Source organism: Alexandromys fortis, unplaced genomic scaffold (assembly GCF_014885135.2).
Source record: "Alexandromys fortis isolate MF-2015 unplaced genomic scaffold, M_Fortis_MF-2015_v1.1 scaffold_24, whole genome shotgun sequence".
Lineage (NCBI taxonomy): Eukaryota > Metazoa > Chordata > Mammalia > Rodentia > Cricetidae > Alexandromys > Alexandromys fortis.
Genome location: NW_026067906.1, coordinates 15914723 through 15975670, shown reverse-complemented (window position 1 = coordinate 15975670; position 60948 = coordinate 15914723). Strand labels below are relative to the sequence as shown.

The 60948-nt window shown below is 44.8% G+C and overlaps 1 protein-coding gene across 1 annotated transcript; it reads left to right on the top strand.

Annotated features, from left to right (window-relative positions):
* Positions 1-697: 697 nt before the first annotated feature.
* Positions 698-52200, top strand: Kcnmb4 (potassium calcium-activated channel subfamily M regulatory beta subunit 4). Its single transcript, XM_050135602.1, has 3 exons — positions 698-1798; positions 24622-24749; positions 51666-52200. Exons 1-3 carry the CDS (start codon positions 809-811, stop codon positions 51832-51834), a joined length of 1287 nt encoding a protein of 428 aa, XP_049991559.1. The 5' UTR covers positions 698-808; the 3' UTR covers positions 51835-52200.
* Positions 52201-60948: the final 8748 nt, after the last annotated feature.

Here is a 60948-nt window from a genome sequence, read left to right as displayed (position 1 = left end):
CTATCGGAAGATACTCAGACAGAACCAGCAGCTAAGAATTTGATGTCTGGGAAAGTGGGCTTAATATTTCCATGTTTCTGCATTTGGTATTCACCAGAAACATGAGCTCATTCATCTGGGACTTGGCAAACCAAGACGAAGAGATTTATGTATTTTTTTATTTATTCTTCCAAACGTAGCTTGAAATGGTTCTCAAGTTTGATTTTATGATAAAAAACACATTTTAGATAAAAAGTAGTTTTAACTTACAAAGTAAAGTTAGAATAGAGGCTGGGTGGATATGGAAGCAGCAAAGACGAAGTAAGTAGCAGAACTCTAGAAACTGGACCAGTTCTAAAGTACGTGCAAGCCGCGGTCGCCTTGCACAGTGCTCTAGAAAAAAGCTCACCTGCAAATCCCTGCGCGGGCTAACAGTGGCAAGATTCCTAAAGAGGCCAACAGACTCTGCTCCCTACATCTGAAAAGCCAGGGGAAGAGGCATCAAGTCCCAGGTTGCAGGTCTCTGCTACCTGTTTGCGTCTGACCCCTAGGGGTCCTTCCCGCTGCCTGAGACCTAGTTTCCCAGCGAAGTCTACAGAGGTTTGAGCGTCCGATCCAGCCCGCCTGAGTTGTCTTGCAAACTCCGCCTGACAGGCCCGGCGATAGCGTGGCATCCTCAGGGACCCCCAGCTCCCGCCGCTCGCCCGTGGGCATCGCCTTGCCTCCGCGCCGGTGTCCTCTGTCCCTCGCTGCCACCTAAGCTCGCTTTCCCGGTGCGCCTGCCTCCTAGCAGCTCTCTGCGGCTGCACAACCCGGGTTCCCGCCTTGCATGCTCTCGCCACCCTACCCCCACTTTAAAAAAAATTTTTTTTTTCTTTCTTCTTTTAACTTTTCTCCCCGGCTGCGCTCTGTTGATGCTAAGTGTTCGCCGCGGCCCTCTCTGCCATCTCTCCAGGTTGCATCTGGCGAGGATCTCCGAGAGCAGCTCGCGGCGGCCCGGGGGTGCTCGCCCACGGGAGAGCTGCGGGGCGCGGCGCGGGGCGGGGCGGGGCGGCGGCGCCCAGGGCGGGGAGGAGCAGCCTCCCGCACGGCGGAGCCGGGGCTCGGCAGCCCAGCCGCTCCCTGCGTCGGGGCGGCGGGCGAGCGGCCGAGGCGATGGCAGGCGAGGGGCGAGCGCCTGGGAACGGGCGCGGGACGCGGAGCGCGCGGGGGCGGGGGCCGGCTCGGGGAGCCCCGGGGTGCCGGACGATCTAAGGCGGCCGTGGCACCCGGGAGCCGGGCCGCGGGCAGCGCCGCCGCCGGGGGCGTCGCCGGCCTCGGCCCCTTTGTTCTCGCGCGCGCCCCCTCGCCGCCCACTCCCCTGCTGTCGCGCGGCGGCGGCGGCGGCGGTGGCGGCGGCGGCTCCTCCCGCCCGAGGCAGTTGAGCTCCGCGCCGGGGGCGGGAGGGGGCGGGGAGCGCGCCAGCCGTGGAGAGTGGGGGGCGATGGCGAAGCTCAGGGTGGCTTACGAGTACACGGAAGCCGAAGACAAGAGCATCCGGCTCGGCTTGTTCCTCATCATCTCCGGCGTCGTGTCGCTCTTCATCTTCGGCTTCTGCTGGCTCAGTCCCGCCTTGCAGGATCTGCAAGCCACGGCGGCCAACTGCACGGTGCTGTCGGTGCAGCAGATCGGCGAGCTGTTCGAGTGCACCTTCACCTGTGGCACCGACTGCAGGGGCACCTCGCAGTACCCCTGCGTCCAGGTATACGTGAACAACTCCGAGTCCAACTCCAGGGCGCTGCTACACAGCGACCAGCACCAGCTCCTGACCAACCCCAAGGTAAGGACGCGGGAGCTCCCGCCTAACGATGCAGGTTCGAGGCCAGCATTGGGGAAAGACCCCAGGGGAAGATCCGGAGTGTACTGTCCTTGCTAGAAGAACATAGGAGACTCTAGGTGCGTGCACACATCTGTGGAGCTGCAGGGCTCCAGTCCTCGGGGTGTGTTTGCCCTCGGGGCGATGGTATCCAGAGTCTCTCTACAAACACTAGCTGTTCTTAGGTTTTTGAGCTCCCTCCAAGGCCAGGTGCAGCACCCGCTGGACAGGTTTACCTAAACTCGAGGGGTAAAGAAAGTTAACTTTTTCTCTAACATAGCCACGGGTTAGAGGGGACCCAGCTACTCCAGTGTAAGGTCAACCGGCGCCTGAGCTTCATCTGGCCTCAAGAACTCCCAATGACGTGACCTTTGAGAGCTTGAAGGGAGGGGTCTCTTCGCTCCTGGAATATTCTTTGCCGTTTGCCTTTGAGTTCTAAACAGAGGTTTTTAACATGAGGTCTAAAGATGGGCTATTTGGCGGAGGGGAAGGTAGAGGAGGGGGATCAACAGGAATCCAGTGAGAAATTCTGATTAGGTCCGGTTTGTTTGGTGGGGGTGGGTCCCAACCACTTCCAAGTGGAGATGACCAGGAGCAGTTGGAGAACAGTAAAACTTACTGAAAATAGAAAGCTTCTCGGTGAAATATACCAAGCACAGCCCTTTCCTGACAACTTCTTTTGTTGTCACAAGCAAAAAAAAAAAAAAAAAAAGAGGAAAAAAATAGATAAAACCTGGTTAGGACTTGTGAGCTTCTGGAGAGCAGAGAGGGAGACTCAGAAAAGTTCCCAGGGGGAAAAAAAGCACTTATAAAAAGCACTGCCCTCAGCCCGTGAACTAATTGAGCTTTGCAGCGCGTCTGCTTCTGCAGGAGGGTTCTTTGATGCCTTCGGTCTTTTCTGCCACCAACTAAAGGTGTGTCTGTTTATTTAAGTTGCTGGCTCTTTTTACTTTGTGAGGGCTATGCTTGAAGACCGAGCAGGAAACCATTCCAAAGGGAAGGAATCCTGTACACACAGGAGCGCGTTCTGTTGAACGTGACAAAATAAATTAATCTGAATTAGGGTTTTAAACGAGCTCACCGTAGCTGTGCAGAGAAACTCCAGAGTAACTCATTAATTTGGAAAGTCAGAAGTAATTACTCTTAAAAAATATGATTGACTCCTCATTGGAAGTCTCCTGGTAATGTATGAAGATTCGTTTGCTTTTTTTAAAAAAAAAAGATCATAATACAGGCACACAGTAAATATAGAAGTAGACATTTCTAACACAGAATCAAATGTCCAAGCCCTTGAACAAGTGGTAGGGTCTCAAAGACAGATGTGAGTTAATCTGCTTAGTGCTTAGTAATCGAAAAAGAACTCTCTTGGATTTGGAAGGTTTTTAAAAAATCAGAATTAAATAAAAAGACATCTAAGAAAGGTGTTAAGTAGTTGTTTACTGATCTGGAAGATACCCTAGTTTGTCATGCAGGAGTGGGCATAGTTGTTGAAACACTGCTAAATTATTCTTGAGATAGTGCTTTAATCAATAAGGAGTTATACATGGGCATATATATGCTAGTAGATGGTTAATAACTAATTTGGGCATAGACAAATTAGAATTGACCACAAAAAACAAGTCCACAATTTCCAGGCAGGATCTGGCAACAGAAATGAATTGGAATCATTAGGACATTGATTCTTAAATCACTTGGAAGCAACCACGAAGTTTTATGTACTACTAAAGTTCTCTGTTGTCTCTCCACTTGTAAATAATCTCATTTTCCCCCTCAGTGCCAGTTAAGAACTTGGCAGTAGTTGCTTTGAAGAGGTACCAAACAAAATCTTAAGCTAGACTGTCCACAAAATGGTCAGAACTGGGAAAAATGACAATACGTTATGGTCCAGAAAGTGATGAATGACCTCTCCATCAATTTAGGCAAGGTTTCCTCTGCCAGGTATGCACCGTTGTCCAAATTATGATGTATTGTAGTATTTATAGAACAAACATCACTTTTTTGTCAATTAAGTGTTCAATTTGGAAATTTCTGTAAGCATTGGGTAATGGAAAAATTCAGTGTACCCAAAATATCATGGTAGAGTCAGGTGCATAATAAGAGTTAGTTTCTATGGTGTCCTTGCGAGTAGATAGTCCTCGTTGCCTGGTCCCATTGGCTACACAGAGCTTTATCCTACCTACCTTACTTTTAGTTTTCCAATCTATTCCTTTCATGCCTCACCGACTTCTCACGTTCTCTCCAAATCCAGCCATCACAGGAAACTCTTAGGAAATCCCTTCTCAGATAATAGAGCAACCTCTTTTTCCTGGAGTTTCCTAACAGCACAGCAAAGGACGGGGAGGGGACAGATGTTACAAATACATACCTTGTTGAGCTGTGGACCTCTGGGGAGAATGCTGCCCTTCCGTTAACTGTTTCTTTAAAGTATCCCTAAGTCCTGACCCATTTATTTGTATTTTCATCCTTATTTTGCGAGGGAATCGCTGTGTCTAGTCACGTAGTGTTCAAGTCAGCTAAGGATTTGATTAGGGATGTGACCCGTTGTCTGGATTAACCATAGCATGGTCTTGTGTTTCGGAGTTAGCTGCTTCTTGCTGCTGCTCCCAACATTGCGCTGGCTCTTGGTGACTCACAGGTGTGCGCCACGCTCTCTGGTCCTCAACAATGGCTGCCCCGTGGGACTGACTGCTTGGGAACTTGAAAAATAAATTCTTGTGCTTAGGTTCGGTTTTCTGGCACTTTGATTTGATCTTGTATGGGGCCAGAGTATTGTAGTTTTCAAAGTTGTGCAAGTAATTCTACTATTACCCAAGCAAGAGATGAAAACCAGTGTCTTGGGAAATACATTCATCTGCTCAGCAAGCAAAGCACTGTGATTAATGTTCGTGTTTTCAAGATAAAAAGATGTGGATGCCACTGAATAGAGAAAGTGGCATTAAACCAGACTAGAGAAATGCAGAAGCGAAGGAAGGGAATCATTTAAAATTAGGGTGCAAAGCTCATTTTAAATTGATTAGTTTAAGTGAAATCAAGTGTGAAAGTTGCAAACTGTGTTGGTTTTGCAGTTACCTGCTTTGGATGGCAAAGGAAAGATGAATTTGGGACCGCCTCTGCTGTGTGGTATTGAGAAGGGGGTGGTTAGAGACCGACTCTCCTGTTTTTGTTTTGTAGGTCCCGCTTCCTTTGATAATAACAAAAAAAAAAAAAAAAAAAAAAAAAAAAAAAAAAAAAAAACCTCAAAGCAAAGACAAAGTTTGTTTTTAAGAAACCAATATTTTGAAATTAAAGAGGGTAGAAAACCTCAACAGGGATGGAGACAGGATTTGTCTTGAAGAGTATCAAGGAAGGTAGAAGAGAGATCAAGGCATGATGGCTGCTTGTCACCTTAGCAAAGGACCTTCAGACCCACGCTCATGTGCCCTGTTCCCACACATGGAGGGACACCACCGTGACACTTAGGGAAATCCCTGAGCTTTGACCTGTATGTTCAGATTGATGTACTCCAAGGGGAAATCCATTAGACCAGAGCTGCATAAGACAAGAGAAGTGGAATTAGCGCCAACATCTCTACAGCCGTATTTTGTTTACCATCTAGCAGATAAAGCTTGCCTGAAGATCAGAGTGCAAAGCTAGCCACACTAGTCAGCCATCCAGGCCAGGCAGTGGTGGCACACACCTTTAGGCCCAGCAGCCACACTAGTTAGCCAGAGAGGCCTGGTAGTGGTGGTGCACCCCTTGAATCCCAGCACTGGAGAGGAATATAAGGCGGGATGAGACAGGAACGTGTTCTCTTTTCAGTCTGCAGATTTTGTAGTATTTGTTAGATCATAAACAAAATGTCACTATACATCTCCAGTCTTTATCTGTTCACAAAGAAGTAGCTTTCTTTGGATGTTATTTTCTTTGATGTTATTGTTAAATAATATATTAATTATATGTAATTATATACAGATAGATGATAGATACATCAAGAGATAGGGAGAGATAGGAGAGATAGATAGGATAGGATAAGAGATAGATAGATGATAGATAGATAGATAGATAGATAGATAGATAGATAGATAGATTGAATTGATCTTCTGGTTTCTTAAAATCTATTGTGGCCAAAGGAGGATTTAGATAGGTGGATATGGGTGAGAATCAAGGGTTCCATTTCGCATGTGCCTAACAGGTCCACAAATGAAAGTGAAGCTGTGAGCTTCTGCCCCCAGGACTATGGCCTAACACAGTGGTTCTCAATCTTCCTAACGCTGCGACTCTTTAAGACAGTTCATCATGTTGTGGTGACTCCCAGCCATACTTTTGCCACATTATGTAAATATGTTATTTAAATCATAGTGCAAATAGCCAATATTTGACCCCAGAGGGGTCATGACCCACAGGTTGAGAACCACTGGCCTAGTAGAAAGCCATATAGAACATAGGTAACCATCAAAAAAGGCCAAATGCCAAGTTCTGTAGGGAGGCACAGATAGATGTTAGGGACATTTGGAGGGGACGCTATGTAGAAAGCTTCATGGAGAAGGAGACAGTTGAAAGAGGAGTGAAAAGATGGTCGTGGGTGAAAAGAAAAATGCCACCAGCAAAGCTTTAGGCTCTGGGAGCAGTGTGTGTGCTGGGGTCTGCAGTTGACTGCTAGGGGGAAGGTGGAAAGGGAACTTGTGGCTGATAGGCTGGTGGCCTTGACTTGAGGAAGGGCTTGGTGGTCACTGGGAAGCGGTGGCTGAGTCCCGTGGAGGCTCACCTCCTCGGCCTTAATGATCTGTGTGTCTCTTGGTTAGCCAGCAGGGGGAATTAATAGAGAGAATTGGTTCGTGTTAAAACTGGGAGATTAGGCACTGGAAAAATGGTTCATTAGTTGAGAGTGTTGACTGCTCTTCCGGAGGACCTGGGTTCGATTCCTAGCACCCACATGGCAACTCACAATTATCTCAACTCTATTCTAGGGGATTCGACACCCTCTTCTGGTCTGTCTGTACACCAGACAGACACCCATATACAGGCAAGACACCCATATACATAAAACAATCATACTTTAGTTTTTTTTAATGGGAGATAATCTTGAAGTCTGTATGTAGTCCTGGTGTAACTGCTAGGGTCTTTCAGAGTGGAACATAGGAGAGAAGTCAGAATAATGTTGTTTGATAAACACACAACTGGCCCTGGCTGGTAGCTTTGACTCTAGCTGTGCCATGAACTTCTGAATACAGATGACTTCCAAGACAAAGGAAAAGGCAGAGAATGGATCCTCCCCCAAATCCAGAAAGGAATAAAGCTTGGCTAGAGTGTAGATATTACCCCCATAGACCTTCCAGTGTCCAGAATCATTTTTTAAAAAAATATTATTTTATGTGTATAGATGCTTTTCCTGTAAGTCTGTCTGAGTGCCTGAACGCTTGCCTGGTGCCTGTTAGCTAGAAGAGACCATCAGATCCTCTGGAACTGGAGTAACAGATAGTTGTGAGCCACTGTGTGTGTTTTGGGAACTGAACCCAGGTCCTCTGGAACAGCAGCCAATGCTCTTAACTGAGCCATTTCTGCACCCCAAATCGAGACTCTTAATGATGGTAAATGTATGTATTGGTTTGTTGTTGTTGTGTTTGTTTGTTTGGTCGCTAAGCTTGTGTCTCAGCAACCAAGGGATGTTTTTGAGCAGGTGACTAATACAGTTGGGTACTCCAGAATACACTAGACATGATGGTGAAGCACCTGTGATTCGAGCACTGAGGGTCCTGAAGCTGAGGCAGGAGGATGACAGGTTTGAGGCCAGCAGGGCTGCCATGATAAGACATTGTCTCAAATGAAAGAATATATTAATTGCTATCTTCTTATTTTGAGACAAAGTTTCACCATATAACTCTGGCTGACCCAGAACTTGCTGTGTAGACCAAAGTGGTTTCAAATCAGAGCTCCTCCAACCTCCGCCACGTGAATTAAATTGGAATCAAAGTCGCGCACCGCCACACACTAATCTGTGTGTCGGAAATTGTTTTCCACGCTCAATCTCTAATCTCCACTTGTGGATACCATTTATGAAAAAAATCTCTATTTATAAGGTTCTCCTAAAATCATATATTAAAAAAATAACCAGAAACTAAAATTCAGGAGATTTGTGATGTTAAATTTTATTTGCAATTTGAGGAAAATGACCTTTTTTTTTTGTCACAAACACCTCGAAGCTGTAAAACTTTTTGTGAGATCTTGACACATTTTATTTATTTAAAATGTTTTTTGCTCTCATTCATGAATGAAGATGTCAAGTTTTGTTTCCCCTGGGTTTTAAATTTTCCAGCCTTTAGTAGAACTGCATAATCGGCTGAGTTCCTAGATCAACAGCACATTTATATTACAATTAACATAATTACTCACAGGAAAACACTGAACAGAATGGTGTTTCTTGTTACATATGTTTCTACCCTCTTCTCCTGCTGTGCTTTAGCTGTTCTCTAGGACATAAACCAGTGTGCAAAAGACTGTAATTTTGATTTGTAGTAGTACCCTCTTTAATTCTTTTTTTTTTAAATAAAAACCTGTGTTGTAATTGCAAATCATTACATTTGTTGCCTTATTACTATTTTGTCAGTAAATGAATTCCAATTAGTTTCTATGTTTGCAGATTCCAGCCCACATTAGGTTGCTACAAAGGTATCTGTTACCAAATGACATGCAAAGAAGGTCTGAGTTCTTCTCATTAGTGCATTGGGGCACCTGGACTGGGGAAACAGGAGGCTCTCTCAAGTGCTGAGTTGTCTCACCAGCCCCAGACATGGTTCTCTTTTACTTCAGTTTTTAAATACCTCTTCACCAGTCTCCTCATGGGCAGTCTGTTTCATCTTCTAAACTGCTGTTTTCCAAAGTGTGGTCAATACTCCAGCAGCATCAGCACCATCTGTGAACTTGATAGAAATGTTCCTTCTCTGTCTCTGTCTCAGCCCAGATTCCATCCAAGTGTTCAAGTCTGTATAGAAAAAAGATTTATGGGCTGCTGTGTAACTCAGTGCTTGCTGCCTGCTTAACATAAACAAATCCCAAGAGTCAATGTACCATCACACACACACACACACACACACACACACACACACACACACACAGAGAGAGAGAGAGAGAGAGAGAGAGAGAGAGAGAGAGAGAGAGAGAGAGGTAATATATAACAGATAATTGAAATGAGAGAAAAAGAAATGTAAGTTTGTAGAACAAAATTTTTAAATGGTTATTTAACTAACGCACACGTGTGTGTGTGTGTGTGTGTAAGAACATATATTAAATGTAAATGGACCATTTGCCCTAATTAAAAGACAGGGATTGTTAATCCAGAAATGCCAAAAGCAAATATGTTCTGGTTTTAGGAGTAACACATTAAAAACAAACAAAACAAACTAACAGCACAAGGATGTTGAAAGTAAAAATGTAGGAAAGTGTATACCACATCAATAATAACAGCTAAAAGCATAATTCATAATAGCAGCAAAGCGGGAACTACCAAGCATTAATCCGCTGATGAATGGATAAATGTGCTGTATGTATGCAATAGGAAATGAAGAATTGAGCGAATCGCAAAAATAGGCCAAGTTTAAGAAGCCAATTGAAGTTCTTTGATTTGCCATGATCTCTGGCTTCGACGGTGCTGGACCAGGACCTGGCACTTGACTCTCCACCTTAGCCTGCCACTCCAAGCCAGCAGCTCTTTGTCACCTCCAAGCAGTCACCTCAGGTCACTCCAAGGCCTCTGCATCATTTCTCCCAGCCTCTTCCATGATAGTTGAGCCTCCCACCCCGGGGCAGTCAAACCAGAACTACCACCAGGACTGGGAGGGTGCACCCACCAGATTAGCTTAGAGCTCCCCATCTCTATCTGTCTCTTATACTTGGACCAGCATGACCTGGCCTTGGAGGACTTTTCCACATCCTTCCTTTCAGAATGTCCCGAGGAGGTAGAACTGATGAACGTGCAGAGCCAATGAGGCAACCCCACCTTCCTGAACGGTCTCAAAAAGCCAGACCATGACAACCGAGAGAGAGTGAGCTGAATGCCAGGGAGTGTTTGTGACCTTTGGGGAAAGTATGATCCCGTCACTATTGGAACTAGGCAAACCAGCTGCAGACAAAAATGCTCCCTACTTCTGAGACTTTATTAAGACTCAGTGCCTAGTGAGAGGTGGCATCCTTCAAGGAAGCAGCTCGTGGACATGTGAGCCTCTGAAGCTGGCATGGATTAAATGTCTCTTTGACCAGCTCACAGTGGGAGACAGTAACTTCGGGATATAGGTGCCCTCTCGGGTCTCCATGGCAACATATGCATATTGGAATGATCTATCTTTACCCTCTCTGTAAATTGTATTGGTACAGCCACTGAAATTCTTGAACTTGTATCATTTCTTTCAAAAATAAGTCTGATAGCTAAAACAAACAAAAAACCAATAGACAAACAAATAAACAACAACAAAACCCCAACAAACTATCCAATACTGTTGCCAGTATTGATTCCTATACTCTAAAGACTGAAACGAGTTAGCGGAGACATAAGAGATTTGACTGTGATAGTTAATGGATACAGGTGTTTTATTATAGCATAATAAAAAATGTTCTTAAATTGATTATGATGATAGTTGCCTCTCTGAATCTACCAACAATCATTGAACTGAACACATTGCATGGGGGAATTGAAGGGTAGGTGGTTTGCATTTTAATGAAGCCATTCATTACACACAAAGGATTTACTATTTTGTTTTGCAAATTTCAGCATTTTGCATAATTTGTGAGGATATTTTATTCAGTAGATGATTCTAAAATTGCCCTATTATTTTGGCAAAAAAAAAAATGAAAACAACAACTTTCTAAGTAAAAATGACTGGGGGCTGGTGAGATGGCCCAGTAGACAAAAGTGCTTGCTGCACAGCCTGAGGATCTGGGTTCGGTCCTTGGGTCCCTCAGTAAAGGCCAGAGATGGCTTCTGGAAGTTGTCCTCTGACCTTTCTATGTTGCACTTGTAACATGTAGAGTCCCCGCACCTCATGTATATACACAATAATGATATATTGAAATACATAATTGACTTTGAAATTTTTTGTATTAGTAAACCCAAACATTTAATTTAACTTACGATTTTAGTGGGATATATTTTTAGAGTTACAGAACAAAATATGAAATCATTAGGTAAAGTATAAATATTTAGATAACTTCTCGGGGTGAGCGAAAACCTTTCTACACACAACATCAAAGACAGAAATCATAAAACACTGTTGCCTTTGAATACATAATAGGGAAAGACCCATGCTTTAAAAATATGTTGAAGTTTAAACAAAAATGACAAATTTAGGGAATATTGGTGCTATTGTAGGAAAATGATTCAAAAGTCAATGAGCACTCTTGGCAATAAAAGACCGTTTTTCAATAGAAACAAGATGTGAGCATGTGCATAGATAATTTGATGAGGATTACTGGTAACCAGACAAATGAAAATTCTGCATAATCTCAGAATTGTCCAGAAATCCTGATCAGTCTGGGAGGATCATGGAAGTATTTGGAGTTCTGGGTTGGGAAAGCCATTGGTGCTCAAAGCTGAATGGACTGTTCTGTTGGAGCGTCGAAGATAAGAATTCTATGTGTGGATGTGACCGAGGCCAGCTTGTGAAGTCGCCAAGGGAACTTTGAGAGTCACTCAAAGACTCCGAGTTCTCTAAAGAAACAGAATTGCTAGAACGAATGCATATTAAAAGGTGATTTATTAGGGTGGCTTACAGGCTGAGGTCCAACAATGGCTGTCTCCTAACACAAAGGCCAAGGGTCCAGTTCGATCCACGAGACTGGATGCCTCCACCGTCCCAATCTGGTGCTGGAGTCTGGGAGGATTCTTGGAGAGCTGCAGGGCTTTAGGCTACACTGGAATCCAGCTGCAGAAACAGGGGCCATGAGCTTGCCAGTGAGAATGAGGGCAAGCAGGAAGAAAGCAAAGCCTCCCCCCCCCCCCCCCCCCCCCCCCCCCCCCCCTCCCTGTGTCCTTTTATGTGGGCGGTCATCAGAAGGTGTTAGCCAGCCTTGGTGTGGGCTTTCCCAATGCCAATGCTGTGCTTAAGAAAACCCCTTGCAGCTCTGCCGAGCAAATTGGGTTTTAGTGGATTCCAGATGCAGTTACATTGGCAACCAAGAGCCTGAGCCTGGAGAGACAGCAGTGAAGAGTACTGACTGGTCTTCCACAGGACATAGGTTCGAGTCCCAGCACCTACTTGGAAACTCAAATTCCAAAGGATCTGATACCAAGCACACACACATATCGTGCACAGACATGCATGCAGGCAAAACACCCACATACTCATAAAATAATTATATATATATAAAATATGGATACATATATAGATATACTATATATTTATATACACATAGCGTATATATTTATATATACGTGTATAAATATATATATAAAGTATATCTACATATGTATATATATACACTTTAACAGGTTCACACTTATATGGTAAAATATTATACATTAAATTTGCTAAAAATATGTTTCCATAAAATGATGTTTATTATATATTATTATCAAAAGTAGGTTACAAAACAGCGTGTTTCATATTTGTAAATTATAACATACACGCTTGTGGTTTCGTCCATTCGTACCCGCACCACTAATTTTCTATCTATTTAAAACTCCTTCCATTATAGGTGGTTTCCATTTTAGCTTTTTCTTTTAGCTACTAATGTACATTATTTGTCGATAAGTAGTAGGGATGTAACTTCCGCTGAAAAGATATTCACGTAAATGTAAGCTTTTAGATGGAAAAAGAATCTTTTCATTCATCAAAACTGGCTATAGACTTCATGTGACCCACAGGCTGGATGTTCCGATACAAGAAAAAGGAGCTTCAGCGAACAATTGCACATTAAGATGAGCTGAGGGACAGGAGTGCAAGGAGAATGTGCGTTGGGGGAAAGAGCCGTTTGGTTTTGAAACTTGCCCGCCTGAGATTTGATCTTATGAATCTCCATTTTACGTAATAGTAAGACAGTCTACTTACTAACCAGTGGATAACGTGGTATCTTGATGGCCCCTATGGAAGCCTGGAAGCCTTACTGAGACCCAGTAAGAAACCAGTGGTTTCTCAAAAGGAGAATGGTCATTTGCCAAAGAAAGAGTGGTTCCCTGCGCACCACCAGGACTCTGTGGAGGCTGCACATGCTTCTGGCGCCAACCTCTTCTTCGCTCTTGGAGGCTCAGGACCTTACGGGAAAGTGGAGGTCGCTTCCTGCCCTGTGGCCTGGAACAGGTTTTTCTGCTCTGCTGCCTCTAAAGCTGGCAAGGGTATGGCTTCCTCGGTAAATGGGTCAGAGTCACTATCCGAAATGTTGATACAGGTTTCATCATTTATATAAAGGAGCCCAGCAAGCTTTGTACTTGTGTCTTTGTGTGAACAGCATAGCAATCAGCTCTGATTTGGGAGGGATACCCAGAAACCGTTTAGACCAATAGAGCCCAGCTCCACGCTGACGTGACAGGCCCTGGATTTCTACCCCCTTGACACATTTCCACTTTCCTTGGGAATCTAGGACACTTGGTGCTTCCTGCTTTCCAGGCCCAGTCAGCACAGCATTGTGACTGCACAGGAAGTGTGAGGTTGTGTGCGGTGGAGGAGGTCCAGGTTCCCGTAGACTAGAGCACAGCGGGCTGATGTGCTTCTGAGCAAGACAGTAAAATCTCCATTGCTGTGGGCTCTCAATCCACAATGATGGAGAAAGGCCTATCAACCTGATAAGCCGCAGCCATAGGATAGTCCAAGGTAAGTTGACTTGATCTAGTAGACTGTGTGTGAAAGCAGACTCATCACAAGATGGCTTAGCCAGAAAGTGACTCTCCAAAATTTGCCTTCTTCAGGAACCAAACACACAAGTTGAATACAGGTGCTACAGGAATATCCGCCCTCCCCTTTAGCTTCCGTGATCGCCTAAGAGATGCAGAAGTAGTTTCTCCTCTTCCTGTTTGGGTGAGAGATGTCTTCTTAGAGAGACATCCACCATAATGTCCTCACATCCACGGATAAGGAGATCAGCTGAATAGAGCAGCTATGGGCTGTGCCTCTTGGTTCTGGACATACATCCGTACAGAAAATATGGCAGCAGCCGTATTTTCAGATGTAAAGAAGCAACATAGCAAAGTTAATGGACTCCTGGGCTTAGCATGGCACAACCCCACGCTGTACTTCATTTCTTCGCTCTCTGAAGTCTCACGCTGAGTGCGGTCATAGTGAAAGGGTTGAGGTCGGCACCGAACCTGTGTCCAGCAGTACTGTAAGCACCTGCCATCCCCTGCTGTGCCGGTATTCTGGTCAATGTCTGCATGGTCCATTGGGGGGAAGTCAGGATATGTTCAGCTCATGCTACTTGTAATTAAGACACAGGGTCTTTTCTCAAAGATAAGCATCCCAGTGCCATGCATTCAAGCACTTTCCAGTCTGGGATAATATTGGGGCAGGGTACCTTTCATTGCACTCATACATAAGGCTTCAGTTTACCAAAACTTCAGGGATACAGATTAAGACAAAACAAAACAAAACCCCCCCCCCCAAAAAAAAAAAACCAAAACAAAACCCAACATCCCTATCCCCAAAGTCTGGGTATCTATTTTGCCTTATTGAGTCCTCTAGTTCATTTGTTATTGTCAAATATCCCTGAAGATTGAATTGATTCGACTGTGTTCACAAAATCTGTGGGTCAGGAAGTCAGCCAGAGCACAAAGAAATGGGTAACGCGTGCTCCCATGATACCTGGGGTCTCAGTGCAGAGATTCATGCCTGGACGTGGAGGCACCTGCCAGTCAGGTGCTGCTCAGTGTTGCCTGGAGACCTCAGTCCCTCCGCAAACAGACCTGGCAGTGGTCCCTCCGCTGTGTTAATTGGAGTTTCTGTACGGAGCCGTATTTTGATGCCAAGGACAAGGGTTCTGAAGAGACGCCAGCCGAGAAAAGTCGCACCTTACCATTTCTGTCCTAGCCGCTATCTCGTCCATAGTCTAGGAAGACGAGACAGGCTCCACCCCTTCGTCTTGCAGTAGGGGAATGCCAGCTGCACACTGCAAACGTGTGGACGAGAGGGGATGATATATAGGGAACATGCGTTCTGCCACAAATAGGAGCACAAGATTTTACCATCACCATCTATCCTCATACTAGGGAACTGATCAAGGGGACTAGGACTTGCTAGCCTCCTTCATGCAGAAGTTGGGGTGCTAATGTTTAATGGAATATGCACCCACCCATGCACGCACTGAATTATGTACCTTGCTGTATTCATAGTTCACTGTGCTCTCGGCAAGGCTGTCTGAACGTGGGCATGAGCATTAAAAAGGTTGTATTTCTTGTTGCTGTTCAATATGGTCATAAGACGGTTGGCTCTCTCCCAGAGGAACTTGTGCTAGGGCTTGAACCCAGGGCCTTGTGCATGCTGAACTCATACCCTGCCACTGAGCCACACCCGAGACCTTCCTCAAGGACTTGGACTCATCACCATAAGCTTCTGAACAATTTTTACGGTTGTTATTACTGAAACCTATTGAACATCATCCAGATTGAAATCTCCTGTTTTGGTCTGGCTACCACTTAGATTCAGCATCTATTTTTAGCAAAGACGGGGTGGTTTTATTTTCTAACGCTTAGGCTAGATGAACTTTTTTCTCTTGAAGGTGGAATGTCATTCTCAACTTTCCTGAATTTTAATAACCACCAGCATTAGCAGTTCGCGCCAATCTAGAAGCATCCTTTGTGGGCGAGTGGAAATCTTCCCTGGACGGGAGTGAGACCTCCACAGCAGCTCTTTGGTGGATACCAGGAAAATGTGGGCATTTTTCAGTGCCATCTCCCATGCCCCTCTCCATCCAGCACACGAGCTGACTCATTCTTCCTGGAATATCCATACGTGGTCTTGGCACATGACGTCTCTTCTTGGAAGGTCACCTTCCCAACCCATTTTCTAACAAGCAAATTCCCATGGAACCTTGGTCATACACATCCAAAGTCACCTCTCCTGGGAGGCCCTCTCCTACGCCCACCCCATCATGGCTCAAATGTTCTCATCCTTTTTTGAAATCTTAAACGCTTGGGTGGATATGCTCCAATCACTCTGAGCTGCCTGCTTCTGGGAAAAGGAGAGGGAGGGTCTCTGTGTCCTACTCAGTGATCAGGGAAATCACTGAGTGTCAGTTTTGCAAATTATCACTTTTACAACTCCGTCATTCCATTCCAGGTGGCAGTGGTGCGCGCCTTTAATTTAATCCCAGCACTCGGGAGGCAGAGGCAGGCGGAGTTTGAGTTTGAGGCCAGTCTAGTGTACAAAGCAAGTTCCAGGACAGCGTGTTACCCAGACAAATCCTGTCTCAAGAAACAAAAAAACAAATAATAATAACAAAACTCTTCTGTCATTCCCACATAGAAGGACTGTTAAAGCTGCAAAGTCCTAGCCTTTGTGAGGCGGGTACAATAGGAGAGAGGTGGGTCTTTTTGATAGGTAATTCCAGTTGTGGAGTTTGCAATTGACTTGACTTTGTTTTATAGCCCACAGATGTTTTCTGATTATGCCATCAGAATGATCAGAGGGCCAGTAAGATGGCTCAGTGGGCAAAGGACTTTCAGATCTGATGACATGAGTGTGATCCTCAGGACCCACTGAGGTGGAGAGAGAGCCAACACTAGCAGGTTGTCCTCTAGTGTTCGTGTATGTACCTTGGCAATTGCACACCTTTATACAAACACATGCACACACAAAAAAAACCCTGCATTTTTAAAACTAATTTTTAAAAGCTGCAAATCTGAGTAGACATGTCTGGTGGTTTAGATGAGTGGCCCTTATAGGTCACCTGTTTGAATGCTTGGTCCCCAGGGGCTGGAACTGTGTAGGAAGGATTGGGGTGTGGCCTTATTGGAGGAGGTGTGCCACTGGGGCAGGGGCTTTGAGATTTCTCCGCCTCCTACTTGTTAATGAGCTAGGTGTAAGCTCTCAGCTGCTGCTCCAGCACTGCTTGCCTGACGGCTGCCTTGCTCCCCCATGATGTGCATGGGTTAAGCCTCTGACACTAAACAAGTTCCCATTAAATGTTCCCTCTTCGAAGCTGCTTTTGTCATGGCATCTCTTCACAGCAAGATAAAGTTAATTAAGGCAACCCACAACTTCAAAAATAAGATAATGTATTAATAACTTGTTTTCTAGCCAGATTTATTTGGAAAATACTTAATCCTAGGATTGTCTTTCAGGGATAATCAAGTGAAATCATAAAGGAAAGCAGAGGAAATTTTTTTTCTCCACTTCTTTTTTGAACGATATGTGTGTGTATGTATATAAAAGTATATATATATATTTAAATTATATATAATGCTTCACATAGAATGGGACCCCTGTATTTGGTTAAATAGACTTCATGTTTTATGCAATCATTTTTTAAATGACTCAGTGAAGAATGAAACAGAATTCTGCCTACCTTACCTGTATGATTGAAATGCACCCTTCACGACTATAACAAAGAGCCTACTCGAAAAGGGTTCTATTAAAGTACTGATTCTTTGTGGAATGCTGAAAAGGATGCTATTATAAGCCTTGGTAAGCCCTAAAATAGGACAATGGAAAATAAGAAATAAGTATAAAATCAAACATTCTGTGTCAAAGGTGATGATTATGTCTTTTCGTAATAAATTCACTGGAAGCCTTTATGTTGTATTTCTTATACTAGCTCATTCAGTCCATCAGCCTCGCTCACGAATGTAAAAGTCAAACCCGTTTTTCCCAAGCCACAGGCGTTAGAGTCTGGTACGCGGTGTATGCTTATAATGTCAGCGCTAGAAAGGTAGAAGCCGAGGATCCAAAGTTCAAGGTCATGCTCAGCTACATCAAGAGTTTGAGGTCTTAAAGGTGACATCTATGTCAGTTGACCAGATGGCTCAGCTCCTCGGCGGCTCAGAGAACATTGTGGATGAGGAGACAGAAATAATACAAAAGTTAGAAGATGGGGAGGGGTGCCCTGAAATGCTGTCTTCTGTACTTGACGAGGACATTGCACTCAGGAACTCACAGTGGCTATGGTTATCTGCATAAGACAGGCACAAGATCAAGCCAGTCATCATTCTAGCATGGCTGGGTGAGAGCCTCATGGTGCTCCACCCCTAACTGAAGAGCTATTGGTAATTGATGGCTTCTGGGCGGGAACAATATTGCTTTCCTTTGGGAGTGTGGCTACTGGTGGGTTGTCCATGGCCCCATATCCACGTGTAGTAAGACAGCACTAATTGGACTCTGTTGTTATTTTAAGAGGAGGGGCAGAGGAAGGAGGAGGATGAGGTTAATGTTCCTGCAGAGGGCTAGAGTTTGGCTCCCAAATACATATTGGGCAGGTTACAACCACCTGTAGCTCCAGCTCTGGCCGGTCTAGTGCCCCCTTCTGGCTTCCGTGTGCATCTGCACTCACGTGATATGGCCACATACAGACACACACACTCTTACACATAATTAAAATAAAAATTAAATAGAAAAAAGAAGAGGACCTGAAGCTGGGAAGGGGAAGTATTGGGGGAGGCAGAAAAATTGGAAATAATCCAAGATACACTGTATTTGAGTATGAAATCTTCAGATACTCATTTTTTAAATTCTAAGTATATTAAAACAAGGTGTATTTTTTTAACAAAGTAACAAAAATTACTGAAAGTATAAAGGACTGGGTGTGGAACAAAAAAGAGAATACTTTATAAGGCATTTCATTATAATGAAAAATATGCAAAAGTTTGTTTGAAGGGGAATATAAAAACATGTAACTTTAATTTGATGAAGTAAAAATGCTCATGAAACTATAATAAAAAAATGGGGGTGTAGCAAAGGAAGAAGGCAATGAAAAAACCAAGCTGAAGTATTGGAGCAGCTTTTCTCTGGATCCTCACGCTCTAGAGACTGCTAGCCACACTCTCAGAGGTGCGGTCAGATGTTCTTGTGGACTCATGTGGTTCCTATGGTTTGCTGGTGTTGAGCCTGCGTTGTCCTCTGTCTGCCATGTCTGAGTTCGCTGTAATCGTTTTCCTTCTCTGCATGCCAGGGGCCTCTCCTCGCCATGCTTAGCTTTGAGGCAGGTTCTCGGGGACTCCCCAGACTGTCCCCTTGGAGTGGATAATGTCCTAGTTGGTGACTGCCTCCCAATTGTGTCGGCCATACGAGAAGCACGCACAGCTCCGAGAGCGGTAAAGGCCCCTGACCCAGCCCTGTACTTTGAAGATTCTCTCAGTGTTTATCACCAGCGGGAGGATGGAAGCAGCGGTGCTGAGGAGACGATGACGGAGCGTCATTGTGTCCAGGCTCTTTAGCAGAAAGTAGATGGGCGGCTCCAGAAGGTGACCTGACCCTGAGCTGTCACACTCCAGGGTCTAGAGCGGAGCTGCTGGTCCCTGAGCACTTTACTGTAGGAGCCAGGCCAGCTTGATCTGTCCCCTCTCCCCACGGGTCCCCCTTCTCCACAGTTGCCTCTTAGAGTGCTGTCTTTCCCTGTGGAGCTATAGCAAAGCCAATTCAGGCTCCCTTCTTGTGATTGGTTACTAGTCTTAAAGCCCCAAAGTAGCTAAATTTTAAGTGACCAGGTTCTCTTTTAACATATTGGCAGGCCACTCGTTGCTGTCCAAGTGACAGGGTGACAAAAGGGGATTCCTCTTCCCTGCTGACTCAGCTACTGGAGGAAACCCAAGGCTTGCACCTCCACCCCGTCACCATATATTGGGGAGCCCTGGGATGAGTTGTGTTCAGTTCATCTTTGCCTCTTTCCCTGGTGTCAGCGGTTTTTTGTTTTTGTTTTTGTTTTTTTTTTCACACTTTATATATGTGCCATCACTGCCTTTGGGAATGTGTGCCTCCCTTTCTTCCCTTCTTTTCTACCTTTCTAAAGAAAAGAATCCCATCCCATTTCAGGTGCCAGGAATGAGGATCCGAATGTGGGCAGGTTCCTTGGGTGGTAATGGCGTTAGAAGGTGGGAAATGCTGCCTTTGCGAAATCAGAAACCAAATAGTTCGGGATCACAGGGAAGAAGTTTCTCTAAGGGAATCCTATTGCCTTCCGCCACCAAAGACATTGTATCTAACGGTTCACCTACAGACAATTATAACTACCACTAGAAACTGATCCTGAGCCAAATGAGGTGGGAGGAAGACTTAGAATTGCCTTTCTCTGACCAGGGTAACAAACCTGTGCAGCAGACTGTCTCATCACCAGCCCTTGGGAGGAGTACAAGAATTCCAGAGAGGTGACATTGGTTTTCTAAGACACGGTGCTCGAATGGGGCATCTCCTTAGTCCCAAATTCAAAAGCTCCAAAGGGAGATCTGGGAAGCTAGACGGGCAGAAAAAGGAGGACGTGTGGGGGGATTCATACTCTATATGCCAGGGGTGATGACATACTCCTGCCGTTCCAGCATTTGGGAGGCAGGGCAGGAGGACAAGAAGGTCAAGGATATCTTCAACCCAGAGTAAGTTTGAGGCTACTCATTGCCACTTAGGGTGTTCCAATTCAGAGTGAGACCTGGTCTCAAAATCAAAATAAACAACCCCAAAACGGAACAAAAACAACAAAAAATAACTGTACTTATTACACAAAAAGCCCCATTTATCACTGTGGCCTTGAACAAGCTGTCTTAGATCTCTCAATCTAACATTCCTGTTCTTTTTCATTTGTAAAACACTGTTTATGTTGGGTGGGGTGAAAGTAGGCACAGGCGTGTGTATGCTATGGCCTACTTGTGGTCAGAGGACAACATACGGAGTTGGTTCTTTTGTCCCACCTTTATGTGAGCTTTGGGGAATCGAACTCAGGTCATCAGGCTTCACAGCAAGCCCCTTTTATCTGCTGAGCCATCTCACTACCCTTAAGTTTCCCTTCGGTATTCTGGAGATGAGATTCTAATGCTGACATTGCCAGTGGCGTTGTCCACGAGGTTGGGAATGCTAAGCAGTGGGTTTGTGCATTTATGATTCCTCCCCAAAGAAATAGTCAGGTCAGAGCTGTGAAGTGTTAGAAAAACCACCCAGTTGGCATGATTGAGAGAGAAGGGATTTTGTATAACAGCTTTTCTAGAATCCTCTTTGAAAACACTGCTTTAAGTCTTTGTTTTTAATGGACTTTAAAATTCTATCCATCCATAATGATCTTGTATATAGAACTGAAAAGGGCTCTAGAAGGATCCAAGATAATTCACAAGACATTAGAGGTAAATAATCTGGGCCGCCAAGATTTGAGAAAAATAATGATTATTAAGAACCCAAGTTTAGTCTTTTAAATGTTTTCCTTGCTTTCATAATGATACTGACTTTACCAAATTGCTACAATGCTAAAGACTCATTATTTAACCAGTGGAAAGAACGGAGTCCATGGGGAAAGAATCTCATGGTTATTTTTCCTGATACAGAAATATAGTTTGCTTTTAAATCCCGCCAAAAGCTCCCTACAGCCAGGCACTTCTCTCGCACCACAGCTTGCCCATTAGGGACCTTGATGAACGTTTTCCTCTGATGTTTCCAGAAACACGGGTGTGATTCCCCCGGATCAAATCCCGGAGTTGCCATCTGGTAGAGAGATATGTCTTTTAAACCTGTTTTGCTCCAAAAACAGTAAAGAATTCGAGCTGAGTTATGTTATGAATAGCTTCAATGTGTTCTGACTGCATTTGGTTGTCCCCTGACATGTTTGGTGTGGCCCTGTGCCAATGACACCCAATCCTGGAAGGGTCCTGGTGACTTCTGAGATGTTTGCACCTCACAGATCTGCCTCCAGGACTGGAACGTTCTCCTTCCTGGAAAGAGCACAATAAAATGGCACCTCGTCTCACTTTGACCATGGGTAGAAAGATGTGTTAATGGAAGGAGAGGAAATACACAACACACTGTGTGGAGTCATGGGTGGGCAGCTCATGGTCTTGCTAATGTAAAGAAAGTACCAGTCCAGAGCTGGACCCACCCACCCATCGCTCTGGTCCTCTTTGGTCCTCTTTGTCCGCAGCAACAGTGGCTCAGCCAAGTCTCCCTGCCATCTCCCCAGAGGCAGGATCACTTCTGGAGGAAAAATGCTTTGACAGTATTTGTAGTCTGCTTCTGGCTGGGTTGTTTCTTGATGTGCCTCCAAGAGGAGAGGCAGAAGCAGAGCTAAAAATTATTTTGGAGGTTGTACAGACTAGAGAAAAGAAAAAAAAAAAACAACTAAAAAACAGGAGCCCAGAGAAAGGTAATTTACCCAAGACCAAACACCAAACAAATCATAAGACGGAAGCCACATGCTGTTCCTGTGGCTTTGAAGCTCAACTGAAGCTTTAGAAAAACTCATAATCCAGACTCTGCCACAAAACTGTGCTGTTCCCTTGGAAAGAGAGGGAAGCTGTGTGTCCATGGGGTTCGTATTCAGCTATTCGGTGGTTAAAAACCTATTTATGTAACACGAGTTTGTTATGTAGCATGGGGAATAATGAAATTTACTACAATTTAAAATACATGTGCATTTATAGTTTAAAATGTCTAACATGGGAAAGCAGTGTCCTGAGGAAAGTTTACTCAAGATAAACTTCATTATCTTGAGTGAAACGTGTCTTCGTATGTTCTAGACTTGTTTTAAAATCATCACCAGGACCAAGGTGAACATACAGGAGAGAGAGCAGAGACAGAGAGAGAGATAGAGGGAGAGGGAGAGGGAGAAGGGGAGAGAGGGAGAGAGGGAGAGAGAGAGAGAGAGAGAGAGAGAGAGAGAGAGAGAGAGAGAGAGAGAGAGAGAGAGAGAGCTCTTGCTCTCAACTCAGCAGCCAGAGATAGAGCCCTGACACTGGCAGACAAGTGTGCTGCTATGTGATTTTAGCTGTGAGTCCCTTGGTTTGATTCCTGGGTCCACACATTTGGTTTGGAACAAGAACAGGAAGATTCCTACAGATGGGTAACACGAGAGCTGACTCTCAGAAAGAGGCGACTAAGGACAGAGAGCACTACCAGGAGGTAACAGTCTGTGCCGCATAGATACTGTGACAGCTGTGGCGGAGCTGAGGACCAAGCGCTTCGACTTGGCCGTCTCCCAGGATTCCGCAAGGATGGGCAGGCAGGAGGAGAGTGAAGAGCTGCGCACATCATCAACACGGTTTTGCATTTTAACAGAGAGCGATGGGGAGAAAGTCTTTTTCTTGTGAATTTGACATGCTGCAAATGAAACAGTTGAGCCAGGTTTGGTGGCACATACCTGTCATCCTAGCCCTTGAGTGAGTTCCCTGCCCGTCAGAGCTACATAGCAAGATCCTGTCTCACAAAGACAAAGGGTGGGGGAGTCGGGGAAGATGGTTCGGTCAGTAAAGTATGAGGACAGAAGTTTGGGTCTCCAGAGCCTTTGTTAAAATCTGGACCTGGTGGTACACTGTTATAATCCCAGTTATAGTGAGATCGGAGGTGGCGAGAGCTGAATCTGGGCTTTCTGGCCAGCTGCCCTAGGCTGTTTGGCCAAATTGCAAACCGGAGAGAAACTCACTCAAATACAAAGTGGATGGCACCCAACGAAGGTCACCTTCACACATATGTACATGCATGCGGCTGCACACACAAGCACAGTATGAACAGAACCCATAACAATAAACAAATAAGAGAATGAATGAATAGGTCAGTGTGAACCAAATTAGACTGCAAAGTTGAGTTCTTGTCTTTGGTTCCTTATTATCAGACACCTTGGTTAACACCTCAGAAGAGAGTAATGGTATCGCTGAGTCTAGTCGCAGGGCTGAGAGGAATCTTAATGTTCTCATCTGTACAATGGAGATCATGAGAGACGTATAAGAAGCACGCAGGTTCAGGCCCATTGGACCTTTGCCTGTTATTAACCCTGGGTAGAAGCCGCCATCTTCACCATCAAAAGCGACTGAAGTGGGAGAAGTGGTTTAGGATGCTCAGGGCTCGCTTTAACAGCCGGAGCTAAGAGCGGCTCCTCAGTGTTGCTGAATCTATACCGCTTCCTCAAGTCTCTTCACGGGAACGGCTAGGAAAGCCATCGGTTAGCAGAGGACATTGATTGCACACTTGAGAGGAATCTCTGCTGGTTCCATCATCCAGGAGAATGTGAGAAATGAAAACTTCAGTCGGAAAAGTAGCACCCCAAGAGTGGCTGTGAGCTATTGGTTAGTTAAAGTAGAGGAAGAAAATGTAAAGACTCACAGATAGGGATTAGGAATACTAATTGTTACCCCTCCCCTCGCCTTCTTGTGTTGACAGATCTTTGCAAAGGCAGAGAAGGTGTATTTCACTTCTAATTGTCTCATTTTTTTAATGACTGAAGGTAATTTTGCTACTGAATTTTTTTTTTGGCCCTTGTGCCAAATTAGAAATTTGAAAAGCAGTGTCAGTTTGGTTGTATTTAAAGACTGTGTCAAAATTAGATTTGTTATCTAACATTCCCATTTCTGTAGAAAAATAATGATTGCGGGTCCCTGGGATGGTCCTAGCCAAGGGCCTTCAGCCGCTTTCAGATGGCTTTGTGATCGTTTGGGCACGAGCATGTTGTCTTCTATAGTGTTCAGAACCTTTTCCTGTCTTGAGATCAAAACGGTGGCTCCAGAGTGACGGGGAAAATGGCGATACATGGTAGTGACAACTTCACAGCCACTGGGACGGGTATTCATGCTGACCCAGGCAATGGCGGCCCCTGAACCTGTACCTTCTCATCAGTCCCAAGCCACGGACTATAATAAAATGAAGTATTTGAGAACCAGAAGGATCCCATAGGCCATTCTGTATACTAATAGGTTGGCTTTCTGTGTTCTGTCCTGTTAGTGCTCCTATATCCCGCCCTGTACGAGAGAAAACCAGAAGAATTTGGAAAGTGTCATGAACTGGCAACAGTACTGGAAAGATGAGATCGGCTCCCAGCCATTTACTTGCTATTTTAATCAACAGCAAAGGTACGTCAATATTTGTATGTGAGTATTAATGTTGGTTGCTTGTGTGACTTGTGACGTGGGTGAATCGTTGTTTGTGCCCACTTGGAGAAAGGGTAGCTTGGAGATAATCTCGAGTGTTGTGTAGCCTGTAATCTCCATTCTTTCTAGTGTTAGAACCACTTGCTGCTCTGCTGGATGGGAGGCATATGAAGAACATACAGAACAAAATGAGGCAGCGGGGGAGGGCAGGGAGGAAGGAGGAGAACCTGTACCCTGGATACACAGTGTGGATACACTACTAAGTGGTAGTGACGTTGCTAGGGAACACCATGCGCTGCCAGTGTGCTGTAAGACTCACAGGCTATTGCACGCAACCTAAGCGTTATGCAGCATTGGAACTACATCCGTTCTTAACCCTTTTCCGTTCTGATGAAGTGGCAAAAGGTGTTCACACTACTCAAACTCTACCTGCCTGGGAAGCTCTCGCTGTACCATATGCGCTGTATCAAGATGGCCCCTCCAATCAGAACACTTGGCTGCCCACCTAGAGTGGTCCCACTAAGTTACTTTCCAACATCTATTGTTGGGTGTCTCACAGTTATGGCAACCCTCCTCTTCCTCTCATAATCTCTCTCCTGGTGAATGGTGCTGTCATTCCCTTGTTCACCTTGCCCAGAACCATCCAAGTGGTCCTTAGTTTCCTCCTTTACCCTTAACCCTGTCTTCAGCATCCTGTGGATTCCCTGTGTGGTGATGGATTTTTTTTTTCCCTCACCTCTATTGCTGTGGTCGTCTGGTATGTCCCGTCACCTCTACATTGCGCCACCCCAAGCCATTCTCCGTGCTGCTACAGGGCCGGCTCTGGAGCGCAAGGAGTCTGGTCAGGTCGCAGACAGTTCTCAGAGTAGTCCTGCACGTCTCGGCATCCTCTCTCTGTCAGGCGCCTGTTGCTGCACAGCGGTGCACCTTCAGTCTCGTGCTCACAGCAGCCGTGGGCTGGGAGGGCTCGTGTGCGGCTAGGTGCAGGCCACGATAGGTGTGTGGTTCACGGTGGACATTAGCTACTGATAAAGATCGTCAGTCATCCTGTACCCCGGTGTCCAGAAAGCTGCAGTATCTTCCTTTGCATTGCATCATGGCAGCTGCATTCAATGGGGGGGAAGGTCTCAGCTCTAGAAGTAGAAAATACCACTTCTGACATTTTCTATTGGTCAAAACAAGTAGCCAAGCCAGCATGGTTCATGGTGTATCGACAGAGTTCTCCCCCATCCCCCACCCCCCAGAAAGCGTTGCAGATGATTTGTGGTCATGTTTATGCATAGGCTGTCGTTTTCACAGCATGGTGCAGACACTAGTGTCTGCCTGCAGAGTGTATCTTTCTGGGAACTAGCAAACGTCACATGATCAGTTCCTTTTTCTAGACCTAAACAAATCACATCAGAGCATGCCGTTGAATTATAGTAGGGCAGTATCACCTAAGTGACGTGAGGAAACATGTTTTCTGAGCACATTCCAGAAGGAAGACCCTACAGAACAAACAGAAGTGCCGACCACCATGTTTGTGTCCCATGTCCCACAGATAACCATGTACAACTTTGTCCCAGAGATCTGGAACCCTTGCTTCAACTAACATGCTAAGGAGCTTTTAAAAATGTATCACTGGGGTAAAGTTCTGGTGTTTGTGTCTGGCCAGGCTACGTGGCTCCTTCTTTACTCTGCCCTTCTTTTTCCCAGCATTCACTTTAGTTTTCCCTGTCTAGCTCTTTACTTTTGCCCTATCAGGCCAAGCCAGTTTTCTTTATTAATTAACCAGTCATATTCACAGCATACAAAGGAGAATCCCACATCTGGTTGTGGTGGCAGTTGTTGTAATAGTAGGTGGTGGTGGTGGCTGTTTGTAGTAGGTAGTTGTGATGGTGGTGGCGGTGGCGGTGGCGGCAGTGGCAGCAGTGGTGATGTAGCAAACAGGGATGCTGTATACAAAAGACATTTTAGAGTGGGGACCAGCCGACCTTCATGGCAATGTACATCATGAGGGAGTGGAAAGTGTCAAATTTGACTTCATGAGAGATAAGAATAGTCCAGCTGTGATGGTGCTTCTGAGCTAGAGGTGCTCACTCCTAAGACATCCCTAGAGGGCTCCAAAAAAGTTAGGATCTTAAACTAAAAGTCTAGGAACAAGACGTGGGGAGCAGTGTTAGACAGAACTGGAACTCCTGGGCACGCAAGCTGTCGCTGAGGCCAAGAGAAAAACTGTGTGCTGGGAACACAACCAGAAGAGAAACGTCAATGGACTACATTTCAGTCCTCGGCAAGGAGAGGGAGGCGAGCAGCCAGAGGTTGAGGGCAAAGTCAAAAGAACAGCACTTTGACAGGAAATGCTGTCCTGAAAGGCCTCTCGGAAGAGAAGGAGGCCATCCAGAACTCTTCTCAGAAGGCTTTGGTGGCAGCAGGCCCTGCCTCCGAGGATAGAGATGGGAATCATTTTATATTAGGCCAGGCTGCCACCGTGAGAGCAATTAGGGCGGGCACCCAACTGTAAAGCTCTCTGTGTTGGAGAAGTCTCAGGCTGATGAGGTAGATACAGTTAAGAGAAAATATTTGCTAATCGCATATCTGGTAAGGGGTCATCTGCAAAGTGTGGGAAGAGTTCCACAATTTGAGAGCAGTAACAACAGGAGAATGATTTAAAAATGGGTTAAGGACTTGAAACATCTCCCCAATAGACACAGAAAGGCCGTAGGTTTGTGAACCTCTATTTATATTGTTTATCTTCCGAGAAATACAATTCTAAACCACGCTGAGTTATCACTTTATCCTTCTAGGGTAGCTATTGTCATTTGAGGACTAAGATTTCAAGAGACACCTGTTGGTGACAGTGTAGGCAACAGGAGGTTCAGCACTATCAGTAGGCATACACACTGTTGCCGCCATGGAGGAAGGCAGTGTGGCAATCCCTCCAAAACATTAAAAGCGCCATACACCAAGGAATTCCACCTCTGAATATTAATTTCAGAACTAATATTTGAAGTAAGGGTATCGAAGGGTTCACAGTACTTCTGTGTTTGTTGCTGCGACATTCACAGTAGCCAAGATATAGAAACACTCCGAATGTCCGTGGACAGATGAATGGATAAAGAAAACACGGTATGTGGCAAGTACTCGGGAACATGCCAGAAATGTCAGCTCCTTGGGGACCTAAAACAGGAGGATGGGTGGATCCCGAGAAACTAAGACCAGCCTGTGCTACACAGTAAGACTGTTCATGCCATGTCATCTTAAAACAAACAAACAAAAAAACCCATAAAACTAAACACTAAAGAAAACATGGTATATACATGCAGTGGACTGCCTTTAAAAAGGATGGGATAGCCAAGATGGCTTAGCAAGTACATCTGTGTGCTACCCAGCCTGATGACTTGAGTTCAATATCTGGAAAGTCCATGGTAGAGAACAGAGTTGCCCTTTGACCTCCACTCACATGCCATGATGAGCGTACCCACACACATGCATGTGTGTACACTCACAATAAACAGATAAATGCTAAAATTTTGAAAGGAGGACATCCTGTAATGTGGTACGTGGATGAATTTTGGGGATACTGAGCTCTCTGAAATGCGCCAGGCACAGAAAAGCAGATACTCTGATATTAGGTTCCTGAAACAGTCAAATTCACAGAGGACAGAGTGAAATGGCGGTAGTTACTAGTGGCTGGGGGAGGTAGAAATGGGGGTTACGAATCCATAGGTGTACATTTCCTTCATGAAGGATGAGACCATTCGAGGACTGTGTATGACATTGTACCTCTAGTCAAGATCCAGGGTAGTTTATGCTTTAGAGTCTGTCAAGCCCCAGTAGGGCCAGTGTACCTGTGATTGCACAGAGACTGTGATGGTGTGCGTGAGACCTGCGCAAGTCCAAGCCAGACAAAATCCCAGCACTGAGAAAGGGAATTGGACGCCTAGTCCCACCCCTAACTAAGAAGATATCGCCTGGGAAAGGACAAGTCAGTTTTCTTCAATGGAGTCACACTGGCTATATAAGCCACACTCCAGGGGAGGGTCCATGCTCAGAAGTAGTTGGCCAATACAGGGCTGACTTCAGACTTCATCTGTTTATGTTGTTTTTGGGGGAAGTTTTTCCTTGTTTTGATATGGGAGTTGCTTTTTTTGGGGGAGAGAGAGAACATGAGCTTGGATGGATAGGGAAATGGGCAGACTATAGAAGTTGGGGGAGGAGAAAGAATATGATCTAAATATATCATATGAAAAAAAAAAGTTAAAGCCAGTAAATGTTTGTTGAACTATTGGATCCCATGTTAAAGTTCTTACCACAATGAACTAAAAGTCTGGGAAAGAACTGAATACCTGGAAGGGTAGCAAGAACGCATGGAGAGAAATGAGCCGACTATAGAGTTAAACTGGCCAGAGAAAGAAAAGAAATTAAATGTGTAAAGTGAAGACGGTGAAACTGGAACACTGCCCGAGGAGAAGGAGCCAGGAAGAAAGGAAGAATTTAATAAGCAGGGAGCTCTTCTCTTGTGGAGTGGGAGCCAGGTCCGAGGGGTCAGCACACTTTTGTACTGCAGGACCGTTCTTAGAATTGGGTTTCTCCTGAAGCCCTTGCCCTGGGCTGGGCACTGATTTCAGAACACAGGTGGAGACAAACCGCCCTCTCCTGCTAGCTGCCCCAACTAGCTGATGATGATTCTGATAACGCTTCCCCCATCCCCCACTCTGTTCTGTTTTAAAGGGGTTTCTCATGAAGGCTTGAGTCCTGAATCTCCCCAGCACCAGTTCAGAAGGACTGTCCCTCCACCCTAGTGACAGCTGTCAGATAGGAACAAGCCCTGTACCATATCCTTAACAGAAAACACTGCTCTCGAGTGTACTTCTGGTACCAAGCGTGCAGGGTTTGCCGCCTAAGCCGTGTTTTAGTTCACTTCCAGGACCATAATGCCCTGCAGTTCAGTCCAAGTTGACGACTGCATTCCTGGACTTAACATCAAGTCCCACAAGTTAGAGTGCGCTCTCCAGCTCACCACGCTCCCTTGATGCTGACACCAACCCGCTGTCCCAAGACTCCACTGCACATTTGACTGATGTGCACAAAGTGGGGGTCCCCATGGCCCTTTTCCATGAGCTCAGTTACATGCTGGAAGACATGCCTCACAGAACTCAGGGAACACTCACTCACTATGCCAGGTGATCACAAGAGATCTGGCTCAGAAACTGCCAAATGGGATGTAGACAGGACAATTACACAGCCTGTCCTGCATGCCACCCTTCGGGCACATAGTTGTGCTCACCAGAACCCCCATTTTGTAGGCATAACTATTGGCTAAGTCAGCTTGCAGCTCCCGTCTCTTCCTAGAGGTCAGGGGGCAGTGCTAAACTTTCGAGCTCCTGAATTTTTTTTAGCTCTTTGACCACAAGCTGGTTCCTCTGTAAGCAATGCCCCCACCTCTCAGGGCCACCTCATTAATGTCAGCATGAACTCCAGGGGGGGCAGGAAGGGGCTTCTTGTGAACAAGAGGTAGCCCCTATCACCTGTACAATAGGAACTCTGCCCGGAATCCAGGGCCAAGACCAAAGAAGTATTTCTGAGGAGATCTTGTGTTAGTCTTAATACAGCCCATCGCTCCTCCATCAGCAGGGATACATACCTCTACCCTTCCTGTCACCAAACCTGTCTGCAAACTGTCAAGTGCAGAGACAAGAGAGGGTGTTCACTACAGCCTGGTGACAAGACCCAATTCTCCAGTGACTCTGGGAATGCAGGGGTTTCAGGCTGGCTCTTCCGTCTGCCATACGTGAGAGGAAACAGGAGCGCCATTGAGTGAGAGATGGCAGCTCCCCGTTTCTTACTACTGCCACACATGAAGTTAAAATAGACGCATGACATCCACTCCCAGATGCTCTTGAGAAGGTGAACTTTATATTTAAAGCAACCTTTAGATTTCACACCATCACAGGAAATTACAAGGCATCGTTACCAGAAACTTCCATTTTCAAGAAACGGGTGTGATTTTTTAAAAATCTAAGGAAGAGATTAGTGGAGTCTTACTGAGGTGAACTATGTTCAGGAGGAGAATCTGCAGGACTGGACAGCCACCAGCAATGGAAGGTCAGTCCTCGTGTCCTTTGGGCAACTTTATCTAAGGATTACATCTATTCACAGTCTCTTACTGCTTCCAAGCAGTTTGCCTCCCTCGCCCTTAGTGCTCACAGTCTTTCTAATGTGTCCATTTTGTATCTACAGTTTTTGTTCAGGCAGGATTACTATACATTTTCCTTTTTGTTCCTTGGGATTATTTTTTTTTTTTGCAGTAAAACCCACTTAGGCCCCCTTCCCAAGCATGCTCTAGCAGTAGAATGGGGTTCTCCTGCCCAAACGCTGCTTCAAACAGGTGCAGAGAGGTCCTCATGATTGCCTCAACTGGTTAGCACCTGAGCATGTGGGAATTTCCTTGGAGAGGGTTTATTCATTCCCTCTGTGCATCTGAACCGATGGGCGTTCACAGCTCCCATCATAGTCCTGTGTTCACAAACCCTCATCGAATGAATGAATCCGGCCCCAGCCCTTGTATCATCCCTTGAATTCCACTTCCTCGGCTGCTTCGGTTCAGATGTCTACGTGGATGCAATAACCCAAGCTGGTTTTCTTAGCTTTGTCCTTTCTTTCTGCTGCCTCCCCTTGGTGGGGTTGTGTCTCGATTTTAAGACTATTTGATATCAATATCATCATCATCATCTTTGATTAATTTTTTTCTACTTCCAATTCAGCTCCAAATTCTGTTACTGAGCTATGTGTCAACATGAAATCAAAAAATAGATGTATAGGCAGACAGACAGACAGACAGATGAAACAACAAAACAGACATGGTATAATTGCAAAGTCAGGTAATGCAATGAAGAAGACTTACAGGCATCGCTTTGCGATATTATGGCATAATGGGGCCTTGCAGACCTGAATGAATCGCGCTGGGAGAAGCAGAGGTGGTTTAGGAACTCCTAACTAGGTAGGTAAAAGTAAGACAGAGGAAGGCCCTTTCAGAGTGGGGCACTGTGGAGTACATGGCTTCTGAGGCAAGGACGCTTTGTGGGGCTCAGTAACTGTCAAGCCAGCGAGGCTGGAGAACAGCGTGTGAGAGTGTGTGTTGTTGACCCTGGAGAGAAGTGGGGAGTGTTTCAATTTTCCCGCTGCCTGCTCTGGTCCACTCATTACTCTGTTTCCCATAATGCCTTTGCCCCTTTCACCCCATTCATATGGGCACACCTTTGTTATTTTCTCTACTAGATATTGGCATAGCACCATGGCTCTAGGGTGGACCCAGCCATTTCCTCATCCGGTGACTCTGGGGATGACTTTATCTGTGCTTCGGTTTCCCTTGTGTCTACACCTTGGCTCATGTCGCTAATCACTTCCGTTCTATATTCGCACATCTCCACAGTTGCTTTCCTCATACTTCCCGGAGTTAAATGAGTCTTCACATTCACTCCTTACAGATTGAGAATTGCTTAAAGGCAGCAGCCACGTGACCCCGCGTATCTGAATTTATACTTCTCTACCTTGGATTCACTGTATAACACAAGTGAATGGCTCACCTTCTCCGGCTTGGTTTCCTAGCCTGTGAAACAAGAGTGACGTCATCTATCTTGAGGAATCTTGCTTTTTTATTTGGGTTATGATAAATAAGAGTGCATATGCGCAGCCGTGCATCCTGAGTAATAATATATGTTTGTCTCCTTCCATTTGATCCATTTGTAGCACATAAGGAACAGTAACAAGTAGCCTGGCTCTTCTCTCATTGGAGGCTTGGGCATTGATTGATTAAAATAAATGGGGTTTTATTAATGGATAAAGCAATATAACACACACACACACAAGAGAGTCTATTGCTCAGAAAAAAAAGGAAACATGCTATACTTATGCCACTGAATGGATATATTCTAATTCTGTAGTGTGTATTTTTACCCTTAGCATTTTAAAGACAGATGAACATAACAGCCTGAGTTCAAATGAGTAGAGAGCTCTGTAGAACACAGTTTGAAAGCCATTAAAATAGAGAATTAAAGGCAATTGGTCAGAAAAGTACTGCTCGCTTACATGGAGCTTGGCTTTCTCACCTATAAACGTTGATAGACCGACGACTTTCCGGTCTCCACCACTCCTTTGCGTTCCCAAGCTGTGTGGTTTTAACGACTCTAATTCTGAGCCTTGTACATTCAGAAGAACTGAAGATGCTTTATAAAATCTTAATGGTGCAAGAGAGAGAAAGTCAGGAAAAAGCCAAATGGTCCACGGTCAGTGGAGGAGCAGGTAGTGCCACCACCTCATAGTAATTCAGTTTTGTAAGCACATATGTAGATATGTGCTTCTGAATACATTTATAACCAACACAGTGAAAAGTGCTTGATCCTTTGTGATTGTTTTTTTTAAACCAGGTCTTTGCATTCCAGAAACAGATTTGCTCTAATAAATATCTTTATTTTAATGTATATAGATGGAATTTAAGTACATCATTGGCTATGAAGATATTCTTTCCTTCTTTTTTCTTTCCATGTTTTCTAGGACAAATTTCTAAAGAAAAAGATTTCTCACTTGTGGACTTCTTAGGATTAATTTGCATACAAAAATGGGAACCTGGTTTTTGATTTACTTAGTTATTTTCATTGGCAAGAGGGTGGTGGTGGTTCATGCCGTGGCCCACATCTGCTGCCCACATGTAAAGGTCAGAGGACACTCTCAGGGAAGTGTTCTCCTTCCTCCTTGTGGGTTCAAGGCTGCCCTCTTTCTGCTGCTGCACTGTGTACCCCCAGGCTAGCCGGCCTGTGAGTTTCATCCCCTGTCTCAAGCCCAGAGTCCTGGCGTTATAGAGCCAGCTTTCTTAGGTAGGTTCTGGGAATTGAATTCAGTGCCTCAGGCTTGTGCAGCTGGCACCTCTACCTACTGTGCCATCTCTCTGGCTCAGATCTGAATTTTAAATAAACCGTTGAATTGGTGTTTTATGTTATAATTTTCATCACTAATTTTATTTTCTAGTTTCTGTGAGAGGTACTTCTTAATCTTTGATTAAAGAAGGGTCTGACTCCATAGTTCCTTTATCTTTGAATTATTTAATTATTTTTATCTCATGTACATTGGTGTTTTGCCTGCATGTACATCTGTGTGACAGTGTCAGGTCTCCTGGAAACTAGAGCTACAGACAGCTGGGAGCTGCCATGTGGGTGCTGAGAATTGAACCTGGGTCCTTGGAAGAGCAGCCAGTGCTCTCAAACACCGAGCTATCTCTCCAGCCCCACACCATAGCTTTTTTTTTTTCATAAGCATATTGGCTTTCTCTTTATACTTTGAGTTCAGTGACATAGCATGAGTCTTCAAGAACAGAACAGTGAATTTGAAATCTTAGTCTTTCCCATGTACATTCGTGTCTAGTTCCATATTGAGACATTACATCAGAACTGAAGGCTCTGTTTAGTCTCCAAATCTGTACTTTTATAAAAGTGGTGTTTGCTGTCTCCAGCAAGCTGTAGGATATGTATGGAATTCATTCCAGCGTTCCTTCTCCGCCTGACATCTAAACACCATGCATTATTTAAAATGTGCAATTGAGATTCTCTTTTCTGATGGCTAATCAGAATGCCTTCGCGCTGGGCGAGTTCATCTTCTAACGGCTTTTCTCGTCATGGCAATGAAATCACAAATGGGATGTTATCAAATCACTTTTCATTTAAAGTGCTTTATGCAGCCTTCAAAGAGAGCCCTGGGGGAGTTGAGGAGGAAAACTACAAGAGGCACAGGACAAGTAGGTCACAGAGTGCAGCATCACCGGCTGGTGGAATGCAGGACAGGGCTGTGCGTCAGGAGACTTCAGTTCTATGCATAGCTCCTGTTCTTGACTCAGTGAATGACCTTGGACCACTTACCGCAGCAGCGCTCTTGCCTCGGTTTCATGCTAGATACAATGGGGCCAGAAGGCGCTTGTGGCACACGGAGAGTGTATGTGGAGCCCGCAGACTCATAGGCTGACATCTGTTCAGTCCTTTACTCCAATCCCTGGTTAAATAAAACGTGTGCTGGAACTAATTGGCTGTCAAGAAGCGAGCGTCTTCAGGGTTTATTCTGGTTTATCGTTTGAGGGGATGCAGTCCATCACACCGGGGAAGGCATCGTCGGCTGGCCTGTCAATCATGAATCAGCTGCTGGGTAGCTGGTGGATTCTTCCGGAAGTGAGGGGGCGGAGAGCAGACAGGAAGTGGGGCCGGACTGTGAGACCTCAAGGCCTTCCCTTAGTGACCCCTCCCTCTCAAGGGATGTTCCCAACCCCCAAAACTTCTGTAGCCTTCCAAATAGCACCACCAAAACAAACAGAGGGGCGGGTACGGCGGGCTGTGCCTTTATTTCCGGTCCTTGGGATGCAGATGCAAAGACAGGGGGATCTCAGGGTTTGAGGCCATCCTGCTCTACATAGTGATGTTCTGTCTGCCCCAAAAGGAAAACAGGCATCGCCTGCTGGGCACCAGTTGCCCAAACGCTTTAGCCCGTGGGGGAGATTTCATATTCAAAGCAAGACAAATCCCAGATAAACGGATTTGTACCACATCGTTTTCTGTATTGGACCAGCTCTGACAGATGTGGATATCTCCTCTTCTTTCCTCTCAGCCTGCCCATCCATCTTCAAACATTTTCAGTTAATAAGAACTTTTGCTTTGTTGCTTGTTTTTGTTTGTTTTTAATTAGTTCTTTGAGTTTCCGGATCTCCACTAAGCAAACAGAAGAGGCAGAAAGGGAGTGACTCATTGGTGACTGGGGAGGGGGGCCCCTGGGGAGTCACGAACAGATGTTAGCACAGCATTGGCACTCGCCTTGCCATCTTGCAAGCATGTGCTGAGACCGGCCAGCTTTACCGCAGTCCTGGCTAGTGCTGTGTCTCACTCTGGAGGCAGACTGTGCTGTCTGAATCTTGTGGCAGACATAACACCTTTCAGGTTCTAGGCCACGGGAGCTGGAGCCAACACCTCCTGGTGCTGCTGCTGGGCCACCTCCCTTTGCTCCTCCTCCTGCTCCTCCCTCTGCTCCTCCTCCTCCTGCTGCTTCTCCTCCTTTCTCCCTCTCTATCCTCCCTCTGCTCCCCTGCTCCTCCTCCTGCTGCTTCTCTTGTTCCTCCTCCTGCCCCTTCTGCCCCTCCTTTTCCTGCTTCTCCTCCTCTTCCTGCTCCTTCTGTTTCTCCCCTCCCTCCCTCCCTCCCTCCCTCCCTCCCTCCCTCCCTCCCTCCCTCCCTCCCTCTCTCCCCCTCTCCCCCCTTCTTTCTTTCTTGGTCTGTTCTCTGAAATATATCCATGCTCTGTAGACCTGGCTGGTTTTAAACTGTAGCAGTTCTCCTGCTTCTGCCTGCTGAGTATTGGGATAGCAGGGATGCACCATGCCTAGCTGTGATGCCCTTCTTTCCGTGACCTGAGCTAGCCTGTTCATCACAAATCAGAAACTTTCCATCACCAGTGTTGAGTCTAGACACTAAAGCGGAGTCCAGGACAGGGCACCTTCGCCATTAGCTCTGAGTATGTGTGACAACTGTCAGTGCACACACAGCTGGCAATAAGGCCCCTTTTACTCCTGTCTGCATTATATATGCCTCACACCCCACCTCCCATCTTTGCTCTTTTTCAGCGCTAGTGATGAAAGCAGGGACTTGACACACTAGGCACAAGCCGCACTCTTGAGCTCATCCTAGCACTATATGTTTCTCTGAAAGCAACTTTCCCCCAGTTCCTAAACTGGGGGTGTAGAGATAAGAGCGGTGGGGCTGCGTCCCCGGCATGCGGCCGCCCGCATGGCTAGCTTATGCCTGAAATAATTACACAGAAACTGTATTCTTTTAAACACTGCCTGGCCCGTTATCTGTAGCCTCTTACTGGCTAGCTCTTACATATTAATCTAACCCATTTCTAATAATCTGTGTAGCCCACGAGGTGGCTTACCAGAGAAGATCTTAACCTGCGTCTGTCTGGAGTGGGAGAATCATGGCGACCCCTCGACTAAGCTTCTTTCTCCCAGCATTCTGTTCTGTTTACCCCACCCACCTAAGGGTTGGCCTGTCAAGGGGCCTAGGCAGTTTCTTTATTAATAAGAAATCCCTCCCACACCAGGGGGAACTTGCATTCTGGGCATAAGTACAGGAACTGTAATTTATTTTTCTATAAATATATATTATTGATTGTAATGGATCATTTTAGTCTCTTGTGATTGTTTTGAATCTTGATTCTAGTACCTGTTGAACTGGCTACTTCTTCTATTCTAACACGTGTGTGTGCGTGTGTGTGTACACGCATGTCTGTGTTGGTACACTTGCGTACATGTACATGTGTGTTCATTCACAAGGAGGCCAGAGGACAGTCTTGGGTGTTGTTCCTCAGGTACCATCCACGTATCTTTTGGATCATTTTTTACTGGCTAGGGAGCCCAAGAGATCTCTCTGTCTCCACCTCCGCAGCACTGAGATTACAAGTGTGTACCACCATGCCTGTCTTTGTAAGTGTGGGTTCCATGGATCAGACTCATGAGCTTGTGTTTGCACTTGTGAAGCATTTTACTGACTGAACCCTTAGATACCATGGTAATTGTTAAGTCAGGAGAACTTCTGTTAATAAAGATGCTAAAACCCCTGGAACTTAAGAGACCTATTTTGTACCATCCCAGCCAACATGAGCCAACTTCTATCCATCCTGCTACCTCTGTGTCAAAAGTTGCTCAAGTGCTTCATAGACGTTAATTCCAGATTCTGTGTAGTTGTGCAGGGTGTTCTGTCCATTGTCCTCATTCTGCACATGGCAGAGCTGAAGCCTCCGGAGGTTGAGCAGCCTATCTGAACCACGTGCTTGGGTAAGAGTAGCCAGGATCGGTGAATAAGAAGTGTATGTATCTAGAGTCCAGACAGTGAGGCGATTCAACGCATTAATCCAGTGGATGCCAATCAAATCAACAGTACTAATCACACTTCCTCGGACATTTATTGTTTCCTTAAAGCCTGGGAACTTCTCTCATCAAGTTCTTTTTAAATATACAGTAGGCTATTGTATGTTATACATATCCTATTGAGCTGTAGAATCCTGCAGTCCATTCCTTCTGTCTACTTTATTGTGGTAACTGTTCCCCGTCTCCATTTCTATTTCTTTATCAGCCTCCCCAACCCACTGTTCTGCTCTCCTCATCTTTGAGATCAACTTCCAACCTCTGTGCTTTGTTTCCGGAGTCTGTGTTCTTAAAGTCCCTGATGAAGAGTTGCTAACAGGGACCAGGGTGCTAGCCTGTGTTGGGATATGATAACACAAGAGTTTCTGTTAATTCTGACCAGAGACTCATTACCGTAAACATTTTTGTTGTGGTTACTACCGATGGCAAAGTCATTGGAAACGCCAGCCTGCCGAATGTGCGCCTCTTCATGGCGCCCCCTCGCCCAATAAACTCTGTGTGCATTTATTCCCCAAAACCTATATTGCTGTCCTTTCATATATCTGCTCACAAGGTCTTTCCTCCCCGCCCCCACCCCTGGGCACACTTAAGCACCCCTTCTTTTCTCTGCACTGTGAGCAAACGGCCGCTGCATCTTGAAGTGGATCGTCGCCATGAGGGAGAGCAAGCATCTGCAGAACACCCCAAACAAGCATGTGCCAGTGTCGGGCTGGGCGGTGGGAGTGTAGGCAGAAGAGACTGTTCTCACCCTCACGTTTACTGCTCATGGGCAAGCCAGCGAGGAGGGTGGCCCTGATGCCTGCCAGTCGTAGGTGTTGAGCAAATGTCGGAGAACCAAATCCCAAGAAAGCCTATTTAAATGCCCAAGTACTTGTCTGGAAGCTGTGCCCTTTAGATTTGGAAGTCTACGACAAGGGGAGTATGCACATCTGCCTTGGGTTTTATACAGCTTTAAGGCGTAGTCCCCATCTGGAATGTTAGTGGTGGTCAGATGGCAAAAGAAAAGAAAATGATATCCCTAGGAATCCATACTGCTCGATGCGTAGAAGTTTTCTGTGAACTTCAAACTCTTTATTTTTTTTTTTTAAAAAAACACGTTCAGATGGCCACTCTGCTGTTAATTATTTGCATATTGTCTTATTGAACATTGGCTATCATATGCTCCAGGGATGACGTTAAGCTGCTGGCACACACAGGTATTGTTGTTTAGTCATTGGTCACTGCTCTAATTGTCATGCATGTTTCTCAGTCGTATGTTCTTTGTAGGAGCTTGTTAAGGAGAGACTTATCCTGTAGGAATAGAGCCTCAAAACTAATTCGGCTAATTTTATAATCCAGAAACATCTTAATATCTGCTTAATGCATTGTGGCAAAGAGACACAATTGCACAACAGACAACAACAACAACAACACTGAGTGTGAAAGCTATTATTATTCGTGTATCCTGTAGGATGCAATTTAGGGGTCCAGACGTGTGAGTTTGCCTGGGTGGAAATGCTAGGCCTGCTTCTCTTTTTTTATGTGCAGTACCAAAACATATATATACATACACACACACACACACACACACACACACACACACACACACACATATATATATATATATACTCTTCTAATTATTTAACTTAAAAATAGCTGCTTTTTTACAACACATTGTAGTGAAGCAGGGCTTCTAATAACTGGGAACCTTGTAGAATGACAGCGTTAGAGTAGAAGGTAACCCTTCCTTCAAACTTGCAATATACAAGATACTCAGCTGTTCTTTTCCAACCCAAGGCCCATTTTAAAATCTTTTTTCCACAGCTGCCAGAATAATAGTGCATGACTGACACGCAAGGGTGAGGAAATGGACCTGTGAGCGGCTTTTCTTCATTGAGGGTCTAATGGTAGAGAACTGAACTGAACCTCGTCAGCACTGGTGCTTAGCTGAGAAAATTAGGGAGCGAATTGCTGTGGGGTGCATCTGAATAGCCATGTGCCTACCTGGTATCTTCTCATGTGGCCGTTCCCAGGCCAGCAGCATCGCATAGCACGTGAGGCCAGAATAGGGATGTACCCGCGAGGAGCAGGTTCAGAGGTGTCCCAGCGCAGGCAGAGCCCTCCAGCAGGATGAGTTGGAAGAACAGAAACTATCCCACAGTGGGAGAGGTTGGGCTAGACGTGGATTTTGTAAACAAACAGAGAGGGGTCTGGGCAGATAGCTCAGTCAATACCTGAGTTTGATTCCCAGGAGGCACCCGGGGTGGTGACAGATGCTTTTAGTCCTAGCACTGGGGAGGCATACAAGACAGGCAGCTCCTTGGGCATCTCTAGCCAGCCATCCTCAGCTTCGTGGTAAGTCCTATGTCAGTGAGAGACCCTATGTCTTAGTTACTGCTGCTGTGATGAAACACCTTGGCCAAAGCACTATGGGGAAGAAAGGGTTTATTTGGCTTCTACTTCCACATCACTGTCCATCACTGAAGGATGTCAGGACAGGAAACTCAGGCAGGTGGGATGGGCGCTTCCCACAGTGGGCTGTGCCCTGCCTCATGAGTCACTAATTAAGAAAATTCCGTACAGGCCTGCCCACAGCCTGATCTTACGGAGGCATTTTCTTAATTGAGGTTTCCCTCCTCTCCGATGACGTCAGCTGTGTCAAGTTGACATAAAACTACCCCAGCACAACCTGTCTCAAAGAGTGTGGGTAGTGCCCGAGGAATGTTCCGAGGTTGACTTCTGGCTTACATGCACGAGCGCGTGCACCCCCCCCCACGCACTCGTACACAACACCCTCACACACGTGAACATATATAGGCATACCCACTCATAAAAAACAAAAAGGCAGAGAGGCAAGCAGAGGAGTAAATATGATCACTTGTTTTTGAAATTATCTGAAAATAGTTGGCACAATCTGTAGAAACACAAGTAAATACGCATGACTGTTTGGGCGAATACAGCTCTGGCATTTGCAGTTTCCAACAAATAGACGCGGCCTTTAGATCCCCATGAAGGCTAGGATCGCGTTTCCCTCTCCGGATTTGCTCAGCTGTAGTTCAGGGACATAGATTTTTTACTCCATCCTCTGAGGCCTTTTGCCATGCCGCTCACATTTGTTGAGCTCACAGTTTGAGCTTAGCAGAATGCAGAGCTCTTCTAGGTCCGGAGGAACCCCAGGGAGATCATCTAAGTGGAGCTGAGCAGATGCTCGGGTCCATTCTTTTGTGAGAACCCTCCCGGGTGTGGCTGAGCCTACTGTCTTCTACCCCTGACTTGTGACACCCTTGCCATCTTGACTTTTCTCCTGGGAACCATGGGGAGGAAAGTGTTTCTTGACCTCCTTTAAGATGCCACTGGTGCACGCCTTGTGCCCACTCATGTTCAGACAGGAAGGCGATACAGTGACATTTGAGGGGATTCCTTACCCTGCTCATTTCCTTGAGAACCAAAATGTTGAAGCTCTTGCCAGCCTTCCAAGCACCCAATGGAATCCCGGCTCGTGTGCTTATTTTGGGTTCATCCGTGTGTTTGTCTTCTTCTCCCGGGAAACGGTTTCTCACACCCACGTTGCAAGTGTGCAATCTGCGATTATTCCATGTCCTCTGCCTGCAGCGAGAGTTGAGAACATGATTCAGCTTAGGGAAATGACAGAAAATGGGGCTGTTAGAGTGAGCTTCCAAAAACAGTCTCTTTTTACGTGTGCAGACGCTCTGCTGGTGTCAGCCCCTGTCCCTGGAAACAAGCGGATTTGAACACTAAGCTGCCAGCATCCCAATGTTGGAGGGATCTAGACGGTATTGTTACTTTCTTGTTGCTGTGGGAAAACACCTGACAAAAGCAACTTCAAGGAGTTGCAGCTTTATTGCAGCTCACAGTTTGAGAGTCCATGCCAGTATGGCAGAGAAGCCTCAGTGTCGAAGGCCGTTGTGGCTGTGTGACCAGAGCCAGAGGCAGCTGGCCACGTTGCTTCTGTAGATCGAAAGCAAAGAGATGGAAACTAGTATTTTTTCTAAGTCAAAAGTTCATACTTTCTGCTTGCAAATCTTGACAGTGATGCCTGCATTTTTTTTCCTGAGAAATTAGGAGCTTTCATAGACACGGGTTACACATAACAAATGTTTGATGCCAGCACTTCAAGAGTCAGGTTGAGAAGACAGACAGGTTGTTTAAAAAAAAAAAAAAAAAGCAGTGAGCACTTAGCATGATTCGAACCAAAAGATGCATGTCACTGTGTAAGTGCAGAACCACAGCAGCTCCCTCAGGGTTCTTAGAAATTGTCTGTTGAGACAGTCACTGACGCTGGCCCCATCTGTAGCTGGGGACCGCCCTCGGCGTCATCTAGTTCTGTGAAAGGATGTTTGTAGGATGTGTTTTAGCGCATAACTCCTGTTTATGTTCCTAATGAAGGCTCTGACGTTAGGGGCTGTTTTCTTGCCTCTGCCTGACGTGTGTGGTAGAATTGGAAAACATCATTTGCTTGTGGAACCTGTCCTGTTGGTCACCTTTGCTCCCCGTAAGCCTGCCATGCAGGATGGATGCTCACTGTTCATGACACGGGGGATCAAGGAGCAACAGAGTCCTCTCTGCCAGGATTTTAATGAGATCAGAGGGACTGCCCGTGACTACCTCCTTACAATGTACAGGTGAAGGAGGTACCCGGAGAAGACCCAGTATGGTCACCATTCCAGAATCGGGTTTTACTGAGTACTGACAATTATTCTCCCTGCTGTCTCTTATGGGCTCCCCATTCAGGAAGCTACTGAAGCACCTCACTTCCATATCTCATTTAGTTCTCGGGAGTAAGGCAGCTCTTTTGCCATCCCACTGTTGTGGTTTGAATAGGACATGCCTCCACCGCCCCCCACACTCATGTGTTTGATCACCCCTACACTCATGTGTTCGATCACCCCCCCACACACACTCATGTGTTTGATCATCCCTACACTCATGTGTTTGATCACCCCCACACTCATGTGTTTGATCACCCCCACACACTCATGTGTTTGATCACCCCCACACACTCATGTGTTTGATCACCCCCACACTCATGTGTTTGATCACCCCCACATTCATGTGTTCGATCACCCCCACATTCATGTGTTTGATCGCCAAACATTCATGTGCTTGAACAGTGGTTCCAGCTGATGTCACTGATTTGGAAGGTTGTAGAAGGTTGAGGAGATGGAGTCTCAGTAGAAGAAGGGTTTTATAGCCTGCCTCTACTTCCTGTCTGCACTCTGCTTCCTGAGAATGACATAATATGATCAGCTGCCACCAGCATCTTCCCCACCGCGATGAACTATGTCTCTTAAACTATGAGGCATACGAGATCCTTCCAACCTTCTTTATCCTGATTTTTATTAGATATTTTTCACAACAATGGGGGAAAAGTAATGAACGCACCTTTTACAGATGAGAAAACTAAGGCGTGAAGAATGGATTAAACATTTACCTCAGGGTTAGCTTTGTCTAAGTCAAGCGCATATTCTCAAATGCAGTCCTCCACGGGTAGATTATCGGGTCCTTCCTTCAGCATGTACCTAGTTATACACTGTCTACTTTATAATTAATTCGACCCTTTGTTTCTCCAAAATAACGCCCCTGCCACTTGACTCCTTCTCCTGCCGCCATCAGGTGCATATGTTTCTCTGCATACCCCTAGATTTGGATCTGACTTAACTTCTTCCACAAAAGAGAGGTAACCCCTGTGCAATCTCTCTGAGTCAGCCTGGGAAAGACGGCAGAGGACAACTGGAGGGTGTGACTAACATTTATAGATGTGTGGCGAGCATACTATCCATAGATAGGAACCCTCTGGAGCAACACCACGCTCCCAAGATAGCTGCCGTCCAGGCTTTTTAAAGCCCTGACCATAGCATCATCGCTAAGCCTGTGTGAGTCAAAATGAGCTCAAAATGGTGTCGGGGAGGAAAACCCCTCTACTCCTTCAGATTTAATGTCTGGAAATGGGAATGAAATTGACAAATAATACATTAGCAGGAGAAAACGCAAACAAACTTGATCAGTGTTAATAAATATGATTTTTGTATATAGGAAGTAATTAGATTTGGTCATGCATATGACAAAGGAAAGGTCCTAGTGACAGACAAATGGACTTCTGGGAGGGGAAGTTTGTGACAATGTTTGCCTGTGCAAGCATGAGTGATCTTCTGTGAAGACTAGAACTCTCCGAGAAGAAATGCAGGGTGGCCTCAGATCCCAGAAGTTGCGTGGTTAGGCAGAGGAGGAAATCTCTAGAAGGAGTTTGTCTTGTCTGTTTAGTCTCAAATGCCTTCAGCTTAAGCTAACTTTATACTACGCCAGGGTTCCAAGTGTGTCCCCACAGGAGAGAAGCGCAGTGTAAGAACGCTCACTGTGAAGGACCCGTGTGGCTTGTCCCTCTCTCTACCACTGTCAGTGGGCTGAGCAAGTCCCCTCCTGCAGCCACAAGGAAGACGAGTGTGCTTTTTCTACCTTATTGGCAAGGTCATATGACTGCTTCCCCAGCAACTAGACATATCAGCTAATTACTCTCGAATAGGATGGTTCGGTTATACCAAAATCAAGTTCAACTTTCTTATTTGCTAGCGGGCAAACCCAGGGCCTTGTGCATCCTAAGTAATCTCTCTACAGCTAAGCTGTGAAACTCTGGTTCCCAGCATTTCTATTCGCCAATCTTTAGTGTCTTTAAATAGAAAAGAAACTTCAAAGATTAGTTTTTAAATTATTAAATCAATAGATCAAATTTGGTATCTTCATGGAGTATGCTTTCATCCGGTCTCCTTCTAGAAGGGCTACAGAATATGGTATTGCTAAAAACCGAAACATTGACTAATACTCTGCTAGTGTTTGTGTTCTGAGTGACCCACTTGGCTCCTGTATTGAAAAGCATTGTAATTTTTGAAGGGTGGAAACCATTAGACAGTCTTCAGGTCATTGGGGCCATGGTGTAGAAGAGAATTGTGGAACCCTTGTCTGTGTTTCCCTTTATTCCCTGTGAATGAAGAGAGCGGTCGCTCTACCATGTGCCGCCAGCATGATATGGTGCCTTGCCACAGGCCCGAGCACATCTTTCTTTTCCATAAATGAATTATCTCAAGGACTTTGTTGTAGTTTTATGCAAAGGACCTCAACTAAGAGAAGAAGTGGTTAGATTTGGGGCATGCATACAAGGGTGGCAAAGAAAAGGCTGCAGTGATGGCCAGGCTGGCCTTTAGGAGGGGAAGTTTGTGACAGTGTTTGTCTCTGCAAGCATGAGTGGTCTGTGAAAACTGGACCCCTCAGAGAGGAAATGCGTGGTAGCCTTGGATCCCAGAAGTTGCATGGTTATGCAGAGGAGGAAATTTCTAGAAGTTTGTCTTGTCAGTTTAATCTCAAATGTTTTCAGCTTAAGTTAACTTTCTGCCACCTCCAGGATCCCACATTTCTCATGCCTAACCACAGTAAAGCTTTGTGTATGTGTGCCATGTGTTCATGTGTGTGCATGTGATCTTTTATGTGTGTGCATGTGCTCATGCATGTGCTCATGTGTGCGCATGTGTTCATGTATGCATGCATTCATGTGTGTGTTCATGTATGTGTGTGCTCGTTTGTGTATATGCATGTGTTCATGTGCGTGCATGTGCTCATGTGTGTATGTGCATGTGCTCGTGTGTGTTACGTGTGGAGGACAAAGGACAACCTCAGGTTTCATTCTTCAGTAGCCTTCAGTCTTCTTCTTTTTTCCTTGAGACAGCTCATTAGCTTGGAGCTTACCAACCGACTGGGCTGGCTGACTAGCAAGACCCAGGGATCTGCCTGTTTTGGCCTCCCCAGTGCTGGAATTCCAAGTGCAGGCCACTGTGGCCAGCATTTTCCACCTGGATTCTAGGGGTCACACTCAGATCCTCGGCCCGCTGGTGGTATGTCATTTAAATATTTGCTCACATGTTTAGACTTAAGTAGAAAATTTTATAAGGCCAACTGAAAAGCCTACCCCCATACAGACTGAGTTAAGCTGTCAGAGAACACATCACTAGTTCTCCTGGTGGCTTTTCATTCCGTTACCTCCAGGGCAAGAGCACTGGGTGCCCATGCTCCAGCCTTAGGGTTTCGGTCTGGTGCATCCAATGTCAAAAGCCAGGCTGATGCTGGCCTAAGGTTGTGAAAGCATCGTTGAGTTGAATTTATTCTCGAGGGTGATAGATGTACCAAACTCTGCAACACTGTTCAGTCCTGCAGATCGGAGACTTTGGACTCAGTGTGCTGAGAAGCCCTAAAGCGATTTCATCATTAATGCTGAGGAACTGCAGTCCTGGTCCTTCAAAATGCAACACATTTATTCATTTGGGTAAATATGTATTCATTTAGGTAAAATACAGAATATTTTTTCTTCTAGGTTAGCCTAACAAAATTCCAAATTCTCCTGTTTCTTTTCTTCTGTAATAGCAGTTGGGTAGTTAGTATTTCCTTTCCCACCACCTTTGAGTACCAGGAGGCTCATAGATAAGTTTTATTTTATTAAACTAAGAACGGGGGCTCTTCTTGGTGACGTTTTTCCTTTACCCCCATTCTAATTACGTTGCTCTTCTTCTCAGCTGTCAGATTAAGGACTTTGTTTTATTCAGATCTTCTGTTTGTATTGTTCTTTTCAGGTTCTTCTTGAAACTAGGTCATGTTATAAATAATAAATAAGGTTTAGCTGGCCTTGGTGCGCTCCCAATAGATCAGCCCCACTGTCTCAGTGGATGGGCACACCCCTCACGGTCCTGACATCCTTGCTCGTGTTCTCCCTCCTTCTGCTCCTCATTGGGACCTTGGGAGCTCAGTCCAGTGCTCCAGTGTGGGTCTCTGTCTCTATCTCCATCCATCACCAGATGAAGGTTGTATGGTGATATGCAAGATATTCATCAGTGTGGCTATAGGATAAGGCCATTTCAGGTTCCCTATCCTCGGCTGCCCAAGGAACTAACTGGGAACATCATCCTGGGCACCTGGGAGCCCCTTTAAAGCAGGCCTAGATGGCACCTGTTCACAAGGCTTGAGTGATGAACCCTTCATAGTTTTTGGTGTCCTTTGGCAATGCAACCAGGTCAGAGCCCTGGCGCGTGGGGCTTAGGCCATGCTTGTGGAATTATTTTTATTATAGTAATTATGAAATATTTTAGAACTTAAAATCCCCCCCCAAGTGTGAAAATGTTTCTAATGATACAGTATGTTCTGAGTCAGGCTTGGTAGTTTATAACAATAAGTGTAATATGTAAACGTTGCACATCTTCCATTGCTTGGGAGGACTGGAGATGGCAATGCGCACAGTTCAGGAGTCGGGTGTGCACACAATAGTGCAAGGCCACAGGTTCAGTACCGAGTACCAAAAGGGGGTATGTGTGCGAGGGAGGATTTATCAAGGTCAATTCCAAATATACAAAACTGAAAAGACAAGGCAAGAGGACTGGAGCTGGTAGAAGGATGTCTCATTGTCTTGCTAAAATGGGTCAAAATCTTGACATTGTAGCAGTTTTCATGGTGGGGAAAAAATCCTGTGCTAAGACCATGGAAAGGATTCTGATGCTCTAGAAGGGCCTCTGTTCCCTGTAAGATCTCATGGAGACAGCGCTTTTAAGTGGGTTCTCTTGGTTCATGGTTGGTATAGTTTCCATAGTATCATGTTCATAAATTATGCAATCCTAGTTATGGGATGTGTGTAGCACGTGTGTGCATGTGTAAAGTGTATGCATTTGTGCATGTGGGTGCATGTGCACGTATGTGTAGCTGCATAATATACATGTGTGGAGGCCAGAGGCTGGTGTCAGGTGTCTTCAGTATTGCTTAGTTTACTTATCTTTATTTCTTCCTCTAATTATACTGTGGCTGACCTCAAACTCACTGAATTGACCCCCACCCTGCCTCCGGAATGCTGGGATTAAAGGTGTGTGTCATGCTAGGCTATGTTGTCTTTTGAGACAGCATCTCTTACTGAACCCAAAGCTCGCTGATTGGCTAGATTGGCTGCCCAGTGAGTCCAGGGATTCACTTGTCTCCACCCCCTCTAGTTGTAGGATTCTGGCCATGCACAACTAAGTTCAGGTTTTACTAAGTTCAGGTTGCTGGGTGCATGAACTCAGACCCTCATTATCACCCAGCAGGCACTTCCCAGCTGAGACATCTCCCCACTCCCTGTTGAGATAAGAACAGATTAAAGAAATCCCTTATTTTATTTTTTATTTTTTTTAATCACCGTTTTCTTTCCCCGCTGGTCAACAGAACAAGTACCGTGGATTGTGACTTCTCCTAGTTGATTAGACAAAGTCAAAGGGGATCGATTTTCTGTTTTTAAGATGATGTATCCCAAATCTCTGGTTTTATCTCAATTGTTGGAGTGGAGGCTGGCCTAGGAGGCATCCTTCTTGGTTCTCATAGGAGAAGCAAAGGCCTCCTATGACCAGTTCCACACTGTGGTCTGAATGTCCATCTTTTAGTCTCTGGCCCTGCCCCGTACGTATCTGCCCTGTCCTATAACTCTGTCTGCTCCTATGAGGGTACACAGTAAAGTGCTCACAAGCATCAGGGCCTAGGTATCAACTAGCATTGGATAGTCGGAGAAATGGCTAACTAGGGTACATTCTGCCTTCTTTCCTTATAGAACCCTACATAATACTGCTTGCACAAGTACAGGTAGAGTCACCCCAGACTTCCTACAAGACTTCTGGGCCACACAACTTTAGATTCTGAGGGAGGTGAATGAGAGGTTGAAACAGGTATCACTTGAACCTAGTTTGAGAAAAGCTGGCTTACAGGTAAATAAATAACACAGCTAAAAAAAAAAATCACACTGATATGGTTTCAAATTATTATGCTCTCACTTTAAGCTGTGTGAATTTGAGCAACCTAATCCCTTCCAGTGCTCCCTTGAAGGAATTTCAAACACAGTTATTTTGAGGACGAGATAAGATGTAATGTCCTAGGGGGTGGAGAGATGACTCAGCAGTTAAGAGCTCTGTCTGCTCTCCCAGAGGACCCAGGTTCAATTCCCAGCACCCACATGGCAGCTCATAACGTCTGTAACTCCAATTCCAGGAGGATCTGACACCCTCACACAGACATACATGCAGGCGAAACACCAAGGAACATAAAACATAAAGAAATAAATAATGAAATAATGAAATGTCCAGCCGTAGTGTTTGCCAGGGAGCACGGTGCTTAGTAAATGCTGAATGTAAGTAAGCAGCGAGCCAACAGAAGTGTCGTCTTCATTACCACAAGGTCCATTCAAAGCTGCACGCAGGCATTTCCCACGGTTCCCGGCTATACTTGCTCTTCTTTCGGGATGCTCACGCCTTCCTCACTCGGTTTCCATTACAATCCCCAAGCCCTGCAAAAGGACCCTTGGGTAGAGAGTATCGTGTTTGGCCTTTTTGTCTATATTCAATGAAGTTCCTCTTCATTTTGACCATATAACCATGAAAAAAAAAAAAAGTGAATTCTAAGTCAAATAGTTTTTGGCCAACCAACCAGGAGGACATAGATAACTGAGGCAGGAGAGTACCTTCAATTACAGTACAATAAGCCCAGTCAAAATGGAAAAACTTAGGTGAAATTTAAAGGTGATCTCAGTGAATCATATTACCACGGGACTAGTGACCTGAGAAATGAAGTTTTCCTATCCAAGGAGATTGTGGGGTACCTTAGAGCTGTCTGAAGTACAGACAGACATGCATGGTTTTGAAGGAAATGTGTATGATAATTTTTTTTTCTAGCTCTAAAGAAGGATTTGTTGAAGCAGTTCAAATGCAGCTCGCATGAGTCATTTTACTTTGTCACGTAAAGCTTTGAAACAGCAGTGTTGCCCAGGAACAAGGAGATAGAATTCTAGAGAGTTTCTGAGGAAGACAAGCTTCCGGAGCCAACAGTTTCCGGTGGCTTCCTTCTTTCCTGCCTGTTTCCTTCACATCTTCTCCAACACTTGTTCTTCAAACTGTGTTTCAGACAGTCTGTACGGCCTGTATGGCAGTTCCGGCATCCCTCCTGGAGCTGTTTCCCCGGCTCTTTTGTTTGATATGTGATAAAGGCGTTCGATAATATCCTAAACAGTGACTGGAGAAAGCATACCAAAGCAGATCTACACAGAAGCATTGTACCGGAAAATTAGTTACAAAAACACATTACTTATGCAAATTACACGTGCAGTTACTATAGAAATGAAAATCCAAATTCCCTTTCCCTCTCCTTTTTCTTGGTTTTTCCCTGGTACCAAATGTATTCATGTTGCTGTGTATCTGACCTTTTTGATGAAGAATCTAGAACTCCTCTTTGTATCAGTAGTTTTAAAGGCGTAGAATAGTGTGTTCCTCAAAGAGCATCTTGGGAGACAGGTTGGATCTTCTCTTGCACACTGAGGTAGGGTCATCTTCCAGCTGTGTAGCTGGGAAGAGAGCCGAGGCAGCGTTGGCAGTAAAGACTCTAAAAGTGACTCCGACTGCCTTGAGCCTCGGCTGTTCTGGAGCCTTGACCTCTACTCCTTCCAACGCAGGCGTGAAGTTTCTTTAACGTGTACGTGGATAATAGGGCTGCAGCCCAGGCAGCTCTTCAGCAGAAGAAAAAGTTATTTAATAATAAATCCATGTAGAATGACAGGTCAGAGCCCTGTTGCACTGGAGCGATTGGTGCCTCGCTGCCACAGTTATTCTGCGTTCATTTAATACAACTTGTCATTGAAATGCCAACTAGAATCTCACTGCATGCACAAAAATTGAAATTACGCACCAAAGAAGAAAAGCACATTTCGTATCCAGCCTGCACAGCTGTCTCTGCGGATGCTGTGTGGCAACTTCCCGACACAGAAAAGAGAAATACCCAGTGTTCTTTATCAGCCTTCTGGGAAATAAGAGCTAGTACCAGTGAAAGCTCCCAGGGGTATATTTCCCTGTTAAAGGCACTGCCGTTGGGCTCTGAAGCCTTTGATTTTTCTTGGGGCTAGTGGGATACATCATTTTGCAACATTTTTTTTCTGAAGGGAGAATAGGTACATAGCCTGCAGTAGTAGGAGAACAGAGCCAACTTTCCTTTGGGTGGAATGCAAATATTTCATAAAATACAAGCCTCTTGTATGAAAATTGAACTCCCAGACATCTGTCTAATCACGAAAGGTGGGAGAGCGTGGTTTGTGGAGCCTGTCTCGTCTTTGCTTTCTATCAGAGACAAACGTGGGAACTGAAACAATGTTCCCACTGACAAGAGAGAAATTGATTACTGCCGCTTTGCAGGACCAGCAGAAAGACAGTGGGCAGTGGCTCAAATGGATGCTAAGTTTCACATAGAAACATAGATGATGCATTCAGTCCATTGTTTTATTTTATTAATAAATGTTTTACGGGTGAAACCTTTGGTTCATATGCAACAGCTGAGTTATCCTAAGAAATACCAAGGGTGCCAGGCTTTGGATGCTATGATATGATGTAGTAGTATTTCAGGGTGTTGGTCTGCATTCATGGTTAAGCAACGGTGCAGGTTAGGCACACCTGATGGCTATGTACCTTCTATCGCCCTCACCTGAACAGTGGTGTTAATCTTTTCCCTTCAAATTAAAATCATTTGGGATCTAGCACAATGCCAAGACTGAGTGTAGGTTTGCTGAGAATACCTACCCGTCAATCACATTCAGCTTCATCTATACCCATTGACCAGTGAGGTTAAAAGAAAGGAAGAAAAAGGGAGCAATTTTGGGTGAAAAAAAAATGACAGCAAAATAATGCTGTACCTTTGACATTTTGCAGCATGCAAATGATATAATAAATGATATGCAGATTTGCACCAATTGCTTGATTCAAGAGCTCACAGCTTTTGGAAATGGGTTTGAAGCAGAAAGTACAGTGTCTTCCTAATCAGAGTCTTGACTTTCAAGTGTGATTATCCCCTTGGGCCGGAAATCCAGTTCGTACGCGGGTCGTAGTTTCCGATGCTGTAACGAGAGTCTGACTGCTCTTCTTTCCTTGCCCTCCACTCTTACAGACCAGAGGACGTTCTCCTACGCCGCACGCATGATGACATCGTCCTCCTGCACTGCTTCCTCTGGCCAGTGGTGACATTTGTGGTGGGCGTGCTCATTGTGGTCCTGACCATTTGTGCCAAGAGCCTGGCGGTCAAGGCAGAAGCCATGAAGAAGCGCAAGTTCTCCTAACGGGGATGAGGATTGTGGGAAGCCATGCCCAGAGGCTGTCCCATCAGGTCAGCGCTCGCCTGCCCCGCAGAGCCCACATTTGGTGGCACAGGAGATGGAAGGGGCCGCAGCAGGCCTCCGCGAGGCCGCTTCTTCAGTGGCGGCAGAAACAGGCACAGCTGGAAGAGTCGGGAACTTATCACCTGTATCCCCCGTGCTGTAGCAGTGGCTAAAGGGTCAAGCTCTTAGCTATATGGAGTGACTGTTTGGAAAACCCTCTAAGAAGTTGGTTTTCTTTGGAAAGTACAGGTATCTTATTTGTATAGTGTGGCATACAAACCATTATGATTTATGCTTCTTACAAATATTAAAATGCAGTGCTCTGTGGTTTTTTCTATTTTCTTTTTTTGTTTTGTTTTTACACTTAGATCACCAGGGTGTTAAACAAGGGTCTAATGGTTTTCACTTGACTCTGCTAGATGAATCTGCAGAACCATTGACCTTACTCCATGACTACCAGTTTCCTTGAGTAAATAGTACCTTGACTCCGACTTGAAAAAGGAATTCTATGGTGGTAACTCGGCCTCCGGCCGCTCTATTTCTTTTCCTTTGAGGACTGAGGAAGCTTCCTCCACTGCCTGCCTTTGCGTGGCTGTTATTTCCAGCCAGATGACTTTGCGAGAGAGGGACCTGATTCTGAAGAAGGCTTTTCCAAGCTCTGGGGACACAGAGTTCTCATTCATCTCTTCCTGCAATTTATTCATTTATTTGAAGTGCTAGGAATCCAAACAAGGGCGTTGCACATGTTAGACAATCTCCGGACCATTGAGCCATATCCCCAGCCTCATTGTTCTTTTTTTTTCCTTTTAGCAGTAGAATATACATGACATGAAGAACACTCTTCAGTTTAGAGTCAAGTGCCGTTTTCCTTCCTTTTTTTTTTTTTTTTCTTTTAGGACCATTCAAGCATCTCATTTTCCTTACCCTGCAGTTGTTCAGTTTGCTCAGACAGAGCTGGGGATGCAGCCTGGCTCACCCCATTGCCACTGGGCTTTCGGTATTTTCAAAAGTACATCAAAGCCCGGCATGGGGGCACACATGGATTTTTTTCTGTGTGCAAGGTCTACATAGTGAGTTCCAAGACAGCCAGAGGTACACAGTGACACTCTGTCTCTTAAAAAAAAAAAAAAAAAAAAAGTGCACCGGAAAACCCATCACCTTTGCATCTGCTCATACACTCGAATTCCAAACACCAATTGTGAGTCTCAGCAGATGTCAGATCTGCCCTATTTACCCCCCAGAATCGAGCCTTCCTTCAGATGCGATGACACACACTTCCAGCTTAGCGTCAGGTCTCACCCTGCAGACACGCTGCCCTCAGGATAAGGCTGGAATTTAAGGACAGGCTCACCTCGGTTATTTCCACAGGGTTTTATCCAGTAAGTGAACGGATGGCAGTGTACTCCTCACTGACCTCTTACCTTCTGAGTGGAAGCTGTCGAAGGTACCTGATGCTCTGGAAGAACGCTGGAAGAATACAATCTTTTTCTTTTTTTCTAATTCAGGTGTTACAGGTTTCACTGTGAATAAGGCCTGAGATACACTATTTATGACATCCTTTGAGGCTGCTTCCGTGCCTTGACTTCAGTCCCAGTTTTCTGTTGCAGTGTCCCTGTTGTCTTAGCAACACAGAACTATTCTAAAGCACCGGGTAAGGCGAAACCAGGAATCAGAGAAAATCATCATCTTGGCATCACACCGAGGGAGATGAAGTCTGTTTTATCCTCATCCAATTATCTATGATTAACTGATGATAGAGAACACGTAAACCTTAAGAGCCCATGGGCATATGTCTGTGTTGGAATAAAAGGAAATCTACATGTTAATCAACCTGAGTTTTCATTTGTCGATTTGATACTCATGATTTAGATTAACTACTTACATCCATTTAGGCCCAAAGAATATACAGGCAACTGTATGCTGAAGGATGGTTCTGGAATAGAGGATAAACACACTGAATCTGTGAAAGTCATATGTAGCTTTTAGGTCTTGTTTACAGCCAGTTCCATTTGAGGCTCCTTATTTATACTTGTTAAAAGTAAAACCCAAAGGTTGAGCATGGAGAGGGGGTTCATAAAAGATGAGCTCGAGTTCTTAATATATTCATTCTCTATTTTTGCATAAGTTAGAAAAAGGACCAGCTGCTATAATCTGACCCCCAAATAGAATAGTTTGTTTAAGATGAAAGTTTATTTCTTCCGTAGCAACCCGGAAGCGGTACTTGGTAAGTAAGGGGTATGTAGGCAAGCTGTTTGAGATTTGTCTACCTGTGCTTCTCTTACGGACGATGCTGTCTCAGCCTTCCAGCCTGGAAGAAAAAGGGCGTTGGGATAAAGCTGCTGCCCTGACAGGCATTTTGCCCCATCACTTGTCCCCATAGTGCAGTCTCTCAATATTTACTGCACAGCTTTCAGGAATGCTTGAACCTGTTTTCTGCAGGTTCATACATGCGTTTGTGTGTGTGTGTGTGTGTGTGTGTAATAAAAACTTTCATACACTTGGTGTATGTGTGTGTGTCATTATCAGCACCTGAACTAAATTCACAACACCTTATTGCATTTTGCGTAGCGGTGCTGGCATCTTAAGGTGATCACAGCATTACAGCATTAAAGATATAGTTTCATTAAAGCCATAGTAGAGAGCTGGAGCTGGCACAGCAGGTGAAGGCAGTTGGTGGCAATCCTGACAATCTGCGTTTGCTCCTTAGGGCCACATGGTGAAAGAAGAGACCCTGCTACCATAGGTTGCCTGCCCTCCTTCACACACACAACACATGCATGTCCCTCTACTAAACAAATCAATGCAATAAATATTTTTTAAAAAAGAATAGATCACAAGTGCATATCATTTCATTTATTGCTTTGAAAATAACTAAGACACAGAGTGCTCTTAATTCTTCTTCAGCCAACATCACTGGATGTGGCCTGTGTCTCTGTACTTCCATTTTGTGGCAGCCACTTTGAAAAACGAATTGAAGTAGGAATGAAACACCCTTCCTCTGACTCCCACTGTCTGATCAATAATATGAATGAGAAGTTTGAGAAAGAATAATAACCACATCTTGTGCTGTTGGAATACAGAAGCCCTTGAACGTGAGTCCTAGGCGGAGACACACAGTAGCTGTGTCTGCAGCTTTCTTTATCTTGTGCTGTTGGAATACAGAAGCCCTTGAACTTGAGTCCTAGGTGGAGACTCACAATAGCCGTGTCTGCTGCTATCTTTATGTTTATTTTATTTTCTCTCATGTGCGGGTTTTCATAGTGCCTTCTGGGGTTTGGATATGGTTTGGTCGTCAGAGGTTCTTTCCATTATCTCATTTCCCTAAAACTAAAATTAATTAAACTACTTTGCTTGAGTTAATTTAATGATTAAAATTGATTTAATCAGTATTTTTTGATGAAAAAAAAAAAACCAAGAGGGTGAATGGGAAAAAAGAGAAACTTTATTTTTCTGCCTGAGTAAGATACTTACAAGGGTAAGGGATGGAGTTTCCTCAGGCAAGGTGGTGATAGGGGCAGCCAGCAGGGTTGGAGGATATATCACATGAAGGATATATATGATGTGATCTGTTGGGCATTAAAAAAAAGAATGTCTATAACCATAGTCCTCCATAACCTGCCACTTCCGGCTGTTTTCATGAACAAGAAATTGGAACTAGCCTAGATGACCATCAACATATGAGTGCATAATTAAAATATAGTGCATTTACACAGTGGAATTTCATTCATCTGAAGAGAAAATATGAAAAAAATCATGAAATATTCAGGAAAATGGATGGGTCTGGAAAGCATAATATTTAGTGACGTGACCCAAACTCAAAAAGACAAACTCATGTGTGTTCTCTCATAGGCAGATGCTGACCTGTGAGGTTTACATTATATGTAAGTAGGGTGCAATGGTAGGAAAAGCCTAAAAACCTAGGAAGGAGACCGAGGGTAAAAATAAATGTGAAGGAACAAGGACACGGGGAGAGGAAGGAGGAAAAGAGAGGGGATAGCAGTGGTGAGGGGAGGGGAAGAGTCTCAATTAAACCACACACGCTTTGATGGGAAATGTCATAATGATATCTAATGTCTTGTATTCTAATTAAATTTACTGAAAAAAACTCAAACATAAAACGAAAACCAATGTCATCTGAATACATTCTAATTATAAGAAAATAACGTATGTATTCTAGAATGTGGGGAAATGCATTGGTTTTGGTTTGTATATTTAGTGTTGTTTTATAAGTTCGTTTTGGCATTGTTTATCTTGTTATCTCAGGCTGTCCTCAGAATTGCTATGTAGCTGAGGCTGGCTTCAAACTTGTGATGCCCCTGCCTCCACCTCCCCCGTGCTAGGATTGCAGGCATCTACTGCCACACCCAGCTTTCGGATGTGGAGGTTTATATGGTAGGAAATAAGAAGGAACTCAGAAGGGTGCCATTTCAGGAAAAAATAAAAAACAAGGTTCACTTGCTTATTAGAACATATATCACCTCTTGGTTGGGAGGGGTCATTCTCTAAGAGGTGAAACAGAAGAGGCGGTTCTGGATATAGCATCTGGTTTCTCCCTGTTGCTGGTCTGTGGTCTTGGGCAAGTTAGCCTGTTTCTACAGACATCTCAACTATGAAATGGTGCTGATGCTGAGGTGCTGATACCGGGTCATTAGTGAGGATTAAATGAAAGTGCAAGATGTCATGCACAGCCTTGTGGGTAAACGCTAACCATGATGGTGATAATGGTTGCTGTACCATGGTGGGTGGTGGTACAGGGTGATTTCAATAAAAGTGAAAAATTATTTCAAAACAGATTTTTTTTTGGTCACAAAATCCTGTGCTTTGGTCTTTTGATTCTTCTTCCTTAGGCCCTAGCAATATAAAAGACCAGTTCTGAGTTTTGTCCTCTTTTGAAGTTCTATCATTAGCTAGTTTTATTTCTAGAACTCTACCTTTACAAAATTTCACCCCTGATATCTATTTTTAAAAGAACAGATACTCCTGATTTCCCTACTTCGTTCAGTGTTAATACATTGATGTTATTGGAAAGTTCTGCCTCATTGCACTTAGCAAGTTCCAGAATTATTAAGAGGTAAGTTATCTCTTTGATGAAGTGCAATTTCTGGGATTCCTTTTTTTTTTTTAGACATGAAATTCAGAGAGCACTGTCCTTTTTGTCCATTCTTCATAGAACATTAGAAATGACTGAGGTATTTTTGATGATTAATGTATCCACTAAAAGAAGCAACAATTTTATGTAAGTCCAAAATGTTTGGAATATATAAAACATATCTGCGTCTCATTAGCAAGTCCCTGGGCCAGGATAATGCTTACAGAGGGTTTTTCTTCTGTCTTGTAAACCACTGCTAATGTGTTTGATGAATGCCAATCTCAAGCACCACACGATAGTTAGAAAAGAGCCAATTAGGATCTAAACTTCCAAACCACATTTAGACGTGATGATAAATTCAAACAAGACCACCCTGAGTCAATGGGGGAACAGGAGGTGTTTGAAGTTGGAGAGAAATGGTTTTCTTCTTGGAGAAGTCAGTGATAATTAAAGGTCAGAAATATAACAACCGCCAAGAGCTCTAGCGCACAAGGTCACTGAGAGGCAGTGAGTTAATGAGAGAGAGTCAAAGCAAGGAAGATGCATGTTGATGTCACAGATTGTGCCCGATTAAATGCCAGTTCCTGCTCAAGGAAAAGGTATCCAGTGCTTCAAAGTCACTGCTGAGGGCACGACACACAGTTCTCCACATTTGAAGTCAAGCATCGTTTCCACTTTGCCCGGCTCTACAGTCTGTGAGTCACAGTGCAGGACATGAGTCACCTATGAACTATGATTTCTGAGACTGGCAAAGGGAGCTGAGCTTATCTGCCATCTTATAGCTTGAAGCAACCGAGCAGAGTTCCTGTAGCAATCACACATTGTGGTGGTTAGTGTTGACTGTCCACAGGCTACAATCACCTAGGAGACAAATCTCCAAGCATATCTGTGAAAGAAGTTCTAGATTGGGTTGTCTGAGATGGGAACATTGATCTTAAATGTGGGCAGCACCATTCCAGGGGCCAGGACCTTAGTCTGAATAAAAAGGATAAAATGAGCTAAGTACCAGAATTCACCCCCTACTTCCTGACTGTTGCTGCAATGTGACCAGCTGTCCCATGTGCCTGTCTTTATGCCTTCTCTACCATAGTGGACTGTGTTCCCTAGAATCGTGAGCCGAAGTAAAACCACCTTTCCTCAAGTTGCTTTTGCTGAGTGGTTTTTTTTTTTTTTGTCACAGAAATGAGAAAAGTAAGACACATACATATTATTACTCCATTTATAAGATCTGGCTGAAAGTAGGACAGTGTTGGCAGCTTTTCTTTTCATTCATCCTAAACTTATGAATGGGTGGATGAATGGATGAATGAGTGACGAGTCTTCAGACTCACCTCATACATGTTTGCTTCCTATGTTCTTCTCCAACCTGGGAAATTTAATCCTACCTCCAAGCCATGGCTCTTCCATTATTCTTGCTATTAAGAATTAACCACTTGATCCTCCTAGATGACATATGAATTTATACAAATCTCTATAATTTTAAGAATTTATCATATGCTATATGACTGTTATCTCACTTGTTCTTCCTTACCACCTTGCCTCATCTTTTGAGGCAACAAATGTGTCTCACTGATCTTCTGACCCATAATTAAAATAAAGAGAAATAACTCCCAGATAATTGTCAACTTTTTTTTGGTTATCTGAGAGTTCTTTGTCAAGCACTATTCTCCATTCTTCAGAACTTAGAGAGTTAGTCTTTTAGCACAAAGTCTGGGACAGAGCTAACCCTAGAAATGGAAATTAGAGACTCACTAATAGATACTGATGAAAAGTTGTAGCTGGCTGTGGTGGTGAATGTTTTTAATCCTAGCACTCAGAAGGCAGAGGCAGAGGCAGGTGGATCTCTTTGAGTTCGAAGCCAGTCTGATCTAAAGAGCTAGTTCCAGGACAGCCAGGGCTACATAGAGAAACCTCATTTCCAAAACCAAAACAAGGAGAAGAATAAGAGGGAGAAGAGGAGGAGGAGGAAAGTAAAATTGCACAAAAATATTTTTATTTAATATATAGCACTCTTAAAATGAGGAACAGCAAAACAAAACAAAAACAGTCACTGTGTTCACCATGAAATTACCCCAGAATTGTGCAATTTAGAATAATACCGAAAGTTTCTCATCTTTTTGAACTTCAGAATCAGGAAGGAATTTAGCTATAATTCTAAATTACCCTAAATTGTCCAATCAGTGTTAGTGTGTTGGATTACAGTGGAATAGACATAAGAAGCAGGTCGTGCAGAAGAGTTCCAGTGGGGGACTCCTCCATCCATTTGACAAGCATCTTAGAACAAAAGGCAGGCAAATCGTCCTCTTGATCAGCATAAAGAGATTTGTAAGAGATGCCGCTGGAAACTTGAAGAAAGGGCTTCTGTACCTCTAGAGAACTTCTGAGCGCAGAACTGGAGCATGTGCGACCTCTGCTCTCTCCTTGCTTTCTGTGAACAGCCTGCAGCCAGAAATAAGAAATCTAACATATAGGCGGAGATTGAAATTAGGGTTGGAAATAGCCCTGTTGCGGGAACTTTAACACCTCACTGTAATTTCTGAAAGAGCCCTCAGAATAAACTAACACTTTTACAGACTGAGCTGCCAGAAGTCTCCAAGTAAAGAAACCTTGATAAAGGAGAGGCACTGGGGAAAGAATCATGCCAATTACAAATTGAAGAAAAGAAAAGTGAGTATACAACAAGAGTGAGCAACAAAGGTGCTTGTGAGAGGCACCCATGGACCGAGCATCCATTTGACCCTTTGAATGAAAAATAAAATAAAAAAGGGAAAGGCGGGTATGGTGGAGGAGAAAGTTTATTGTAACTGAAAGGGAGAGCAGAGGCTGGGACATCTGGGAGAGTCCAGAGGGAACATGGCCAGACTGAACTAGGCCATGTGAGAAGCGAGGGGGTGGCAGAGCAAGAAAGAAGCCACCAATCAAGAGGAATGGCCTTGGCCAAGACATGGGCCAAGAGAGTAAAAGGTAGACCAGAAGGTGGAAAAGGACAAGTGTAGCAAAATGGCTGGATTATATAGGGAAGGGCAGTTCAGTCCCTTGGCTGGAGAAATTTAGGGTAGGTGCAGGGTATTCCAGCCATACCTTGTAACAGGTAGGGAAGGTAGGGACTGAGGGATGATGGGAGAATCTGGCAGCCAGATCTTCTTTGATATGTTAAATAGGCACCTGAGCCATTTGCCCTGGGTTTGAGACCCAGGGTAAGATTAAAAAAAAAAAATACTGCATGGCATTCTTGTGAATGTCTTCGCTATTGACTGCCATAGTAGTGTGTTCTGTCACCTCTTCCTCCAGGGCAACAAGCTACTCAGGTGATTGACAGCCCTGGTAACCCCGAGGGACTCCCCCTATGCCAACCCACATCTCTCACATTTGCCTCAAAACCAAGAAACATTCCTCCATCCTTCCGGATTCTATCTGCTGACTGGGTTGGGAGAGATCAACTGGGCAGACAAATACATTAGATTCAGTATTACTCTCAATGTGTTTTCCTGAAAACACTGTGAGGACTCCTCCACTCACACCCAGTCTACGGTTAGTTTTGAAGCTACATGCGCTTTGGTCAAACCCTAATTGAAGATATCTGTTGCAAGGAAGGCCTGCTTGTTCGTCCTGGTGGCCCAGCTAGCTTAGCCCTGAAATAACTGTATTAATTAAATCACCGCTTGGCCCATTAGCTCTAACTTCTTATTGGCTAACTCTTACATATTAATTTAACCCATTTCTATTAATCTGTGTATCACCACGTGGCAGTGGCTTACCAGGCAAAGTTCTAACCGGCGTCCGTCTCAGGCTGAGGATCCATGGCTTCTCTCTGACTCTGCTTTCTTCTTCCCAGAATTCAGTTCTGTCTTCTCTCTCTACCTAAGTTCTGCTCTATCAGGCCAAGGCAGTTTTTTTTATTCATTAATCAATATAAGTAACACACAGAGGGGACTTCCACATACAATATCCATGACACATTACACTTTGTGTGAACTAATGTATAC

What these genes read in the sequence shown, in the direction of transcription:
- Kcnmb4 (XM_050135602.1), top strand. Translation starts at nt 809, where the DNA reads ATGCTCTCGCCACCCTACCCCCACTTTAAAAAAAATTTTTTTTTTCTT. An exon ending in AGCTCCTGACCAACCCCAAG is followed by an intron (nt 1,799 to 24,621) that starts GTAAGGACGCGG and finishes CTGTCCTGTTAG; the next exon opens with TGCTCCTATATCCCGCCCTG. An exon ending in TATTTTAATCAACAGCAAAG is followed by an intron (nt 24,750 to 51,665) that starts GTACGTCAATAT and finishes CCACTCTTACAG; the next exon opens with ACCAGAGGACGTTCTCCTAC.